The sequence below is a fragment of the Haemaphysalis longicornis genome, unplaced genomic scaffold (assembly GCF_048455015.1).
Source record: "Haemaphysalis longicornis isolate Haplotype H1 unplaced genomic scaffold, Haemaphysalis longicornis Haplotype H1 scaffold_6, whole genome shotgun sequence".
Classification (NCBI taxonomy): Eukaryota; Metazoa; Arthropoda; class Arachnida; order Ixodida; family Ixodidae; genus Haemaphysalis; species Haemaphysalis longicornis.
Genome location: NW_027526407.1, coordinates 166,417,586 through 166,489,674, shown reverse-complemented (window position 1 = coordinate 166,489,674; position 72,089 = coordinate 166,417,586). Strand labels below are relative to the sequence as shown.

At 43.3% G+C, this 72,089-nt stretch overlaps 1 protein-coding gene across 1 annotated transcript; it reads right to left on the bottom strand.

Moving 5' to 3' along the window:
* Positions 1-37,738: 37,738 nt before the first annotated feature.
* Positions 37,739-44,667, bottom strand: LOC144141254 (kunitz-like toxin PcKuz1). Its single transcript, XM_077672820.1, has 3 exons — positions 44,539-44,667; positions 39,504-39,548; positions 37,739-38,246 (listed from the first exon to the last, which is right to left on the bottom strand). The coding sequence occupies exons 1-3, from the start codon at positions 44,591-44,593 to the stop codon at positions 38,074-38,076; spliced, it is 273 nt and encodes a 90-aa protein (XP_077528946.1). The 5' UTR covers positions 44,594-44,667; the 3' UTR covers positions 37,739-38,073.
* Positions 44,668-72,089: the final 27,422 nt, after the last annotated feature.

The following is a 72,089-nucleotide window of genomic DNA, read 5'->3' as shown; positions in this document are numbered from 1 at the left end:
AAACGGAACTGCGAAATGGAAGCCTGGTTCAAGATAATGGCATTACACATCTCCTTCAAGGAATTTCCTGGGGCACACTCAGATGGCATCCTTCTGACCCAGGCTCATAGACGCTGCTGAAGTCACCTCCGTGAAAGCGAAACCAATGCGGGCGCACCAGACGCGATGTCCCGCACTCATCAGGAAAAGGGTGCAGCAGCTAGGCCAGAGCAAAACGGACGGGGATGGTTGAAGAAGCTCCCCCACAACTATAGTGCGGTACAGAATAAATTGTAGGAAAAGAGCTGCACGCCCGCACCTTGGCGAAAAGTGGTGTTTCTCTAGCCCTGCAGCCGCTGTTCAAATCTGCAAAACTATTGGTGCTAGTCTTGCTTATGCTGCTGAAACCATTGCTGCTGAAACAGACTGCAAGACCGTTACTGCAACTCGTGCTATCTCAGTTCATATTCACTGCCTGGAGAGTGTTTCTGGTGATGGCAGCAGCTCTGTTGCAGAATGCCTTTCCAATGCTTGGTAGCGTTATCACGCCTCAAAAACTTTACGACCCCCAAGGTGATTTCGGCTGCAACGATATTTTTGCATTTACAGTGCGAGTGTAATTGTGTATTAATTTTTGAGTAAAAATCGCGTGCTCATTCTTGATATCAGTGCGGAATGGGCCCAGCAGCTTTTCTGTTATTTTTAAAAGTATTTTTTGTTCTCTGAAAATTTTCAATTACTGCATTCGCCTAACCTCAGTATTTCCCCTAAGAGCCGAATTACTTTTAATTGGAAGGGAAGCCTCCAGACACATGTGGAGAGATTGCTATTGGGATGGGAGTTGGGATTTTAGCTGCAGAGAAATCTCAGTATAACAGAATGAGGGAGCCGCAAAGAAACACGAACAATAAATTGACTTGTAGCGATTCTGAAACCTGAGATTTCTATGGTAAACAGCACCGAAATTTTTAAAATCGTAATACAAACAGGCATCCGCAGGAGCAACTGAAGTAGTACAGGAGGTATGTTTTTAATGAATAGGCAAAGGACGCAATTTCGGTGAATGAACACGGGCTTTGCGCGAAAAAGACACCACACACAGGACGGGCGGGACGAGCGTGATTTCTTTGAACGGGAAGTTTAAAAAGCGCGGGTAATATTCCTTCTGGCCTCTTCTGCGCTGAACACGTTTGCATATTTCTTGGCACTCTTATTTTCGTATGCCGGAAGCATGGCCGGAAGGGTAGAGTAGTGTCAATATTAGGGAAACTTAAACCGCAGATTTTGTATTGATTATCAAAATGGGATTTCACATCAATCACTCCGTGGTGGGTGTATTACACTATTTATTCTCGCGTCTGTACACCTTTAGCACAACAAACAAATGGCGGGAACTTATGCACGTATACCACTAGGTAACAAACCAGAAAATACACCTGCAGCCCGGCATTTCTCCACCTTACTTTTACGCCTGTTACTTTATTGGATAATTAGTGCAAGTAGAACAATCAATACGGCGTGTTTGTCTGTTTCTAAACTCCGCAACGGCTTAGCATTGCGCCCCTTTTGATGTCTTCCCATTATTACCGTGGGTCGTGATCTTCGCTACGTCCAATTGTAGGTGTTTTCGTTGATTTCTGAGTTATGGATAGTTTTTGTAATTGAATACATTGATCTGCTTTTATGCGTATCTTCTTATTCTTGTATACAAACGCCCTTTAAGAAGTCCAAACTGTGCGCAATAATCTTCCCTGAATGTAGTTCAGCATATTAATACATTACACCAAATTACAAAAAGAGCCTCTTGGAAAATCAGTAATTGAAGCTCATAATTTTTTGCGCCTTAAAGTATATGCAGGTTTTTGATAAAAGATGAAGCTTGAGCGGGCTTCACAGACAATAAAACTAATTCATTAAATAAAAGCTAACTGCCCCATTTTTATTAGAAATAGTAATTTCGGGGTACATTTTGAAAGCTAACGTAGGCAGGAAGCTTCTAAAAACAACTAAAGGTCTAGAAAAAGCGATAACAATTTGCAGCTGACACTTCTTCTACTTTGTAAAACCAACTTCCGAAATATAATGTTGCTTGCAGAACCCCTCCCGACCTCTGGCGAATACCTCACCAGGTGTTTTTATAGCTGGTCGCCGTTGAACGAAACACCTGCTGCCACCTGTAGCCAAGGGAATCAAGCGCCGACGGAATCCCAAGATCCCGGCTGACAGGTGACAGCACCAGAATTGAAACAATCGACGTAGCGAGAACTCTTGAGGACAAAAGCGCTATGTTTGTTTCTTAAGGGTTTACCCGTATTGAGGGGTAGAAGTTTGGGACACCGATCTTGCTGGAAAGCCCATTACGTGTGGAAAATGTTCGCCCGGCCTCAGTGGGATTGAGAGCTGATTACCTCCTACATATTTAAACCTGGCACCGAAGCTGAGCCCTTCTTCGAATGTTTCGAACCGTTTTCTGAAGGATGTGTGTTTAGTTAACTTTTCCGGTTCAGACGTGTTCGGTGGTCTTAGTGCACTTCGCGGTGTACTTGTTTCTTTCAGGCCCCTTATGTACCCCATAAAAAGGACTTCGTTATGTTTGTTATGTGTTAACGTTTTGTTGCGGATTCGACACTCGGCCCTGTTCCTCTAAAAGGCGCCAATATATAGCCCATATAGCACATCGTTTTTTCTCAAAACTAGACGTCGTTTGCTTTTATATCAGCGTAAACGGCTCAGAGTAAAGCCTGTGTGCGCGCGCCAAATGCGACATGTTTTAGCCGCAAGCCATGAAATGCTTGTCGCCCGTAATAATCACGACATTGTAGTTAGAAAATATTCTGGTACCTCTAACCAGTGAAGCGGAGAGTGAGTAAGACGCAGATGATTAGGAGGGCGGGCTATGCAGACAATTTTGCAAAATAGTGGTAGGCAGCCATTTTATATCCCAAATGTCTGGAAATTTGTCATAGCTAAAATGTCTAGTCAAAATTGACATAGGCGTTCAAGATCTCTAGCTGTATCTTCCCAATATTATTAGGTCATTTGGAAGTACCACAGCAATATTGTTAGGCAAACTGTAATATGCTAGGCGAAATACAAACAAAATCAGCTATAATTATTTGTCCTTGAATAAATAGCGCAGATAAAAGCTGCAGAGCAAATGCTGGACCAAAGCTAACATGTTCGTATTTATTTTACATGTCACTGCGCGATCATCAATAAAAATCTACTATCTTTCCGTGAAGCCTAATCGAATAACCTAATGTTAACTCGGTTATATATTAGTAGTGCTTCGAGTTTAAAAGGCGCTTGATGAGTTTGATGGAAAGACCTGTAATAGAAATAAAATACATTTTTATACAACGCTCTATTAGAAAAACACGCAAATGTGCAGGCTCACCGATAAGCCCCCGCACGCAAAGAATGCGCCCCTACTTTCAGTGTCAAGTTAGAAGGCCGTGCAAAGTTTTTTGACTCCAATAAAATAGCGCAATAGGTTAGAGTACTTGGACAAACACAAGAAACGAGGTGTTTTATTTCTGATTAGCTCAGCCCTTTTCAGGAGACACTCCGGCCTGCTATATTGTGTTAGCAACAAAGAGCAACAAAACACTTTGTCGCGAAGTGTTCAGCCAGCAAGAGAGCCACATTTTCTGGTACATGCTTCGGAGATGGCACAGTTGTAACAGTTCGAGCTGTATCCACCCCACTTGAAATTATTCCACTTCTTGGTGGCGCTGTTGAAGTGAAAGCGTGGAAGGCGCTGGTTGGACGACTCCACCATTTTCGGGCGCCCACCGCCTGATAAAAAACGGGTAATAAAATGGTGATTTTAATTACAAAATTTGCAATGAACCCGTTTGAAAATGCCTTGAAGTTTTTGCCAGTAAAACGTCATGTAGTGATAAAACAAGGAAGCAAGTACCTGTTTTCTCGCTGCACGCAACTGACATTTACTGCTCTAAGGAACACATTACGGGCTTACTACAAGCGCACTGGAACATCGTCCTTAAAGAAGCTTGTGTACAACCACAGATCACCTTTCTTGAGGTTCTTGCCTCTGTGCGTGATACACATTGGGATAGCGGTTTCTGCGCGGCAAATTTCAGTGCTTGCACAGCGTTATTTCTCGGACCACCGAATTTAACGACCCGAGCATCTGCTCTTTATACTCCGTGAAAATTGCCAGAGGTTGTCGCAGTTTTCAATAAAGTTATCTTTTGCAACGCTTTTTCGCGTATGTTAGAACCAAATTTCAAAGCATTTTTATAATGCTGATTATTTTAAGAAAGGAACTCGCGCCGAAGCAAGAAAGGTGAAAATTGTCGTAGGAGTAGCACGCAAAAACGTTTTCTTCGGATTGGTAACGAGCCAATGGACACTCTAAAAATGTACTAGCAAAATCAACTATTTCTGTGCTTTAAATGTAGATGAGCTGTGCCATTTCCAAAAAGTGGTATGGGGAACACAAGCGCACGAGTGCGTAATAATAGTTGAGGCACTGGAAAAGATATATACTCGGAATGAAGTAGGTGCGTAGTTTACACAGAAGCCACAAGGAGTCAGAAGTGTTATCAAGTTGATAGGTTGGCTTCCTGGCTGTGAGAATTAAGGAAAGTTTCCACCAAACAACAATTTTTATTCAGAACTTCTTGTGGTTGTTTGCACTCAACAGTTTCGTAACAGGAACGTAAATAGTAACGCTCAATCTGCGTAATATTCGAAGCTCTTACAACATCTGAGGAAGAGCGTTAAGAGCAAGAAAAAACACTGGAGGTTTTTAACGGTGGCAACACTTTAGAAGACAGAGTAGTATTCTTACTAATGAAGTTTGTGTTAGCAAAAACATTAGGTTTTATAAGTGCAGCTTGTTTCAGACATTCAATATCGGTTTTTGCGTTATCTTCGTCTTCACAATTTAACGACAGAGCAACATCATGGAGTGATATAACTGCGCAAGTTGCATGGTTTCAGAAAAACGTGACGTTTTCGTTAGTGAAAAATATCACATTAGGGTAGCACAAGCAAAATGCTACCTGTTAACGGGTGACAAAGGCACTATCGCGAATAGAAAAGAGATATGAAGGAACCTCAAACGCTTTCTAAAGAAATATGCATGTCGACATCGTTGCACCACTGGAAAACGTATATTAGAGACGTCTAGGACCAGACAAACTCTTTTTCATTGATGACTTCCTTTCGCGCCGGCTTGGGCCTTTTTCGCCAGATTTTTTTTAAGTCCGAAGCAGTGGCGTTCATGAGATTTCAATGATTTTATCTCAGACGACTTCTGTAAGCAAGACAGTCATTTTGACTTCAATGGGTAAGACAGGTTGTACCAGATAATAGTAAGAGCTGGAGTACCTTCATTTGCATACTCACATTTATTAAAAGGAGGTAAGTCTTGTATTGTAGTTATTCTAAAATGTTCCAAGAACTGTTGTGTGTTGCGTGCCTCTCAGTTTAGGACGGTGGTGGTTGGCCACCAAGCATGAAAGGACAGTTGGGGCTTCGAATAGAGTCACAGCCCTAGGTTGCAATTGAGAGCACTTTGTCAAGGCCGCTTGAAGAAAACAAGGTTTCAATCAAGCGGACGTGGTTTTGCATACAACGTGGGCGGGATATATTTTATTACTTGACATGGTGTGCTTGCCTTCAATGGCAACTGGACATTCTAAATTTCAGCAAGCCTAATGTAACTGATTTGCAAAATTTTCTCTTTAGGGGTTTCTCAAAAGACCTCTCGCTTTTCCTTACAAAAGATGTAGGTTTAGATAAGAAAACGTCCAAGAATTTTTGAATAATGTCAGCCCACTGCGCACGCGAAAATACAGTCAGAAATGTTTAATGGTTTCACGTGGCCGCCGCCAGCGGACAAGGAGCAAAAAAGCATTTAAATTTTTAGGTATTCAGAGCTTTCTTCAGGCACGTCGTAAAGAACATCTGATAGCGGACTAGGTGTTTTGCTATCAGCAAATAATTTTAATAACACATGCGGTATTGTAAAACACTTTCGATACTGGAAAGCTTTCAGTGGAAAAACTATTAGTGGTTATATATTTCACTGTGCCGCAAATCTTACACCCCAGGTACGGTATTTTTTGTATATAATAAACACAGCCAGTGATGATCGAGTAGAAAGCGTTTTTTTTGCAGTGATGATTACTAGGCGGGCCATAATACGATTAGACCTGTAGCGCTCCCTACTGCTTGTAGTGCAACCTTGGTGTTTTTGGTAAAATCATGCCAGAGTCAGAAAGAGCAGCTATCATTGGATAAGCATGAAATACACTTAATAAACTGCTTTGTTGGGCGTGTTGGTTTATGGCTTTCAAAAATAAAACGAGTGCAAAGGACGAGGACACAGATACGTAGTAGACGGGACGAGCGCTCACTACGAACGATTTTATTTCGAACCCTCCTCTACTAATAAACGTCAACATCACAGAGGCGCGCCTGCGCACAGACCACCTGAAGCGCAAGCCACATGCGCGCTACCGATTGCGACATAAAAGGCGGAACTCGCCCTCCCGCAAACACACCGACGTCGTAATGACACAATCTGTGCCCCTGTTTTTGATAAAGTAGGCCTCCAAAAGTTCGCGTGCTGTCTGTGCTGCGCCCCAGCACCCTCAACTGATGGAACCACGGCACGCGTGTGCATTTTGCGGAGTGCGGAGGAAGATTCGCACCGCTATCACTTGCGAGTGATAGGTAATCTCCCGGTATTCGGCACCATGTGGAAAACGTCCAGAGAGGCAAGTAGGAGGCCGTCGTCTGGGAAAGCAAATATGTTTACACTAAGTACAGAGGACCGGGTGCTGAGCAGCCATCTCGTAGCCTCGTCTGGTCCTCGTGGTCTTCTTGCTATGCGGCTCTTGTGCTAAGTGCATTCATCATCTCCGTCCCTATCGAAAGTTCCAACAGTACCAAAAGAAATTATACCACAAGAGAGCCTTCGCGCCAGCAACTGCTCCCCTGCCGGACAAAAGAGAGTGCGCGCTAGCCAGTAAAATACCTGCCCGCCTGCCTACCAACCAGCCTTCCGGCCAGGTAGAATATTCCGGCGAGGATGCGTGATCTGCGGACGAAGCGCAGTCCGTCACGATCTGCGCAGTGGTGGGGTGGGTAGGCGGGATACGCAAAATGCCGCACCAATGCGAAACTGGAGCGTGCCAAAAAACGATTGTGGATGGACGGGTCGTCTGCCTAATAAGACTTGGCAATGTGCAGCCTACAGGGAAGCTGCCCATTGCCAGAAGATTCAGCAGAGAATGCAACGATGGGGTCATCGGAGGCACAGGGGAGCTGCCCACTAGCCAGGAGGCACGTGTTTGCCTTCGGGAAGACTAAGGCCAGGGTGCACTATTTAGAGACGGGGTGCGGCCAGTCACTGGTAGGCGAGAGGGGTATATCACAACTCGGCACAGCTGCTACGTAGACTGATGAGTTTGAGCGCAGCACTTAAGCGCCCACTGCGTTGGTTCGGCGTAGTTCCTCAGGGTCAGCCTCATTCTAACCGAGGGATCGAAGACGCCACCAAAGATTGAGCGAGCATGAATGCAGAAGATGAAAGTGCGAAGAAAGTGTTTGGGAGAGGGCCGAACTCTGAGACAGCGCGACACGTGCTCCCCGGCGGTCGCACCATGAGATAACGACAGAGTACTGCGCGGGCCGTCGTGGATTTTTTGATGACGCCATCCCTTCCAGAGGCACCGCAGAAATGCGCCGTCGTCGACAAGACTACAGTTCGCGCTGCACTGAAATTTTGTATTACTGAATATCACAAATGTTAGCCATTTTTTTTGTTTCCTCAAGAAAACAAGTTTGGAGTATGAAACGGCAGTCTCCTGAAACACGAAATAAAAAAAATATGTATCAAAATGAACAAAACTAAATTATCAAAAATGAACTTGCGGCAATAAAAAGAAAGGCTTTCCAATTCATAAAAATTCGCAGCCCTAAGTGACTCAGCAATCTTGTATTTCGCTTCAGTTAGCGTTGCAATCGTTAACTGCCATAAAAAAACACTTATGCAGAGACCGTCTCAAAAGTTTAACATTTTTTTGTAAGAGCACACTCTTATAAAATAGGATTCAGCTTAATTACCAGTATAAAAGTAACAGATATCTACACACGTACTACAATGGGGTTGAACAGATTTTTTTCATCCTTACATGCATACGTCTACTTTAGCAGCACAGCAGCAGGCGACCCTTTAAACGGACTCTACAACAATTTCGCTAAACGTTTTCACTATTTTCTTCACATTTGGATGCAGCAGCACGAAATGGCAGGGCGTGGTGTGCTTGTCGCAGCGGATATGCCTTCCGGTTGTGTTTTGCTTTTGTGTGGCGTAAGTTGCAAAGTAGCCATAAAATGCGTCCTTTGCTGCAACTCAAGGAAGGCCGGAAGTAATTACGTCATTCCAGCTGCTTTAATGACGACTGGAATGACGTGTTGAATGGTCGGAAGAGAAAATATTTTGAAAAAGGTTTTACTTATCTGATTGGACAGAGCATTAAATTTTAGCTCAGGTACTTTGAGATGTCTTAATCTAGGTACCAGATTGGTTGGTTGACTGCGTTCTGCAAGCATTCAAGATTTAGAATAAAGTAGAAAGAAGTGTTGCCCGGGGCCAAGACAAAACGACTGCGCAAAGAAACCTGCATTGCGACCATTTTTATACCGATTTGACAACGAAACGAAAACCGAGCACAAAAAAGTATTAAAAAACATGCCTGCTTTTTTTGCTCCTACCCCATTTAAACCCATTTGAACCGGGTCGAACCAGAACGAAATCGTGCTCCAGAACCGAACACGGAACCAAATCTCAAAGGCTTACCCCGAAACGCGAACGGAACCCGAAAAAGGTCCGGTTCAACACCCTGCATGTATTCCTATGTCGTGCATCATCTGTCGACTTCCGCCCAGTGAACGTATGGAGTAATTTTGAGAAGCCACAGAGGGATGCTTACCAATGAAAAGTGGCTTGAAGGGGGAGCTATTGCTAACGCAGTAAAATTTTATCGTAGGCGGTCACGCAGCAATTTTCTTGTGTTAATGCTTTTACAACTATATTTTCACTTACCTTGGTGCGAAGATATTTGAGCGAAGTATATAATCGCAATGTTTTGCTTATATTATCGCTGACTTACCTTGAGGGTAATGGCAGTCCTCATATGTGCCGTTTGGGCGTAGTCTGCGGAAAACAAGTGTTCTTGTTTAGTTCCGCAGTGACGGGAACTGAGAATAACGATAGGGAAACATAAGTGCGACTTGTGCACCCCGCATTTCTATAACCCTTACACAACCGAATAAAAACAGGTTTATTTTACCAGGTATATATCCGCGTACCGCGTTATGTCCTTCGAGTTACAGTGGCTGTCTGTAATCCTTATTTCACAATGTTGGGAATTGTTCCTGTGGTGTTAGATAAATCTTATTTAGTCACCGGATACTGTGTTGCTATTACGACAGCACAATTATTAGCTGAATGTTCAGACAAAGGGTATCAAAATACGAATTTAAAATGCACTAACTTGGCAGGCTATATCACAGTCAACGTACTTGAAAGCTGGAAACTGCTTGACTAGATTTTTCAGTGATTCTCAAAAAAGCCTATGCCAGCCTATTTTTCTTCATATATGCAACCCAAGCAATTTCGGTTGTCAGGTTGCAAATTAGAGCGAAGCTTTCAATGTCTCACTGATTTCCTATGTCGCGTCGAAAACGCAGTGCGGAAAAGCCAACTTTCTCTGATGATGATGATGATGGTCGTGGGTGAATTGAAAGAAATAGACACTTTCCATTCTCGGAATCACGCTTGGGTAACTGGTGCCATGAGGCTGACGTCAATCCGATTTTGCCAATTCCAAGTGGGCGAAGCAGTTAAGATTCGGAGAGGGGTGCATGGAAGTGCTAAAGTAAGAGGAAAATCATGAAGCCCGCCGTATAACGCCGGCGATGGTTGAACACAAAGCCCTTTTTTGTGCGCAAACTGCGAAGGGTCACAGGCAAAGCTACTGCGATGTAAAGTCCTAAAGTAGTGCGAGTCAAAGTCAAAGACCGACAAGTGAAAGTCAAAACTCAGAGGAGAACGGAGGAATACATTTATTGCCTATTTATTATACAAGGTAATATAAGATTATAATATATGGTGGTTTAATTCTGTAATATTCAAATTTGGGTTTTTATACAGAAAGCACGGCATGGTATAAAAAATGTTTTATACTTATTTTGCTAATTCCGAATGGCTGTTTATGTGGTTTTAATTGTGCAGTGGGGTATATATTTGAAGGCTAATAAGAAAATAAGCTGCAGCAAAAGACAGGGACTATGAATTTTATCAGGATTTATAACGTCTCCCTGATCAGAAAACAATTACGTACCTCGTAATATTAGGCGCAAACCTAGAACTGTTTTACAGTGGAAATGAGAAAAGTTGCAAGTGAAAATTTGCATCATCATATACCGTTACAGCGATGATGGAGAAGTAAGTTTGTTCTGTTTTAGCTGGAGTACAATATAAAATAGAAGTTTTTTGCGAATACCCAGACTTTTTTTCTCATTTCGGAACGTCTCATTGATGGTTTCAAAATAACAGCGTCATTCAATCAACACAGTTCCCCGCATGGTTGTACGAAAGGAAAATTGTTGCCAGAGTAATGGCCTCTGTAAGTTTAATGAGTGGAAAGGCGGAATATTTGAATAATTCCTAATTATTGTTGTAGGTGTTACTCTGCATGATACCTAAACATTTATTTAATTACCGGTGGACCCTTGCTGTTTATTTGCAGAAAGCGACCGTGAGCAACCCTCGAAGGAGTATTGAAGCAATAGAAGACGAAGATTAAGAAAATTATCCTGTAGCAGCAAGATCCAATCATACAGTAGAGGCATGACAGGACTCGAAAGAGGGAGAATACAAGAAGGAAAACTGAGGAGGCGCTGACCACAGTAAGCTCGTTAATCAGCGCCCGGCCTTTTCAGACCACGGGCAAAGTCTGACAACGACTGAGACAACGACACAAGCTCTAGGCTACGATCCTGGAAGGACATCCCTCAGCAACACCTCATCGGTGGCTCAGTTTACTGAAAGAGAACCAGTTCAGATGTCAGGGTGGGACGCTCGGGCACACGCACCGACGCCAGTTCAAGAACGAACCTGGAACAACGCTTGCCCAGGCTTATGGCGGTGACGGCTGGGATCACTACATGCCAACCGTGCGAGACAAGACCGCCGCCTTGATCCCTACAAGCATCGCAAGACATCCATCGTAAGGTGAGGCTACACCTGCGCTAATCAATTTTACGCGAACTCTCGCCACCAGAACGCTTCTTTGAGTAAGTAGAGTTATTAGTCGCGTGATGTGAAATACCGTTCGCGTACAAAGAAAAGTTTTCCTGCGTGTTCTTTCCTCTTGATCGGTTGGAGTGATGATCACACGCACTGATGAACGAAATGTGTGAAACAAATCAAGAAAACTACAACTTTGGGAATAAATAATTTATCTTGCACAGACTAACAAGGTGAAAAGCCATTCCACTTGAGGACCAACTCTTCGCACTTAACACCTTATCTGGTCGAATCAGAAATTTCAATGAAATTCTTGACCACAACCACAGTCCTTCAATGCTTATCACGCCACGACAAGTATGTGTAACGCTATGGGAAAGCTTTATAGGTGGACCCAAGCTCCCGCGCGGCTTCGGGGCGATTCAGGTGAAGGCTGCATGGGTGGCTGGAGCACGTTGGGTAATGGTTTACGGTGATGTTTTTTGTGTGAGATACTTTTGTTTACTCAACGTGAAGGATAAACCATGAAACCTACGATGCCTCAGATGCACTGCGTACCCGGTTGCGGCTCTGGGTATAGAAGTACATACGAAAAAGCTTTGCCGTTCTGTTTCTCTCGCAGTGGTCATCAGCGCGACAGCTGGAAGTGTGATGGACGCTTTTATTTTCAAATCGAAGCACGTGGCCTGTGTGAGAAACATTTCGACTCCACGGACCTTCTCCGGATCGAATGGGTTCATAATATTCTGCCAATCTGTGTATTACCAGTGTGAGAAGCCAAAGGCCAGCGTCGGCGCCATCCCCCGGATATCATAAAACCTTTCGGCGTATCTGACGAAGCCGAAGACACGGTCATGGTCATAAATAGCGAGAAAGAGTAAAGCCACATTATTAACGGTGTTAGTTGCGTCATTTAACAACAAAGAAAGTGATAATACTGCCTCTGTGATGTGTTCTATAAAAAAGTATGCTGTCACTCATTACCCTAGATCCATCCCGCTATTGTAAAAAAATTACCCAAATAAACACTTGTACAGCACTGTCGCGGTAGCGTGTGTAGTCTGTCTTGCACGCGTTAGGCCCCTACCCGCTACGGCCAGTCAAAAGTCAGATGTTTTTGTAATGCCTGTTGCATACCCGACACCTGGGGAGGTCATAATTCGATAACCCAATCAATTATTACCTTTTCTATAAAGCCCGGCGTGGCTAACTGTGCCGGAATATTTTGTTTTAACTCGCCCTTTGGGTGAGACGGTGGGCGGCCGCAGCTCTGCGTGTGAGTTTTTATCTGTTGGACACTCTGCCTATGTGTTCAGCCTAGTGGTCACCCAGGAACGTAATATCTACACCTTCAACCTCTCCGCCAGCCCATGATGCCGCTTTCTTTTCTTTAGCCTTTATTCTGGTGTTCATGATCACTTTTCAACTGTGGATGTGCATTATTATTCTGGAGTTGCCTCTCTATAACATCATACAGAGGCAGCGCTAAACCAATGTATTATAGGCCGGATTTCTAAGCCTATTGCAGTGTTGCACAGAACGGCGGTTCTGGAACTATTTCCTTTTTGGGGGAATGGAGGAACGCCACTATTACATTAAGGGTCGGTGGAACTGTGACGGTAACTGTTTAGGTTTTTTAAGGAGCGGCAGTAACGGCGTTCCTTCTGCAAACGTTACATCACTCGGAATTGGCTGTTTTTGATGCCAAGTATCGAGTACAAAAATCCACAAGTTCCTCCTGTGCTTCTTTTTCTATAAGCTGGCCAATTTGGCCTCCCTTATGAGGAGCGTACTTCCTCGAAGGTCAAAGGCAGAATAATAACCACGCAGCAGGCCGCAGCTTGTGCTTGCTTTCTGGCCGTTTCAGCTTACGCGGTGTTCGACGGGGGAATAGCGCAGCCGCGAGAATTCTTTTCACCTTTCATCGTTTGTCTAGAGAGGCAAGAATGCGCGTCTGACCGATAGAATCGTTCCTTGAATGGGAAAGGTTTCAAAGTCCGAGCGGCGTTCGAGGCACCATGTGAAACCACTGCATATTGTCGGGGGCATTACAGCATTCGTGCGCGCTAGACTCCGGTGCGTTGTTTTCAAGGAAGTTGCTCTCGCTGTGAGGTCATTCGAAGGGTCACCATGATTCTAGGGTTACCGGGTCTAAGGGAATTGTTTAGAATTGTTAGTTTGAGCCCCTTAAAGGAAAGCGTGTGCTCGTTATCACCACTTGCCTAATCCAAAGGTTTAAGCTACCAGGGATCCCCGACATTCTATGGGAGACACGGCAACCAACGACACATAGGCTGAGCTGCATGCGGGGACCAAGCCATCCAGCGCAAACTTTTCCCACCTCGTCCGCGCCCGAGGATTTCTTTTCGTTTCGTCAGCAAAGCCTTCCAGCAGAAACACACGACGAGCTGTCGCGGTACCTGCTAGTACCAAATGTCTACCCGCTGTCGCAAATGAAGAACTTCGAGGGACTGAACAAATTTTTCTTTAAGACCAACATGTCAGTACTCTCAAGCGCTTCTTTGGAACAGCTCTTCAACATTACCAACGAACTGTTGACGAAACGGGTTTGTATGTCTGACTCCAACATCGCGATGCAACTCTTGCTGAGTTCACAAAGGCACTATAGTTTGTTGCGACTATGCGATCGGGCATTTTTTTCTTAATTGTTTCGCAATTTTCGTTAATTCAACTTTTTATCTTTTCTGCCATATCTTGTATTTTTCTTATGTACTTAATATTATTTCCTGTTTGAAGACCCAAAGAATCGGTCATTGCTGTACCACGGCACGTGTTGTCTTGTCTCATTGCTTTTTATTTACTTGTGGTTGCTTCTTTTACTTTATAGTCTCGCACTCAGTGTACGACTATATTTTTATAGTGAAAATGTGTTTTACGTCCGTGATTAGGCTCCTGGCTTTTTCCTGTGCTTTTCCCTTTTGGGTATTTCTGACCACCGCTACTGATTTTTGCGTCGCACCCGCACACTTGGCTCTCTTTCGTTATTTCCTCTATATACTACCCTAATTTTGTTCGCTATACTTTGTAATTCTTGTGTGTATATTTCGTGTGTGACTATGCTGTTGGCTGTTATTTTTTCTTGTTATCGTCTTCCGACCTCAACTGAGATTGCGAACCCCGTAGTCTTCACTTGTTCTTCTGGGATTTCTTACTCACGACTTTGTAGATTATTTATAATCCACAAAAGCTTCACTTTTGTAACCCCCTTACTGAATCCTCTGCAAAGGGCCTGTAAGGTATTTTAAATAAATTGTAATATTAAATCACCATTCAATAAAGGCCTATCTTTGGTTCCACTCGACGGGTTTTCTAGTGCAAGAGATTTAATTACGTTTCTGCGTGTGAGTAACTTTCTACTCACAGATTTGAAGTGCAGTAACCTTATTACGCATTTGAAAGAACGAAGTGGGAAGTGTCATATGTGTTGCACCTATAACATACGAGCACCGAAATTGCAGTTAGACATGTCTGGAGTTTGTACAGTTCTCTCTCAAACAAATTGTGCAGGAGCGCTTCTTTGGATTCTTTTTTATCTCCAGATAAATGGCTGCCGGCGGTGTTCATATTCCTATATTCCCGTAGTTCGAAGCGAGTCCGACATGATATTTTAATTTAAAAATGAAAATGTAACGTAATGTAAAGACGCATTCCAGTGTTCTATGTCGAAGTTGAACGCGTTCCTTTTGCATTAGAGGAACTTGTAACGGGAACTCATTTCAAAATTAGGAAGGAAGGATGAACGAGCTTTCGTTCCTGCTTTAGAGTAACGTGTACAACAGTGGCCTATTGGCTCTGCGCAGCAGGTCGCCCAGGACTGCAGACGGCTTCAATTCCGGCGATAGGTATCTCCTACTACCTAGTCTACAAAGAAAAGGCCGGTCATAAACCGAAAACACCAAATGTCCGCCCACCTAAAGCGAAGACGTAGCCGTACCTATCGCAACTCACGAACACCGCAACATATCTTCGTACCACGCGTGGTCTTGTCTCTGCCTCGCAGCTAAGCTACGCGAAAATACTTGACACCAAAATATGCATAGTTTGCTGTCGTTTTTGCTGTTGGAAACGAAAAGCAGATGGATATAGGCTAGTTTCCCGCGGAAAAAAATCCGGCCAGCAAGCGCCACGGACGGCAGGCTTACTCTTCTCATTGACAGGGGCGATCCTAGCGGCTGCGTTTCACCCTTAATGAAATTTCGGCCGACGTTTTATGACCAGAAAAGCATTGAAGGACTCTGCGGCTATTGACGAACTGAAAAACACACGCTAGTTCTAAGTATTCCAACATAGAGTTAATTCAACGAAGGGTTGGGGCACTCCTATTATGATGAGACGTCCTTGAGCTTTTGAAACTTTTTTAGTATGTTTGGTTTCTGGGATGATATCTGCACAAAAATGACATTTTACCACAAACGCTGAGTGAAATTGCAGAAAAAGGGCTGTTGATTCTCGTTTTCTCATTGTTGCTACATAAATACATATTTGTAGTTTAACACATCGTAGCTATACCTGCGCTATGCACCATGCCGTAAGAGTGACCATCTGAAGATATCTAATCAGCCCCAAAAGCTCGGCACACCCACGTCTTGCTTTTTGGCTCCATCTAGAAAGCTTCTACTATGCTGGTGATTTTTTGCAAGAGGTGGCGGTTTTTTGCTATTTAAATCTGACGGAACAATTTTGAATTATTTTTGAGCCCATAATAATTAGTTATTGCATGGCACAGCGGAAGGCACTTTGAAAATAAATTAGGTGATTAAAAGTATTTTCCCCTACATAGGTGCATCTGTTTTTGAACTCTATGCGACCCATTTCGTTTTGGTACGAGAATGAACTCTTTATAGTTTCGAAAATTATCAGTCTTTCCTCTACACCCACGGTGTTTTTGATCGTGGGGTAGCAAATTTAAAATAAACTCCAATATACTAAAACTGAAGCACCGTGAACGCTCTGTGCAGTTAAGAGTGTATAGTATACTTAATGCATCGAGAAAAGTGGGCATATGTTTATTCACTCACTTGCAAACTACCTTAGAACCGAACACGAGCAGTTACAAAGAACGGAATCATTCTTTGTCATCTATTCTACTTTACTTGCATTTGTGGATGAAAAATGAAACGGGTGACTTAATTACTGAATTTGTCCTAGAATATTCATTTGAAACTTATACACAATGTAAAGCGCCTATCTGCAATTGAGAAATCATTACGAAAAAGGATACTCGACATCTAGTGCTAAAAAAATACTTTTACCGACACAGTATTAAAATGTTTTCCGTACCAAGGATGCAGCAGGCTACCACAATGTTGTCAAGGAGACAACTCCGGTTAAAATGGGCTTGCTTGTTCCAGGCTACCGTTTTGATTTTCAATAATGCCATGCATGAGTTATATACCAGCAGCTTCGCTCCCACGGAAAAACAGGAAGCGGATTCTTTCCACACCGTGGCGGTACAATGTTTTGAAGGAATCTTAAATAGCCCACTTTACATATTACAGGGAATATAAAACCATAGAAGGCCTCCAGATACTCAGAAATATATTAGGCCTGGTTGTTTTTATTTCATTGCACGTCCTCTGAAACTTTTCTTCTTTCCAGACACATGGTGCTCCATAGCACATATTTTGCAGACAATGCTTTCCCCATTTCTTATGATTGGTATGTAAAATACTGGAAGTGAAATAAAATAAGTTATAGTGCAAAAAGAAAACAATTGTTTTATTGTAGTATGATGAAGAATGGTTCAAACCGTACTGCCCGTTACGTTTTCGCGAACTCACCGGTTCAGGCAACCTTGATACCAAAATTTATACGTACCATTTTGTTAAAAAATGCTTCAAACACGTATTTCGAAAAGAAAAGCAATGGTTGCGATTGTAGTGTTTTGAATTCAAGATCGTAATTTCACACTACATTTTCCGGACAGCGTTATGCTGATATCGCCATTTTTACAATTTAGTAAACATGACGTAATGTCACCTTTTGAAGAAGAGACGAGAGTCGTGTGACATTTCTAAAGTAAAACGGAAGCCTTTGTGCCAGTCAACAAAAACTACCCAAAATTTACCTGCTATATTTGCTGATTTTGCTAGGCCTGAACTACCTTGAATGACATACATTTGTCAAAATAATGGCTATGTATTTTAGAAATATAAAAATACAAGCCTGAAACACACTGTTCTCTGCTGTTGGAACTGCGCATTCTGCCCGGAATGCACTTGCTGAAACCAGAAATGCAATTTTATAAAAATTAAAAGCTACGCTAATAAGGGGAAATTAAATCGCTGAAAACACTGTCGCCTCTGTACACGTTAAAATAAATGATACTGCCAACATAAAGCTTTCATAGCCAACGCAGAAGTTGGTTGGCACAGTTGTTTTTTATTTTAAAACGTCTAATAAGAGATCTCAAAAAAGCAGACAGGAGCTTTACACGAAATCTCAGCGCATCTAAATTACTACTTTCACTGTGTTTATGAATGACAGGGTGCCTCAAAAGTTTTCACCAATTACTTTTTCAGATACTTGATTTTAGTTTTTTGTGCTCTCTCTGACTGAAAACTGTTTAAGATTTGAAGCTGGCAAAATGTAGTGATGTTCCAAATCAGAGTAGTTTTGCCTTAAAGGCGACAGATTTTTCGTCGACACAAATTTATTGGGATAACACCTGCTCCAGAAGAAATAGTAATCGCTTGGCTTAGGCTATAATTGTGCTACCAACCTCGAATGCGACAGTCTGCTGATGGTTCGTAGCTTCGAAAATGAAATGGGTTTCCAGTGGCAGCCCAGCAAGAAGTGAGGATCCCGCCCCCCCCCCCTTCCATTACTACTTGTGCATACACTTAAAACCCATGCTAAATAAACCGAATGTTTGAATATGAATAGACTGTCAATGATCTATTCATTTTTCAACCAATGTTAAATTTATACTGCAATACAACTAAAAGCCTCCAGGAGTGTACAAAAAGTGGTTCTGCTTTGTGACTAGAACATCTAGGCAGATATCTTAAATACCTCATAATATAGCACGCCGATGTTGGGAATATCACAATGAGCTAAAAAAGAATTAACCGCCTAAAATGGCTGAATAAAAGGGCACAACCACCCAAAACCACACGTTCTTGACCAATTACTTTACGGTTGCTGATTTCTGAATTTATTCCCTGTTTGGTGAACTGTACAACATGCACTGGTCAACATGCACTTTATATTTAGAAGATTAAGGAAATTCCTTGAGCAACCCAGCAATTCTGTAGAGCAAGAAAATAAATCAGTTCCTATAAGGACCCTGGGACCCTGCTCTGCGCTGACAGCTTTCAGTTGGTGGTTGTCGATGGTTTTCAGCACGTGCTGAGCAAAAAGTTGCAGGTGGCTCGGGTTGTCCAAGCACATATCAAAGGTGTTTTTCAATTCAATTTTAGTTTTCAGTCACCGCTTGTTCCCTTGCTTCTTTCTTTGTCCTTTGGTCAATACCATCTCTCCAGTGGTCATTTTGTTGAAAAGTTAAAGTTTCCACTTTGAGTCAATGAGCCCAATGTACACCCTCGGGTTACATAGCCTTATGCTATGCCTGAAATCCGCCAGAAGAATGAACAACACACAAGTTTTATTGTGGTTCAGGTGATGTCACTATTTCTTCAAATTACGTACGAGAGTGCAGCAGAGAAATACAATTTAAGCACTGATAAATGCTTTCGTCGTGAATTCCATCCTTTGTCTCAAAGAGAACTTACGATTTAGTAAAAATTAATTAGAAAGCATACAAAAAAACCGAAACACGCGTCCTCGAACTATTCAGTTCTGGTCAGAGCTCTCCGGACCACTCCACACTGTGGCTACGAAAATAAAGATGCACGGGTAAGCAGTTATGCAACAAAACAAGTGCAATATACTAGCGCTTTATACCGTGAAGGTCTTTAAATTTACGGCATTATAGATTGAAATTTTGTCGTGAAATACTTGCATTACGAATGCGAGAATGGATTCTGTACTTATCCGTTTATATCACCACACACAAAACTACAAATCTTTTGCACCAGTCTACTAGCACATATCGGTGTTACAGGGCTGCAGGCTGACAGCGGAAATAAATTTCACTGTCTTAGGAGCTAAGACTACAAAAGTGAGGAACCGAAATACCGCAGTCGCTATTTAAGACTTTGCACCAGATGTGTACCGAGGAAACGCAGTTAGCGGTATTTCTTTCTACTTCGGCGTCTTTGTAAAAAACAATGCCACTTTCCAAACATGCAAATTCGGGCATGTTCGCACCTTATATGCGACTACAGGAAGAAGTGCAGCTGGTGGTATTCACTTATTTAACTTGGGTTTTCCCAAGTGTACCCCTTTTTTAACAGAAAGAGGGTTAAAACGCGAAACTTTTTTCTACAAGCTCAGTGGAATAAATGTCCACAATAGCCACTATGGAATTATGAAATCCTAACTGCTAAAGTTCGAGGCCAAATCCACTTTAACTGAGCTGAAGTCCAAGGCCAACGCCCGCACTACGAACCCGAAGAATATGCCGTGTGTCCCAAATGCAATGATAGCGCAACCGGTTAGACGCCGGTGTGCTGGTGCCCGAGGTTCGATCCCGACCTCAGAAGCGTTTTTTCTTGAGCTGCGCCCTCCCCAGCACTTCTTGAATATTTCTCGCTTCCTCGCCGCCTTGCCTCGCTCTTCTTGGCTGAGGCATCTTCGTCCTCTCCAGATTACTGCACCGAGGTTGGCCGCACAAATCCATTTCAAGCTTTAACAGCTCACCTGCTCAAGTAGACGAAAGGCGCTATAGCCATCATGTGTTGCTGAATAACCAATCCGCAATAATGGATGTAACTTTGAGAACGCTAATGGTTTCTGCGATCTATTTTGTTCTCGAATCCCATAAGAACGTAAGGCGCCGAAGACCTGTAGCATCGCTGTGGCTTCGTACAAAACCCTGGGGTGCTATTCCAGAAGGCCCAAGTTCTGCCTACTCCAGACATTCTAGCTGTTGGGTTTATGAAGGTAATGATACTGGAACATCCGGTCCACCTCTAGCTAAACCGGTGTAATCGCACGGAGCATGGATGGCGTAGTGAGTGCGCCATATTGGGGTCGGTTACGTTGATAAAGTACAGCTAGTGATAGCATCCGCATGCAGCGCCATCTGCAATCGACCTGTGATACTCATTACTTCGACTAAACTAGAAGACCCCACTGCTGCTTTCAAATCCTTCGCCTGGCTGTCCGCCATGCCAGGCACGACTGCACGTTTTTTTTCGATGTTCTTTTGTTCAAATGACATTTGTTTGTAACGTCGCTCTGGGTTAGACCTGGTGCAGCTCTGCACAAGCACAGACTAAGTAAGCAAATGGATTCAGTGTACCAAAGCAAACGCAACCTGCTCGCGACCATGAAGTATGTCCTTTGTTTACGGCTTGGTACAGTGTACAGGGGGCGCTTATCAAAGCTCCTCCTGATAGCCGAGGGCGTTTTAGACGTTAAGTTGTGCATTTGTAATCGAATTTGTTTTGACGGTGTATGAAGAAGGCTCCCGAGCGAAAATAGTTTCGCCTTGGTCGCTCCTATCGCCTCGGACAAGAGTGGAACCCAGTTCGGACAAAACATGCCCGAAGCTGTGGCACCACTGGCTTACGGTGGCCTAGGGACTTCATTTTTGTTTGGTGCTAAGATGTTGGCGCTGCGAGCGGCCATGTAATGACGACTTCCTAACTACTACACTACGCCATCGAAAAAGTCGGTATCATGGGTGGGTGTGGCTTCGGTCACCATGTCGCAACCACGAATGGGGAGGGTTTGATAAATTAACAGCAGAACACGGAAAAAACTTGAACTCTTGCGCATTTGTTTGGTGTGTTACGCTGACACTAAGATGCCTACTTCGCGGTAGCGAAACAGAGAGTTCTATGTTTGTCGGCTAGCATAACTCTACAGTCCTTCAAAGTTTTACTGGGCTGAGTCTCGAACTGCTTGATCAGAAATTACAACCACGCGTTCTTTTGTATCATGCATTTCGGGGACGGCGTCCAGCTTCACAGGTCATCCTTCTTGATAGGCTAATTAAGTTTATTTGAAAACCTAACTGGCAAAATACCATATACGTATATACATATACAATGCACGGCTCCTATCGATTATCAAAGGCGACATCTGTGCATTTCAACCGCTTTTCTTCAGCACCACCGTCGTAATGCACGTAGCAGAGCATGGAAAGCGAGCGAAGGGGATAGTTGAAATTTAAAGTAATCGTGTGACGTGAGACGGCGGGTAAGCGTGACTGGGTATGGGGAAGGAGAGAAGGAGAGAACAGGAGTGAGTGAATTAGACTGAATCAAAAACATTCCACTGCAGAGAGCTTCATCGAACAAACGCGGTGAAGAGGACATGTATATTATAAACAAATCTGAAAACTTCTTGTCGTTCTTGCTCTCCTTCCTTCGCAGCAGATGCCCACTTGGTGGACTGGACCGCAAATAGCAGCTCCAAAGAACTAATGTGCTAGGTTCACAAAACTCACCATACTGCGAATTCGAAAAGTAAAGTTGCAGAATAGTGGGTGCTGCGTGACATGAAAGTGATAAAACAGGAGTAGCACAGGTGCCCACCAGCCTTGCAGAACCCCGATTTTAGGGAGGCTGTGGCGTCTGCCAGTCCGTTGCTGACTCAGTACATTTAGAACTGAAATAAAAGAAACGTAAACTCTGTATAGCAGAGAAGAAGCCAATCGGCGTTATTCGTGCCAAAAGGCAAAAAAATGAAAAAGAGAGAAAATACGCTAGTACAATGTATTAGTAAAGAAGTTTTTATTAGGCAAGGCCAAGCTTTTACCATTAAATCACGTATTCACACTTAACTGCCCCAGGGAAAGTGGGTATCAAAAAGCACACGAAGGGTTTTGACAACGTATCAACGAGCAGCAAATATTTTAATTGTGGTGCGCTTACATCACCCGCTTTTTTGCCCGTCGGCAATAGGCACGTGATTGCATTTCCGTTTACCGACGGCCAAAATGGGCAGAAACGGCTTGTTAGAACGAAAAATGTCTAACAAAAAGCTCATATGAATGCCCTAAATCCGGTTAAATGAACTTTGTAGCGTCATCCAACTTAGTAAGATAAAAGCCGGATAAGGTAAAGTAATAGGATTTGCATGCTCCAGTAGCCTCCCTTGCAACAGTGTAGTGAAAGAAAGCACTACACAATGCACCACGCCCTAATCGCGCTTCCTTAGAGCACGCAGGCCCCTCCGGTTACGTCACCTCAAAATTCACCAAATAGCATGTACCACAGTTTTAGAGCGCTTGAATTCCGCGTCAAAATATATTATCACGTTTGCGTTGGAATCGCTATAGCTCGTGGTTTTCGAGTTGCGCTCAATCTCGAGCCTTCTGGAATACCACCCCGGTAGTAATTTCTCAGGTGATGGGGTTTTTCGGAGTTTATTATTTATTCCGACCGTCACTGGCATGACCGAAAGGAATCCCTTGGCGTCAGGGCGAGTTTATCTTTTTTCACATCATAATTACACCTCTAGTAGCAATATAGATATGTTATAAGATAATTATCTTGCACTGTTTTTACCTATACTTACAAAGGAGAAAGAGCGCAGAAAATATCCGACACCAAGCTACAGTTGAGTTATCAACTCCTCAGAGTTTACGATTCTTTTAGGTGCAGAGCACCTTACGACCTCACAATTTCTGTCCGCGTCCATGCGCATAGCATTTACAATCGCCAAAAAATCACATAGGCACCGGCAGGATTCGAGCCTGTGTCTCGCACACCATACAGAAATTTGCCAGTCGTCTTATCCATTGGGGCTACTACCGTGAGTTGACACACGAGAGTCAAACGGCTGACTCCCTCGCCTGTAACGGTGCGGATTACCATAGGAACTCACAATGTCTGTCAGCGTCCATCCGTGCAGACACCACCATCAAGCGAAAATCAAGCGAAATTCGATTTGCACCGTGAGTGGCACTTTCATTTTGGGAGTAATGAAACGGCTCAAATCAGTTCACGGCTGAAATCGACTGATGGTCGGGGCGCAACTTGGATGTCATTTGGAGTCCCCGTACTCTACACCCTCACCATACTTCACATAGTGGAGATGCTGCAAGTTATTGACATATTTCACACCAGCAATTCCTGTTTCCTGAATTGCATCGTATGATTTTGTTAAAGCGGGCGTGGTGTTACGGTGATTTTTGAAGCAATTAGCGGCAGCGGGCCACACTACGTGCCTGCTCATGTGGGGCATCCTTGTTCTCGCCTCAATTATTGTTTCTTTATTCTCGTTGGGCTCTACCACCGCACTCTTGTACTGGAAGCTGCTTAGCACCACCGCATTCATTTCTCTCCCTTCGTTCAGCCGGTAACTGCTGCCTTTCTTTGAAAGCTCCGTAATCTAGTGGGGGAGCCTCTGTAGCGGATGCTGCATAGCGCCGCCGCATTCCTTTCCGTCCCGTCTGCAGCCGGCCTGTCGACGGCGCGCCTCTGCGAAAGACTGATATTCGCGACACTGGTGCCTGCTCCCTAGCCTCTTCAGAGAACAACTTGTCCAGCCGACTGCTGGAATTAGTCCGGGCGGCATTGTCGTCTGCTACCTCGGGGGTTGCTTTTTCCCCTCACTTTGAGAAGGACGCGGAGGTTCCCCATCTTTCCCTAGTCGGGGGGAACTCTCAGCACTCGCATCTTTGGAAAATAAACAGTGTGTCTTGAAACTGCAAAGCAGCTCCCCATCTGCTTTTTCCCTTCCTTCGGCAGCCGACATTCCCGGCTGATACACTGTTAATTTCGTATTTGGGTGACCTTGTTAACCCGCAACAATGGCGACACCAACACAGCTATCATTGTAAAGGTAAATTTAGCGAAATAAAAAACGTCTTCGTAGAGAATTAGCACAACAAATGCTACATTTATATTTCAACATGTAAATATCATATATAGTATCTTTCTTACACTAGTAACGAATACTTTCTGATATAAAAGACCATAAATATGGATAAAATAAACAATCTAAACAATCAACGAAGTGCAGAACTGTTTACCCTTGTTACCGGCGAACGACGAAAATGCTGGACTAACACTGAGTAAAAAACGACGTTTCTTCCTCAGTTTAGTTGTATATTAGAACCGCATTCGTTATGAGTACAGGATACTGCTTTCTGCTAGAAGCCGAGGACCTGCAGAACAGGACAGAATTGCAAATATTCGTCGATGCAGAGTAAACGCTAAAACGCTGCTGTTTTCCTGAGAGCTGCTACAAAGCAGAAATTTATGCACGAGGCACGAAAACAAATCCCCCAACCGCATGGTATAACGCTCGTCTCCACGTGCAGAATATGCCTAGGTACGGCGCAAATGTTCCCCCTATTATTCAAAACAAAAAGAAATTAGGTCGACCACCAGCTTCGCCGTTTCTCCGGGCTTTCACCTCTACTGCAAAGGGCGCCAAATTTTTTTTGTCCTTCCCTGCGGCGGTTTGGCTGTTGTGATAGCTGCTGCGGGGCGGCCTGTCTGGCTGGCAGGCATGGGAGCAGCGGCAGCTGTAGCAGGCAGTGAGGTGCAGGCTACGCAAAGACAGGTTGCCTCCCTCGCAGTTTAACGGCTCCTGTACACATGCCCTCTTTTTAGCGCAAGGCCGCCCATTGCTGATCCCCGCCATCTGTCTTCTTGCTGCTTTCAACATTCTTTTATGTAGCGCGTTTCCCGAGTACAGTTGAGCCCGTCTACGAGTGTAGCTTAGGAACCTTTTGAAAGCTGGTGCTCACTAGAGTGGAGCCCTGCTGAGTGGCTACGCCAGGAGGGTGGCGCGTGCCCTGCGCTGCTTTCGCACGCTCTCTTCCCAAGGAGGCAGCGGGTGCGCTATTTATTGATTTTTTTTTCATGCCAGCGGACCAAGCTCAGGCTATATAGCTCCGCTTTTGAAACAGGTGCAGCACAATGCAGCACAATTAAATTTTGTTTACAACGCAAAATCGAACCAACTGCATTGGTTCGTTCAAACTAGGCGTCATTTTTTATTCAATGTACTTTCACAGCTCACGGGTGGATGATTACATCTATGGCTTTATCTTTGTGGAGATTGCGCAAAAGCGTAGAGCATTGCTATGGAAGTAACCCATTGATAGATATAAAAGTAGCCCTAATGTATGAAAATACAGAGGTTATCAGGATAGATAAATTTTATCTTTTGTTCATCGAAACGATACATTATGTACGCCCACTTTCGCCACAGTTATTTTTTCCGTCGTGCGGAATAAATTGATTGATTGATTGTAGGATTTAACGCGCCGACGCAACGCAGGCGATGAGGCGCGCCGTAGTGGAGGGCTCCGGATTAATTTTGACCACCTGGGGATCTTTATCGTGCGCCGAAATCTCGTACACACGGGCGTTTTTGCTTTTCGCCTCCATCAGAAAAGCGGCCGCCGCGGCCGGGAATCGAACCCGCGACCTCGTGCTCAGCAGCGCAACGCCTTAGCCACTGAGCCACCACGGCGGGTGTCGTGCGGAATAAACCTACTGTGTTTAAAATCCTGAACAAGTTTTAATACCTAAATAAGAAGGGAAACCCTTATATCATCGCAAGCAATTCGCCAAACTACGAGAAATATGCTTATGCCGGGAACAAACTTTTTTAGGTATTTTTACTAGCACCTGGCCTCGCCTGGCTGTCTTAACCTTTGCGAATTTAGCGCGCATCGGCAGTTTTAGTCACGTGCGACGCCGGGATTTTTTGTTGTTGAGGAGCGGAATTCTTCCTTTCGTTACTGTCCTAGACGTTCTATTTTTTATCGACAATTTTTAAAATATAATTCAATTGGCCATGAAGCATTCTTCTGAGAGGTAAGGCTTCCTGGGCTAACGCCGTCGCAATGAATTCGACGATGTGTTACAGCGAATATGCTAGTTGGATGACTGCAGCATGCCCACTTGTATTCTGTAATTGTTTAAAGTAAGCACACGTTTGGTCCAATATTTCCAATTTTAACAACAACGTTACTTCCTTTATGACTGGTTGAAAGTATAAACAAAACGTCAGAGAATCCTCCATTTTTTACAAGCCTCATCGCAGGCCAGTTCCGCTCCATTACACTTATGGTCCTGATATAAAGATCCGGGATCAAACTCTGTGTTGGGAAATTGACTTAAGGTGTGTTTTACTCATCATTCAATGATTTTCGACGACAATTGCTTCAGGCCTTTATTTTCTAAAGGGTCAACGCTACAACTGAACGAACCTATAAGACAAAAAGAACTATTTTTTGCACGACAAAGGAGAATGTGCTCTCGAAACACCATAGCGCACGTGCGGATATGCCGTGCTCAGGTGGTTAATTTTGGGAGACAGCGCGTGACGTCCACGCACTGAGCCTGTTTTCTGTTCTTTTTTATCTCGTCTGTTTTCGGTGCTTTGAATTTTTTGCAAGATTTCGGAAAAACAGTTACATACATTTCTTGTATATATCACATAGCTTGGCAGGCTATGTATGCTTCAAATAGCCTACCAAGGCTTCCTGTTTGTTCAACGAAGCGCGTGTCAGAAGCGCACCAAAAGTGTTGGTAGTTTCTAATGCTTTGAGGTGAAAGACATAGGTGCCCCATTCTGCGAGACAGCGCCATTGTTGCCTTGAGAAACAAATGACGGCCATTGCAAAGCGTAAATGAAAACATGTGGTAGTCGGTTGGATTTAAACCACAGTGTCCACAGTACAACATCGATGCTCTGCCGACTGTGCTATTCCAGCAAGTAAAATGTAAAAAAAAAATACAAATAAAAATGTTAAAAAATGTCCAAGAACAAAGGAACAAATTTCAATAAATTTCAATGATATGGTGTATTACTGGCGATGCTGCCCGCATTGGAGGCGAAATGTTTAAGGAATTGTCTTTCTCATTTATTAAAACCAATATTTCTGGAACCATAAAAATTTGTTTGCATTCTTGTTTTCCCTTTTTTGTAGAACATTCCCACATGAAGACTGCCATGAAAGTGGGTGCTTTCAGAGATAACGTGGCTGCTTCCAAAAAGTTACAAAACTGTTATTTGAAAACGTAAATATTGAGGAATAGTGCTTGTCGCCTGAAATCTAAACTTTAATGTACGTGAGGAAAACAAGCGCTTCCTAGAACCGTGAATAAAAAATGGCTGTGCCATGTGCCAGTCTCCGTGGGGAGGTAATTTTCCCAGCAAAAAGAAGTAACAAAAGCAAAAAAACTGATGTGAACACTGTGTAGCAGAAAAGAAAAAGGGGCAATGTACCTTTAAATATTATTTGAATAAGCATGACCGGACTTTCGTTTTTGTGGTGCCTAAGCAGACTTAAGAGCCCGTGGAAGGTTTTACCACATACTTTGTACTGAGGTTTAATTTTAAAAAGGGCGCGTAGAGGTGGCTTTCAAATTTTGTAGCACGAGCAGGTACGCGTGAAACTCTGGACCGAATCCCCAAAATCCCACTTTCGAGCATAAAATGTTACTTATTAAAAACTAACCCATTAAACAGAGCTCTAAAATACTTCTCAGCTGATAGATGCAAACAGTCGCGGATATGCCGCTAATTATGCATCCCTGGGTTTCTGGCTTGGTGGCCTATCTACGGCAAGATAGCACTTGTAATTGCCAGTTCATACACAATCTTGGTTAGCGGATAATATTACTCAACGTAACTCTTTATTGCACTGTGTTGAATCAAGGCGTAGCGGGTACCGTACAATCAAGATCTTCGCCAGTGACGTTTGTTATCAAAAACCGCATAGAAACAGCACTTAGTTTTCAGGCAAAGGATTACTTAACTAAAGCAAGTTTGAAGTCACAAGCAAAAAATATTTGTAGCTTCAGAAATGATACTTGCTTCATTTCTAGCCCAGAAAAAAAACTATGTTCACAAAAATAGAAAACCTGCCCAATCCGTTACGTACTACCGTACAAATAACTAATGTAACACAGAACTTCCACAAAGATTGAAAAAAAAATTGCAAACCGAGGTATCTGTTTACACACAAACAAACACACAACCACACACACACACACACAGACGAATACACGCGCGCACACGCACACACACGCACACACGCACGCACGCGTAAGCCTTTTTTTGCTAGGTGGCGGCCGAGTTTATAGAGTTCAGATTTGAGCTCTCTGGTCTTTACATTCACTATGGGTCACCTGATTCCGTAATAGCGATAGCCTACGTTTACATTGATCTGCTTGTCAACTCCTCTTTTTTTTATTGCTGATCGCTTACGACCACCATTTTCAATTACTTACTTTATTGCAATTTTGTCTTGTTCAGTCGGCTCTTTTTTATTACTCTTCGGAACGTTGGGCAACTTTTTCTCTTATCTTTTTCACGGCATGCCGCTCCCGCGAGTTTTTCTTGTCATTACAGTGCTCGGCACCCATCAGCTGTAATTCCGGGACTGTGTGGAGCTCAGTCTTCCTTGGGAGCTGGAGGAAATAAGCCCTGGTATTTGTTTATCCGGACTGCTATCGGCTTCTACGCCCAACTGTGTTTCTGTCACTCTGGTTGCTGAAAATGATTCTCGTTCAGGTTTTCCCACTGCTCCAACTATTACTGTTGTAACGTGTAACCATTGTAACTTTTATCGGCGCTCCCATGTCACCTGCTGGTCCCTAAGAGAGGAATATGAAGAGAGCATGTCAACAAAGGGAGGTTTTTCCGTCTTCAGAACGAGACTATAGTCATTGGGGTTTTATTCAGCTCAACATCTGTGAACAAAGTTCAAACGCACAGCAGAAAAATCTGGCCGTTTTGGAGTCTTCGGGCTGGTCATGAGACGATATTCTAAACAATCCAGTATAGGCACCTTGAAGTAAAAAACCAATGTCACTATATTTTGTCGTGCAAATTGGGGTAATACAACACATTTTCTTTTTATTCATAAGGTCGGAACTGTGTGTCAACAGAATTGTTTCGTTGCTCCACCACAGACCAGCCACTTTTGACTTTCGCTTAGCTGCCTCCTCTTCCCACGGGTTAAAAGCAAATGCCTCTTACAAAGCGTCAATGCTTATATGTATGTGCTTATATCTATTTTATGCTTCTATGCTTATATCAATGCCTATATGCCTAATTTTATTGCGGTGTCACAGAGGGCAGTGTTGTACGACTTCCCTAAACTTTGAAACGTCAAGGCTGTGGGGTTGAAATGCACAATAAATGCCCATGGTCGAGCTGGAACCCAAACAAGCTGCGATAAAATGCTACGAAAGTAGTATGCGTCAATAAGGATGCCCGGCGTGTCGGTTCCTGTTTCCGTAAAGAGCCCGACGCTTGCCAACTGACGCCGGGCTCGCTTTACACTGCCATCGAGATACAGATATCGGTAACGTTGTGAAGAACAACACAACATACACCGATTTGCTGGTATCGAGCTGTTACCCAGCAGGACTTGCCCCAATGCTTCAGGGAGCTGCCGTTGGCCTTTATTGCTGGAGGCAGCTAGCTGCAATGGTATTTTATGAACCTAGCATGAGGTGGCAGAGGTAAGTTGGAATGTTGGAGTACAAAGGTTGTGATATGTATCTCACAGTACTTCCCCACATCGTGGTTATTTTGGGCTACCCTGCTAGCATATCAGAGTTATATGTTAGTAGCAGAAAGTGATCGCGTCGGTGTTAGTTTTAAACGAGGCTAGTGTGTTGTCTTTGTGAAGTCCAAGGTGCCGAAAAAGCTGTCTTGGTCTTGGACTTGCCTAAAGGCATCTATTGGTCAATATAGCGGTTTCTTGAGGAAAGCATGACCCTCCGATAATCATTGAAACGGGAAGTTTGTTTATTTTGAGGACGAACCAGTTTGGGCACTCAGTTTCCGGAAGTGGTGATCCGGTCAATACGGGCGCCGCTATGCTTTTTTATTATCGCAGGCATGGCTGTACCCCACTGATTATGAGTGAGCAAAGAAAAGCAGGTTCGCTAGTGTTATGGATCACTGTACCGTCGTTTTGGGGGCAGATTTCGATTGCATTTTCTAAGGAGAAGATACCGTTCGCTTCATGGCGGATTCACCGCCAGGCAGCGAACGTCACGACTAGTGCATGATAACAGAAAGTGATGGCGCATCGCCCGGATCCCAGCTGTGGATGAATTTGCTTTGTGTATTGGTTTTGTTGGTTTGAAGGCTATCATAAATATTGCCGAGGTTGCTTCCAGGAAGAGCGCCTTAGGTGCCCCATTTTTAATATAGCGTCGCTATTACTATATATATTTTGTCACTGAAACCACTGCCGCTCTAATACTAAGTAAAAATATTGGGAAAGTATGACTTTTCATTCCGGTTTAGTGCAGTAGGAGCACCGTGATGTCTCAACTGTGCAGTCACCACACGTTTTCAGCGCAGAAAAATGATTCCGCTGTTGTCTTTCCTCTTATCGTGCCCTTGCGCAATTTAACGATTTGCAGGAACTGGAAACTTGGAAGAGCTATGACATTCCTTAAGTAAACTTCGAACAGTGTGGATTCAGCAGTTAAAAAGTATAAAACACTGCGGTTGATTCTTCTGTCATAGAAGTCAGTAAAACAAGAAAAGGAAAATGAGCAGCGAAATCTGCAACTGAGCATGATTGGTGGGTTGGCGGCTGTAGTGAGGGTGTGCGTGGCGGGCGACATCCTGCTGGCTGATTGCTACGGCAAAGGTGTACTGGCGTCTTTTCAATGACGCATATGACGGCAGTGAAATCTTGAGGTATCGCGGCATAAAACACCCTCGTGTTAAAATACAAAACCCGAATACGAACAACCCTAAGTATTACATACTCGCTGTTACTAAAGGCTGCTTCCCCGCAAGAAGGCCCTGTGAGCATAGGTGCACCCTTTACAGGCCGCTTGCTTCATTACACAGGCGTCAGTTCCGTGCCAGCTACGACCTCAGCAAAATCTTCTTGTAACCAAGAATGAAACACTTTCGTGTTAAAATAAAAGATATTTCACTTAAAATAAAGTCACGTGCCGAGCAGTGATTCACCAGAGGGGCTGTGCCACCCTCTCTTCATTACTTTCAGTATGTGCCTCCCTTTCATATTGAAAATACTCTAGAGAGGTCACCTCTTTCCCGGAAAATCCTTTAGGAAGTCACGGGTTTGAGTTTTTATTATCTCAAGAAATTACTACGCAATTTATAGTAGATTTGAAATTGGTACAATAACTGTATGAGAGTGGCACCGAACCATGATTAAAGAAAAGCTTTGCCTTGTGCAAAATTGATCGATGAAGTACTCCTGGTGTAAGACGAAGAAAAAAACGAAGGCGGGGTGCAAAGGTCATCATATTTAAATATAGTGGGTGCATTAGCTGCGAAAAATTAGTTTTTCAGCTATTCTTATGTTATCAGAGATCAAGCCGAATCGAAGGCGTTTGGCCTATACTTCATCATCTTACAAAGACCAAGTTTACACCCTGAGGTCACTGCAAAATTACAATTTCAAAAAGACGGCTTATATTGCACTGAAAACGACTTCACGGCTCCGAATTTTTAATAAGATGTGAACGACACTTTGAGGGAATCGGTTATGGCTTAGTCTGTGTGAGATGGTTTTCCGACATTGTCTGTTCTACAATGAAGCCCGCTCATGCAAGAAATCCGATGCTAGCACGAATGAATAGCAGCGTCGCTAGTTTATTCCTGCGCGGCTTGCGCCTACTAATGCGGCGTGTGACGCGCGTACCCAGAAGTGGTGCGTTAGCGACGAGCAACGTATGAGAAGCAAATATGCATACATTTTGTAAAGAATAGCGGCACACGTTTTGAATCAGAAGGTACCAACTTGGAATAGTTTACAGGCACGGTCGCCATTTTCCATACACTATTTTAGGCACGACGCCCCTTAGAGACTCGGCCTGTCAGCGCCTTTTGTCGTGTTATCATGCGTTCACTCTTCTAAAACAACGGGAAACTTGTTTCCCAACGCTTCGCTTTATAACGTAATCTGTACTAAAAGTGTATAATGTGGAAAACCAGTTCAAAAAAGAATAAGATGATTTAAAAATTTACGTAACGGTCGCTGCGCGCTTCAGCAATCGTGAAGCCCAAGCGGAAGCTGTTTGTACGCGGGCTATAATTTGTGGTGCACTTAAATACCCATTGGTCCTTGACAATAGGCCTGATCGGGGGTTTTCGGTCGAAGCAAGAAGACAGTCTTTCCTGGTGACGGTGCCTCGTTGATCACAGAGGACGTTTATAATAAATTCTCCTTTCACAAAGCTTTCGGGGCAGCCATTTATTTATTTATTTATTTTACCCTTAGGGCATACAAGCATTGTAGAGGGGAGGGGCTTACTTAGAAGCAAAAAAAGGACGTCAAAAGCACGCGACAAAATTTAAAAATTGTACGCACAAATTATAGAACAATGTTTAGGAAACTGGTAAAGCAAATGCAATAACCGCAGCCATAAACAAAATCACCCTCGGAGCAAAAATAAAAGCAAATGGTAAGCGCACATCATCGGCCGTAAAAGAACGCAGTAACGGTGAATCAACACGAGCACACAATGCACTAAGAAGAAAAAAAAAAACAATAAACAACGAAAAACAAAAAGCACTCCTTACTAGAAAGTATTGGGGAAAAAATTCACAGCAAATTTGAACTTGACAATGCTTCCCGGGAATGGATCGGGTTAGTAATGCAAACTAATGAATCCGGCAGGTGGTTCCCCTCACGGCACGTTTTCGGCAAAAACGAATGAGAGTAGGTGACAGTATTTTGGTGTTGGATATTAACTTTGTGACGATGGTCAAGACGTTCAGATATGAAACGTGCGGGTTGTATCCAGCGTGATTTCAGTACATGGTTATTATGATACACTTTCTGCAATAGGCACAGACGGGCCAGTTTTCTACGTGTAGAGAGAGGAGTTAAGTTCAGACTGGATTTCATAATAGTTACACTGGCCGTACAATGATAGGTAGAATGTATGAATCTCACAGAACGGTTTTGTAAAGCTTCAAGTTGGTTAGTTAGATTAGTATATCCAGGATCCCAAGTTGACGAAGCATACTCTAGTATGGGGCGCACATAAGTAACAAATAATTGCTTTTTGAGAGAAGAAGGGGCTAAGGAAAAATTTTGCTTTAAGTATCCAAGCATGTGGTTAGCATTAGATCTTATAAAATCAATATGTCGGCACCAGGAGAGGTTGTTAATTATGTGCATACCAAGGTATTTACATTCGACTACGGACTCTAATGGGGTACTGTTAAGAATATATCAAGGACAAGTTAGTTGATTACGGGATATCCTCATCACTTTATACTTAGTTATGTTAAGCTCCATATGTGAAAGTGTGCACCAACTATAAATAATATTAAGGTAAGATTGTAGACATTCAACTTCAGGGAAGTGTGCACCAACTATAAATAATATTAGGGTCAGATTGTAGACATTCAACTTCAGAGGAACTAGTAATGTTACGATAAAGCACACAGTCATCAGCGAAGAGGCAAATAGAAGAAGAAATATTACTAGGCAGGTCGTTAATGTATATAAAAATAAGTAGGGGCCTAGCACAGAGCCCTGAGGTACACCTGAGCGCACAGGCACCTCAGGGGAGTTAGTTTGATTAGCAGACACAAACAGAGTTCGGTTAGAAAGAAATACTTCTATTCATTGTAAGGCTTGGTGATCAGTTTTCAAATTACGTAATTTAAATAGGAGCAGTTGATGATTAACTTTATCAAACGCTTTGGAAAAATCCAGAAAGATACAGTCAGTTACAAAAGAGGAGTCAAGAAATGCATGCAAGTCATTGGTAAACGTAATAAGTTGAGTTTCACAAGAAAAGTTTTTCTGAAACCATGTTGGGAATTAAGAAAAAAACTAATTGGACTCAAGAAAGTTAACCAAATGAGTGAATATTATGTGTTCGAGGATGTTACAAGGAATGGAAGTAATGGATATGGGAAGGTAGTTTGAGGGGTTATGCCCGTCACCTGACTTGTGGAGTGGAACCACCCTGCCTGCATTGTAATGGGCCCGCGTTGATCCCGGCAAGTAACCTATTCTGTGCAGATTTTACATGCGAATTTTATAAATCCGGTTAAACGCAATAGAGCGCCATCGCCTCAGCAATAGCGCAATTACTCCTTTCAGCGGAGCTTCCGCGGCCCGCAATCAGCGAGTATTGTGTGGCAAAACGGAAACATACTATTTTTAATGACGATATTGTTTCTTGGGCTACTTAAATGAAGAAAGTTTGGCCTGCCTGCCTGCCTGCCTACCTGCCTGCCTGCCTGCCTGCCCGCCCGCCAGCCCGCCCGCCTGTTTGCCTGCCCGCCTGTCTGTCCGCGTGCCTGCCTGCCCGCCCGCCTGCCTGCCCGCCCTCCCGCCCGCCTGTCTGTCTGCCTGCGTTCCCGCCCGCCCGCCTGGCTGCCGGCCTGCCTTTGAATTGATTCAATGACCCGTTTAAAATGAAGCATAAACTGCGCAATAAATTTTCCCCCAACAGCCAAATCTAAATGTTTAAGTTATACTTGTCAACGTTGTTCAACATGAAGAACATAATACGAAATTATACGCAGAAAATCATATATAGAATGATAATTGCAGATTTCCTTAATGAAAATTTTGCGGATGCTTGGTTTTTGCGGTAGCAAATGAAGTACTACGCCAACTGCAGAAGATCATCGCCTGCTGTTGCCCGTGTTACCAGGCAGCATTGAAAAAAAAAACAAACGTCAAAGCGATAAAATTTTCAACTAGATAGGTTTCACATTCCGCTTGGAACGCTCGTGGGGTAGAGAAACGTGGTTCTATAAACGTTGTAGTAGGGTGACTTGATTGACGCGCGTCTCTGCTGTACGGCAGTGCTGGCATCGCGATACCCGACTTGGAGCAGTAGAACGCGGTAAATTTAAATTGACGGGAGCAAACCTCGTTGCTCATTATCTTGGGAGGAATGAGACCGGAGAGGAACAGCATGAAAGGTGAGTAGGAAAAGGAAGGGAAGCCTTTACTTGCCAGAGGCACCGGTCGACTATCGTCTTTCGTCGATAGTTGCAACAAAAGGAGCAAATACGCGGCAATTTTTAATACAGTGATACACTGCATGCTCCGCTCCTCATCCGGTTCCACGTTAGGTCATAAGCCCGCATGGTTTTTAAAGCAAAGCGTTGCTACTTTAGTTCAGCGGTTTCGCCGTGGATGCGCACGTTTACCTTTTGGACCGCAGGCACACGCCTTGGAGACACACACCTTGGGGCGCGAGGTGGTTTGGGAATAGGACGCTCGAGAACACTCTGCCCATTGTTTATGGCGGGTATCTTTCGTGCGCTGTTCTCCTGGAGACTTCACTTGCGTGCGCACCTAAAGTCGGCAGCACAGATGTGGAGTTTGCGGTACAGGCACCGAGGTTGAGTCTGGTTGCCGCGGGCTTCTAGGTATGGACGAGAGACAACTTTGGTATTTTGAGTGATTCACTAATTCCTTACTCATTCGGTTTGACTCATTAGGAATCCGCACGAAATATTAAAGATTATCTTGTGACGGCGCTTCCACCTGCCTCATAAAACAACGCACTCAAAGCAACTGCTGCGCCTGTCAAACACCCGAACAGGTCGTGCATCGCTTTGATAATGGCAGGAAAGGAGGGAGAAGCAACATCAAGTTTCGCGGGGCATGTGTGGCAGAAAAGGCACAATCTGAGTCGCGGTTACTCCTTTTTCTTTCTTCAGTTTATTCTGACTAACTCTGCGGCAGGCTGCTTTAGAGCATTTTTTACGAGGCGGGTTTGAGCGTGGTCACGTGGTATTTTTTAGATTGCGCGGGGTCTCATTATCACTGATAATACCTGAGCGCACAAATATTTGGTCGCTGAAAATACCTCCGTGAGGTGGCTTTCAAGGGTACCTAAAATGGCCTGATTGACACTTTAAATGAGAGTACTTCACGAGTTACAAATAATAATTTACAAATTATTTGTTCTCAGTGACAGATAAATACTGTCGGCTACTCCACGGTACTGGAAATATTTTAAACGTTGTTTTTTTTCGAGTAACACTGCTGTTTTTCGAAATGTTGTTGAATGATAGTTGCGACACAATGTATAAAGATCGCGTTGAGTACCTTTTCTTATAGGTGTGAGGTAGACTGTACAAAAACAAAACCAACGTCAGATTTTAAAACAATGTTCCAGGAGCTAATTCCTCCACCTAAAGTTTAGTAGACCTTATTCTTGAAGCACAACGGTAATACAACAAACCGAAAAGACGCACAATGAATCCCGAAACTCGACAACAACATCGTGGAGGATACAGTAAGGAGCCCGATAACCAGCAGTAATTTGCGTGGCCGAGTGGAGGATGTCGTTGCGAAGATGTTAAGGTACGCAAGCCGAGGCAGGAGGAAACTTTTTGCCACCGTCTTCTGTCTCGTAAAGAAATCCACACAATAAATGAACACAAAGCTCACAAAAATAGGTACACATATTTACTGTGTCGTGTATGCGTCGGAAACTGCAACAATGAATTATCACACTTTTTTGTGAAGGAAACGTCATGGATATGCTGTATCAGTTATGAGTTTTAACATGCCGACGCTACACAGGCGGTTATGCGCGCCGTAGTCACGGGCTATGGATTATTTTTACCACATTGGTATCTTTAGCTTGCGCCGAAATATCAAAAACACGTGCGTTTGCTCTGTTGGCCTTCACCAGCAAATCGGAGGCTGCAGTCAGGGATTGAAGCCGCATCCGTGCTCGACCGGAGGCTATTTTAATATCGTACAGCGCGCTACGATGGCGGGCAAGCAGATACATATAGAGAGAAAAGTAGAGACAGGTAGCTTCGCCCACGGGTTATTCCTTGTTTTTGTCGACCTACTTAACCATGCCGCTTCGATTTTCAAAGTGTAATGTTTAACGCGTCCTAGCTATACTTAGTTATTAGTTCTTGTACACGCGGATGATGTTCACAAGGGCTATACTTAGTTATTTTATTTGACACACAAAGGCTGGACAACTATCGCTACAATCTGTTTACTGCATTGTAGTACGGCTACAAGTATCCCCAACTGCACTGCGAAATCTTCAAAAAAAAAAACACGATAAGCACGCGACGTAACAACAGTGTAGGTGCATTCTAGGGTTTCTTAGTACAAATGGTACCGGAACGTTCATCTTCTATTGACGCAAACTTTCTGCCAATATTGGTAGACGCATTGCAATTATACATTGGGATTTTTAATTAATCTTTAGGACAACTTGTATTGTCGTTGTATAAACACCTTGTATTGACATTTGTATAAACGCAGCTCACAAATTTTGCTTGCGCTTTGCCGAAGTATTATACTCAAGCTATGTATTACATATATTATATACTTATGCTGTGTGTCCCCCTAAGACCAGGGTACGCAAGCAGACTAAACGGATAAAAGATGAGTGGTGCAATCCGCCGCGGGCTTCTCTCGATCAGCCGGGGAGAGTGGCTCCCCATAGAAATCTGACCGAATGGATTAAGAGCCTCATTATATGCCCTGCATTAGAGGCTCAAAGTAGCCTGTACAGCTCAACAAAGTTTGAATAGAAATCATTCTTTTGAAACTTATATAGATGCGAATTTAGGCATAGGAGGTCACGTTAGTTGTAGGTGACTCACAGTTTCACCATAAACATTTGTTAAAATTGTTCTGATTCGAACAAAAATAGCACATGATATGAAAATATCTTGAAATAAAGCTTGAAGTAGGAGAGTAATTTTTTATTGCACTGTTACCGAACTTGTGAGAATTAGGCCACATAGTGCGCTGGCTAAGTCATTCAGCCAGCAAGAGAGCCACAGTATTTCTTGCAATCATCGTAGGAAGCAAAGTTGTTGCAGTTTGGACGGCATCCACCCCATTGGAACTTTTCACACGTCCTCGTTGTGGTGTTGAAGTAAAAGCGCGGAACGCTCTCTTTGCATGGCTCCACCATTTTCGGACATTTGCAGCCTGTTGCAACAAGAAAATAAATGTTATTTCTGTTACAAGGTTTTTATATATACCCAAATTTTATTAGCAACCGGTTTCCCACAAACTTGAAAAAATATTTTGCTGCGAGGGGACTCAACTGTATTTTACGTTTTACCTAGTGAATGAAGACGAACCAACCAAGTGTCTGCGCGTTGCTTACAAATGAATATTAGGTTTGAAAGGCATTCAGTGGAACCACACAGCAAAGACGGAGGAATAGCGAGTTTAGCGATACCGTTTTTATTCCCAGCAAACACACTCGATGGGCTGCTCGCCTCCATGCGTACTGCACAAGCGGGGCGCGGAGCCGACCAGGATAAGTACTGCTGTCTCTGACACAACAAACGAGGAGAGCATTTCTATTACAGTATTTTTTTCTGAATCATAAAAATATGACCGCTGTTTTAATAAAACCGTTTTGTTTAAAATAGGGGGCTTAGATTGAAAGGAATACCATAATACCTTCATCAATTATGAACTCAGAACAGTTTGGAAGACGTAGGTAAGCTGGATAATTTCTTTGATTGGGGAGAATATGAAGAGAAAATATCCGTTAAAATGGTTAGCGATGACAGCTGAGTCCCTTCCACTGGTAGCAGAGCGTAATATATATATATATATATATATGGCGCAGGGTATCATATATAGGGCAGTGCGCTTGCGAGCTGCCCGGGAGCTTGCCAACACCAACGTAGATTAGAAGCTCATGCATGAAAGGTAAGAACGCTTTCATATACAAAAAATGTAGTAGGAGGCTTCTTTTAGGGTTTATCTCGTTACAGTGGGACTCTATCGCTCATAACTCTAAGTTTGCGCGGTGATGAGCAATATCCGACAGTGACCATAGTTCTCCGCAGGTTACCACCTCCTCAGTACAACTCGACCAACGCGACGCTTGTTTTTGTTCGAGGCTGACTGCCCCAGAGAAATTAAAAATTGGGATACAAATTTACTTGTTCAAAAAAGGTATATATCCATTCAGGGATCACATCAACGGTTACGCAGAATAGGACGCAGGGAGTAGCCCCCACAAGAAGCATCCATGAAGACTTCTAGGGCGAATGTTTTCGTCTCTTCGGAATTTCAAAGCAGAGGACTCACTATTCTTTCCGACATTCGCAGGATCGCAAGTACATTATAACTTGAACTCTGCTTGTGAAATAATTGCATCCAAGGAAACATAAGCAATGGCTCAGCGTTTATATGCGAAAGTAGTAGAGGAAAATTTGCACTTACCATCCGGATATTTGCATGGCTCGCCAGTAGCCGGTGGCTGGCAGTCTGCGACACAAAGTATTCTAGTCAAGATACTAGAAACAGAAACTAAAGCAACAATACTGGCGGTGCGCTTTGAAATGCGCGTAGCACGTTGTACAGCAATAACATCAGATCTATTCAATTTCTTCGCAATCCAAATTGTAAAAACTTGAGTTATTTGATTTCATCAACAGCACGAGTTGTCCAAATGTGCCGAATGCTAAGTGGCTCTTGTTACTGCCTTTTTTTGGTTTCGAAGTTTTATCAATTTCTCTTTCAGACGACTAACAATTTGCGTCCAAGTGCCACACAACTCGAGAGAGGCCACAAATCCAATTTGACACTAATATCTGATAATCTAATATATTTCGCTACGGCATTGCACGATTGTGCAAACGCAAATTGTTGGCTTAGTTCCGCACTAAGTGATTAGCTATGAAACGTCGTCCGACTAAATCCTGCATTACTTAAAATATACTTGCGTGGCGCAATTGAATAATTACGCCATGTAACAGTAATCGTAATTACTATTCCAAAGTAGATGGTGTTTATTACGCATTAATAAATTGCGCATTTTACGCCAGCATTACTCTCGTGTATTATCGTTCCTGCATCCACTGTATATATTTTACTCCAATCTATTGTGTGGATCTACTGTTTAATAGCAAAAATGAAGCGATAATAATACCTTTCAACCTTCATTGATCAAGGTAACTAGAAAGACCCTTTCAATTTTATTGATTTCCTCAAAATTATTGAACGGCAAAGGAGAAGAAGCTCGATGTTCATAGTTTAACCTTTTATAAACAGCAATGCTGCGCCACGGTGAAAATTGCTGGTCGCCCAAGCCATGTTAAGTTAGTTTTTATTTCAGAGAAAGCACTAAGAAAAATTCAGTCCTTGCAACCTATTTAAAAAAAACAGGGCAAAAACACGTTTTACATACAACACGGTGAAGAGAAGTCATAACACCCCATGAGCAAAAGCGGTAGTTCTTACGAGGTTGAAAGCTTTACAATCAGTAACAAAATCGTTTGTAACAGCTCGTTGAACACATTGTGCGGAAAGAAAGAGATCCCTTTTACCATTGTATTATAGTTGTACCATATATCTAAGGGACAGGTTTAGGTACAGAGGTTCAGCATTGCATTTCTGTGATTTCTTTCAAGGTGGATGTACCTTAGGGAGGACCTCGCAAGATGACTGAACACCTACCGTCCTAAATGGGTCGTTGTATTTCTACTAAACTTTTTGTGAGAAGTAACGGCTGTATTTCCCATAATTTTTTTCGGCAGCGTTGTTCTTTGTGGAGAAGGTTGCAGTTCCAACGCATACAAAATTGCACTGAGGAGCCAGAGGGTTGAGTATTGTCAATAGCTTCAAACAGGATGTAAAGCCGGGCGAGTTGGTGTTGATTCATTGTGAAAACGCACGGGAGAAGACGTAGACTAAGGACCAAATACACAGGACGACGCCTGTTGCTGGCTCCACGTCGTCCTGTACATTTCTTCCTTAGTCGACGACTTTCTCGCGTATAAATTTCCCATATTTTTCTAGTTTAATAAGAGACTCGTCATGCACATTGCTAGGTTAACTCTGTGTATATATAATTTTGCCTGAAAAGAAAGCAATTCTTTCGGTTTCCGGTTTTCTGTGGTACCAAAGAATATTTATCTTGCGTTTTGTTTTCTGTTCCTACCTTCTTTCGGAATCAGGTAAGCATAACACTAATCGGCAAAAAAGGATATCTAAATATTTTTAGGCGTTCCTTCGCTAGTTTGAAATTATATTTTAAGGTAATATATTTAAAGTGAAGTGCACGAGCCCTTTCCTATAAAATGTTATACAGTTTACGGAAGCCGAACTTTTATCTACGACGTCAAAGATCATGATACTTATGGACATGTAATTTTGTTTTCGCCTGTGAATCAATTGAATGGCGATTTGTCTACAAAATAAAATCATCTTGTTGTTTTTTGTTTATTGCAGGTAACACGTTTAAAGATTATTTAAACAGCTGTGGTCTAAGCACGCAATAGTGTTCCATTTATCGTGCTACAAAACGCAAACTGTGAAATATGAAGCAGCTTTTTTCTTGCACAGTTGTTTTTTCCAGGTTCTGGTGCGTAGCTGAGTGATCGAGCAGGTTTTACCGCTATACCATATTCAAAAACCGTGGTGTTGAAAAGGCTTCACGCATTTCCTCTCATTATCACATAACCACGGCCTTAGTAAGAAAAAGTAAATAGCTTAAGACAAATCTCCCAAACACTACATTTTGTTAGATTAGGAGAAAACCATTTTGGGGTGAACCTTAACATGATAAAAAGAGGGTAAAAACCTACATCATCGGCGTCATCGTACCTATATCGCGCATTACAAGGCTTAAGGTGCATATTTGTATATTTAGTCGACACACAATGAAATAAAACTTTTGTTGTTTGTAGAGCAAAACCGTTTCCTCGCACTCCTAATGAGGTGTGTTCCTGGGTATTAACTCGAAAGAGCTCTGAAGGTCACGGACAGAAGTATCTGTCTTAAAAATATAACTTTCGTACGAAGGCTGAAATAGGAAGGTTTCGTTTTTCAAAAATATACCTGCGGCGAATGACAATATCTAAAAATTACAGGAAATGTGAGGGTACACGGAAGCACTTATACAATCAGAGACCAGTTAGGTGTAGTATTTTTATATACTTGTTGATACTGCAGGTCACCCGTTAGTCCCAGGAATGAGAGACAACAAAACAAAAAGCAACCAAGACTAGAGTACCGTCGTCACCGACGGAGCAGAAGGCAAACAAATACATGAGAATTTATCAAAGAGCATATCAGAGTAAAGGAAAAGATATCAAAGTACTAATAGTATTACTGCACTGCTAAAAAAACAAGTAGAGGTGCTCCGGTTATTGCAACATCTTCCATACTCAAACACGCCTGCCGGCGGAGAGTTGTTTTGTGAAACTCCGCGTGGGAGAAAATGTTTTTTTTTTGGGCTGTACGAGCGAGAATCGGTGCTACAGAGAACTATGACTGCGTAACAAATTGCCACATAGACAATTTCTCATCTGAGTCTACAGCCTGTGCTAAAGAGAGGTTAAATCAACTAGATAAAGCATGATTACAACGGAAAGAATTGAGAAACCGGCGTACATTGTAAAAGATGTCCTAGCAGCCAAAAAACTCCATTATATTGTTTTTACTTCAGCTATCGACAGTGAAGGAGTATAGTCCACAAAATAAAAACCAACAATTTTAAACGCAGAGTTTTTTCACTGCTCGCAGAACGAGCCCACAAAATAACCCACTTTGTATCGCAGTTTTCTTTCACCTGCAGCAAGCCGTCAAGAATATTTACTGGAAGGTTATTAGTCGCAACCTGCAGTGTTTAAAGGGTGCTCACGATTGTCCAGACGAGTCAGAAAAAAAATACTCTACAGTAAATGATGTCTAAACATAAACTTTAGTTAAGAGTTTGCTGGCCTGGTCTGGTTTTTGGAGTGAAGATCGGCCTTTTACCAAAATTGCATAATGCATGCACCGGGAAAGCTGTTTAAATAACATGGTATATTTTAGTTTTATAACCCTCCATAACTTTAAGCGAGGATTTTCAAGTCTAAAATTGCATAAAACGTTCCAATATACCACAAAATATGTAGAACATTGAAAAAGTGATAAAATTTTGTTGTGTTAAACATTGAAACCTCGTGCCAGGTAATTCGAAGCTGTAGAAAAATAGACACTAATTCGAAGTTTATTTTGCAATACAGATGTACACCCAGGGTGCTGGTATATTTGCTGCAGCACTTACATTAAAACAAAAACGTAAGCAAGACGGAGCAGTCCGTGCGCTCTGTGCAATTATGTGTGCAAAAGACTTGTTCCATTGACAAATTTTTATTTGTGATCAGTAACTCGCATTCGGGTACCGTTGTACTTCGCTGCATGGAATTGTCAGAGATAATTTCTAGCATAGTTGCAAATTTTTTTCTTACAGGGAAACTTACCAGGGCTTTGTTCCGATAAAAAGTTCTGTCTAGAAGAGCCGACCAAAAATTCATCGCGCTCACTGCATACCCTTGACCGAACTAGTGAGCTGAGATCGAATACTTTTTATCTCTCAGTATAGTGCAGGTGTCTTGGAAGATGATTACTAAAGTTGTTCACTGCGCCTAATGTATCACTATAAGACTTTTATTTATCTGTAATGGTTAGTTAACCGTAAAGTTTGAAACAGCGCACAATTCTTCCTTAGCCAATACCCGCCTGTCTACTTAGAGATTAAGGCTACAGAATGTGACTGTAACTTTTGTTCATACTGAAAAGCTACCAGAGCAACGGAGACAAGGACGACAAAGGGTCCGAACACACCGTTGCACGAAAGGAAAGTTTTGTTGTATTACAGAGCGTGTGCCTTGGCTAGGTTTAGACCTACGTATTGGTTAATTATGTAGTTAAACTCTTTTCACACGCGCAAGTTTCTGTATATATGTTCGAATTTTATATAAAAACCTCAATTGTGAGTGCAGCGCTGTGTGTGTACACTTTCTGATCAATGTCTCTCTTGCGCTGGTTTCTTTTAATGTGAACTTGTAGCAAACGGTCAAATTGCATTCTCGTCGTAAGTGTTGTCTTTTCGAAAATATCCTCCATAAATTTTTATAACGAATTATTTCAAAATACGTGCAGAAAAATTAGAAGCTTGGGACTTCATTAATTATATATTTGGTCACTATACATAACTCAACATGGTGTTGTGCTTTCACCTCAACGCTGTACATCAATCTTTATTGTAAGGGAATGGCTCGAAGGTTACCTTTCCCTTTCCAAAGCAGCAATACAAAAATTTCTAAAATTGCGAAAATTTAAACTCGTGAATGTTTTGAAATTGACCCATCGTTGATAAAAAAAATACTTTTGGCAGCTGGAAAAAAATAAAAAAAATAGAAACGACAACCATCAATGCCCAAATATTCCATTTCGTTACACAACAATACTGGAAACGTTTACTTACTCTGGCTGCAAAAGGCTATTGCAACGATCCCCAGGACAACTGCTCCTCTAAACATGGCTGCGGTAGTGCAGAAGTCAGGTATTTGCGTTTAAAGGATGCGGCTCATGATTTATATAGCAGCTTCTGACTGCGGCCAAGCATAAACAGGAAGCGGTGTCGGCCAACCCCGCACGTGTAGGGTCGTTCAGAACCATTTTATTATTACACCGTGTATACACGTGGCAGCTGTATAGCCATAGCGGGTCATCGGGATTATCAAAAATAGAACCGGAACTGGTTGTTTTCAGCTCGCTCCACGTGCTCCTTAAAATACCCTTCCATATATACACGTGCAGCCGTACGGCACACATTCTTCGCACAGCATCCTGTTATATTTTACGAGATCGTGAAGTAAAAAAATCATGAGAAAAAAAATGAGATGCTTAGAAAAAAACCCCATTCTTATTGCAAGAGTGTTCGACGATTTACTTAGCAGTTGGTTTGCTTGTAATTCTTGTTTTATATTCTAAATATTTGCTATGGTGTACATGTCACCGCAGATGTCTTGACATCTGCGTTCCAACTTTAAAAAAATAAAATATTCTGATACTTTAGTACATTTATGTAGGAGTGACTATATGCAGACCATAAGTTTCAGTATCTTATTCGAGCTTGTAGTATTATTAAGAACAAAACGAAAATATGTGATAATACTGAAATTTTAAAGTTTCTGAATCCCGCCAACGGCTTTGTACCAATGTGCACAAGAATTGGAAAACCAATAAATGTAGAAGCTTAACATTAAGACATTGTCTGTTACCGAAACACCACTACATTCTGGGCGAGTGTTTTGAAAATTGAAAAGAAAATTGTATGTTGGTTTTCTGACATAAACAAATAGGTGAATTTAAATTTCTAAACAGACGCGCTTCCTTGCAACGCCCATGAAACATGATATTGCAAAAAGCAGGTGATTCAATGGCCGTAAAATGGTATGATTCGCTTTTGTGTTTTAACGCCGAAAAGTGTTTTTAACATGCGGAGAGGCAACTGTTACAGCAATCCCATGTTGGAACAAACAATATTTTAGGGAGCTCTTAACAAAGGGGACCATCAAACTCATCACTACCATCATCATAAAATAAAGCCACTACTTCTTAGGGGTTCTTCGCTGCTACCTAAGAAGACATTTTTATTAAAAAAGAAGACAGGTTAGTCTACGGGTGATTTTTCTGAAGCAGCACTGTTGTTGTCAAGAACGCCGGTTTGTTTTACCTAGCAAGTTACCGTCCAGTTTTTAAATAATTGTATAATCGTTCTGCATACTGGGACGTGGTTACGTAGATTATTTAACCGAAACGTCTGCAGGGGAAGTGGTGTGAAGGAATGGCCGAGCAAAGGTTCAAGGTGAGGCAGACTGCCGCTTGTGCGTTTGTTTTGTTAAAAGAAGTAGTTTTTCAAGTAACGATAGAATTGTCAGTCAAGCAAGCCAATAGATTGTTCAAACAATAAAATATTCAGCATCTTTTTAAATTACCTTGAAACTTGAGGGCATGTTTGTGCTAAGTTAGGATACTGAAGGAAGGATCTGTTCAGTAATGACAACCGCCTGTGTTAGCGACAGACTATTCGTAGAAATATAAAAATATACGATTGACTCATTTTATTTCAACAGCTCGAATAAACATTTCTTATAAATTTTGAGCAGTTCAGAGCAAATAAATATCTTTCTCGACTTTCCAAACTCTGAACCACTTGTAGATTTCTGCAAAAAAACCACCTGGTGGACGCCGGTTACGTGTTCAGTTCACGCGCACGGCCCCGAATCGTATAGTACCTGCCGTACGTGGTCTCACACAGGTGTCCGCATTTTCATGCCACGCGTTGTTAGGGAAGGCAAAAAGCAGAAAGGGCAAAGGCATAATTATCTTATATATGTAAAAACAGCTGAAGAAAAAGAAATTGGTCAAAGTATTGCTGTGGTTCTTACCTAAAATATTGCGTGAAAGAGGGGTGTACTCCTGCTCGAAAAGCATAGTCAATTGCACAGCTAAAAGGCGGACTACTGGGAGCGTACATATTCCTTGATCAGGCTTGAGAGCACACACATCCAATTCAGAATATTGAAAGAGGTTTCCTGTGGTTGAGCCGTCTGTGCTTGCGGGCAAAGAAAATAAGGGATTCATACTTAATCACAGCGCGCAGGACAGGACAGACACAAGACTAACCCCTGGACAGTCCACTGGACCACCCGTCTTTCGCGCTGTGATTAGGTATTAACACGTTAGAACTGGCCCAACTTGAAACTGTCCTACAAATGAGTGATTGATTAAAGGTATAATCGATTTATTGCACCTTTTGAGTCAAATCTCACTGTTGGAGGGAACATGTGTACCAAAAAGGGTTTAGATAGAACCCGCACCTTTTCTCTATCAGCTGAAAAACATCACTTTTCTGTAGAACAAGACGGGGGCGCTTACGAGCTGTTTTTTACCCCCGGGGGGTCCAGTGCAGCCACGAGCGGTTGGAATCTCCCCATTCAGGACTTTTGCTGCCTGAAGTTTGAATCCGACGAATGGAGGCTGAGCGGTTGCGTAAGCCGAGCCGCCACGACGTGGAAATGGTAGGCGATACAACGGCAGCGTCTGCAGGCCTGTAGCTGCGTGTCTGACGCGGGCCGTTTGTCCGAGGCCTGATTTGGCCCACCCGTTGAGAAGGGTAAACAAGAGACGTCTCTGCGGCACCTTCAATTTAGGGCACGTCTGCCGAGCGCGGTTTGGGCAAGGCAGAAAGCGGCCCCACTGCCGGTGCGTTGCCCGCTGCATCGAATTAGGGCTGGGTGCTCCTTAGCATCATTGACGCTAAATCAGTACCTAATGAACCATTGAATTGTTCCATAAAGTCCTTTGCTACTTCCCTATCCCTTTACTGCCATTTCGTCAAACACGGCCTCCACGCCTCGCCTTTCCTCCTCTGAAAGTTTGAGTTAATGAGTCAATGCGATTTTATTTATGACAAGTGGTTGTCACTAGCCTGATTGACAGAAGTGTCTTGGCGCCATGAAGAGTTAACTATTTTTGCAGAACAAGTCTTTTTGAATGCAGGTTATACATATAAATATTTCTCGTGTTAATTTAGCGCTGTACGTAACACTAGCTTATAATCTGAAGCGGTGGGTCAGTGTAATGCCTAAACATAAAAACTCAAAGCATCAGAAACAAATGAGATCTGGCGACTTGTGGCTGCAATTCAGAGACCCCTAACCAAGGCTGCTTTATCAATTCCTCGATGCTAATCTATAAAAAACATCGAAGAGTGCCAGTATTCATGTTGTCTGAATTAAAATATAATTTTTTTGTGTATCTGCGGCGCTGGTGCGATGTTTAAATGGGAAAGCCTCGGTCACCGCCGGCCTTGTGGCGCTGCTGTGCGGCACAAAAAAACTGCCCCACTCGCCCTCTGGCTACGTACGATGGATCATTTCTTCTCCAACGTTTGTTTTCTCTAGTTCGGCGCTCACAATACTCCCTTGATGCCGCATTTTAATGACAATGTTAAGGCAAAACAATCGCGACGCGGATGTCACCTTACTCGTGGTAGCAAATGTATGGCAAATCAAGAAGTTTGTTGGGGAATAAGTTAAGGAAACCTTGTCGTGCACTAAATTAAACTTTATTGTTTGTTCTGTTGTAACAAAATATCAGTTGTACAGAGAAAAAACTTAAAAAGGTGACAAAACAAACATGCCCAATTCGCATCAAGAAACAAATAGCTCACTGCTTTTTCACGCTGCAGTGGAAACTATGTTTTAAACAGGTTGACAAAAACACGCCTTTGTTGTCTCAGGCGATATATTCATTAATGATCGTCCTCTCTGTTTTCTGCGAGAAAAAAAGTTGGCTTGATGCCAGAGCTGATTATTCAGACTGTATCGGACTTCTGTTTCACTTAAGAGCAACCAAAAACGCTGCTGGTAACCCCATGATCGAGTGCAGGCGCGATGCACCGGAAACTATCGCTACGCCGCACGACTTTCTCGTGCCAAACGTGTCTCTACACGGTGGAAATGTGTCCCCATTCTTGATTTCTTTTTGTCCAGAAGACAAAGGTACAACAAAATAAACGTCCTTTAAAAAGGGGAAATGTGTTGAAAAGGCAAGAGCTAGGGCCATTACGAAACACTTTAGTTAGGATATTTTTACACATCAGATAAATATCATCACATCAAAACCGTTATGCTTCTGCGGAGTCACGAGAATAGCATAGCGGCTCTGGAAGTTATCAATATTTGCATCTATAGGTGTTCATAAAGGGATCAATATATTAAGGTTCTCAAGCAGAAATATTTTCAACAGGTATTTATCAAAGTAATACAACAAACATCCTCACTCGTGCTGCAATATTGTTTTACCTTCCTGGCTTTTTATTTTCACCTTGGCTTTCACATTTTTTCTTGTACCTTTACCTTCGTTTCAAATCCTCAACATGTTGTTCTTTTATTAGGTAAGCCAAAAAATGTGTAGATTATCACAACCAATCTGCAACACTGTTGGAGATATTCATATTGGCGCTAACCTATCTTCTTTACGTTTGGTTACATGCACTTGGAGCCACCAGGCTATATAATTGATCTCTTGCTTGGCCCGTGTTTGAGCTTTTTGCACTGCACTTCATTGGGCAAATGAACTTCCAGTAAAAGCTCTCACGCTTTGCTTCGCCTCTGGAAGCACTGGGGAGAATATAGTTGTCGTCAGCACGGAGCAGCACTGTGTGATTGCCTCTTCGCTGCCGATACACCTTCTGTTTATGCTAAGATTTTAGGACTTTCTGAAAGCGGCTGTGAATGCGTTCATTGCTGCAACGAAAAAAAAACCTGGCCAATGGCTGATACACCCCTCTAATGACGTCATTGGAATGGTCAAAGAACGCAATTACCGAAAAGAGAGAGAAAACCTTTCTAGCAAGTTTCGAAGTTGTTTGATGTTATAGACTCGCAATTTGTTGCTCAGGTACTTCGCGATCTCACAATCTAAGTACTGAATGTGTAGGGTGAGCACTTTTAAAAGGGTTTCTTAAAAAAGATAAAAAAAGCTTCGCAGGTTGTGTGCAATAAGGGGGCATTCCGCCCTTTCTGCAGTAACCTAGAGTGGCCTTCTTTGATGGATGATGTCGATGTTCTTCTTAGGGGACGCAACGAATAGTGCTAATGAATAAACCCTCTCATGGGAATTGTTCCGCATAGACAATTTTGACGTTTGACTGTTCATGTGTCTTTGTTAACTGCTGCTTCCTGGCTTGGATATACTTACTGCGGAACACAAGTTTGCTCCAATAAATCTACTTTTAACAACTTTGGATTGTTTTAGGCATTCGTATCGGCAAACCGCCATCCGAGATGAACTTAGTGCTGTACGCCTACAAAAAGTGCGGCCGAAACCACCTGTTGGGGAAATTTCCTTATTCGGCGGAGCTTTGACCGTTAAACAACCTTTGTGCACCTTTTATTTCCGGTAGTTCTGCGATAAATCCGTCGCGCCCTTTCTCTGATTGGACCAAATGATGTGCACTAGGTTCGGCGCACTACAAGCGGTGCTGTGCACTTTTGCAAACAATAGAATGACACGTGCTCACGAGAGCAACTAAGATGGATCGTTGATGGTAGCGCTGGCGGCACGGCGTTTAGGTTTCTTTTCCTATTTTTTTAGTTTGTCCCCTACGGCGCCTTTCTTTTCGGCGCGTGCACACGTACAGTCTTCAAATAATATTTTTGACGGGCGGTTGTGGTGTCGCCTCTTTAAGCTTTCTTTTGCAATTCTAATTTGGTTGGAGCACTTCGAGCGCCCTTGTTTTTGGCATGGTTTCAGGAGAAATATTCCAGTGCTTTTTTTATTGATCACATTAAGGCAAGCGTGTAGGCCTCTATGTTGAACAGGGACGAAGCTAAAGGGGGAGTGTGGGGTTTTGAACCACCTCTTTAATGTTTTCAAGGCAGCGCGTAAGCGAGGCTTTGTGTACCTTTCGGCAAAGCTTCCGATAAGATAATTCATAACTCTCTTCAAAAAAATTCGGCCTTCGGCGTTGGTGTTGCATTACATCCCCTCAACGGTACCTGTGTGTTCAACAACGTGTATTTGTGAGCCGGGCCAAACTGCTCTGTTTAGTTCGTAAACGTCCTTCGCAAGTATTTTTTATTCAGATACGGCCGCCAAATGGGCGCAGGCAAGCGGTTTTGGCCCTTCGCTATGCGAACAGAGCGGGGTGAAAGATCAGTCCAAAACCCCCAACCCAATTAGGGACGGCAAGTTGAGCTAGTTGGTTAGACGATAATGGGTACATTTTACTACAGCAAGAGACTGACCACAGGAATAAAAAAAAACACAAGATGAACGCTAGCGTTCATCCTGTTTACTAGAGCAAAAGACTGACCACAGGAGTAAAAAAACACCTGTTTACTAGAGCAAAAGACTGACCACAGGAGTAAAAAAACACAAGATGAACGCTAGCGTTCGTCCTGGGTTTTTTTTACTCGTGTGGTCTGTCTTTTGCGCTAGTAAAATGTACCCCATCCCAAGTAGGCTGCCTCATACACACAGAACCAGCTGAATACGTTACAGTCTGCCATTGTATATGAAGCAAGCAAATGAAACTATGCTTGTAATGATGGGTGCTCTCAGTTTCTAGGTGTAAATAACCATGCCACTTGCAAGGACAAGTGTTAGGACTATCACTTTTTTTCGGAGGTATTACATCGCCTATATAACGGGCAGTATTACTATAAATAAGTTGATGTTACACGTTTCTACACAGTTTTCTTCGCAGATTTAGCAATTTTGCGTGCAGTTCACATGTCAAACGTTTAGTAATTAGTAATTTATTTCTAGGGAATTCGCCGAAAATTACGGATGCGTAAATATTTCTTTTCCTATAGCGACCTGGGGTCCAGTTATTGTACTTTACCTTATGCTGGAGTTCTCAACTGGATAATTATGTTCTCAGAATGTTGTAAGCGATTTTAGAGCTTAACAGACCTTTCTACGTGCCTGCAGCAACGCTGGAACAAATCTGACATCTCTAGCTCCTGGAGAGTGTGACTTTTGCTTCAGGCTTATTTTTTAAAAGGGAACGTAAATACAATACTGCGAAGGAAATTTCCGATTACCAGTCAGTAGAAAACTCCTCTGGTGCAACCCATGTGTATGTGTGAAGAAAAGCCAGGTTGGAGAGGAGTTCGAATTAGGAGGATAAAAATTGACTTGGTTTGTAAATTATGTAGCAACACTCTAGCATCTACTGATATGGTAATTTGGAACAAATCGTCAAGAGGCTTTCTTATTAAAAAGCGAGCTACTGCATGAAACACAGCTCAAGCGGCCGCGGCGGTGCGGGCGAAGGAGCGTCAAGGTGGCAATGGCAAACACAAGGTCAACTTCAATTAAATATGCGTAGGTCACGTGTCCCACGTTTCCAGGGACGAGCAGACAGCTTGCGATAAGAGACGACTCGAACACGAACGAGAACAAAAAAAAATCGCCCTCACAAGCAACGATAACATAATGAACTGTAATGTACCCCAACGAGTAACAAAAGGTCAGTCACGAGCCGCACGTCACCGCTTCCCTGCTAGTACCATTTTTACTGTGTACATGGTCCATATCATACATGCGTTCGTATTATTGTGTGCGCAATATAAAATTTGTAAGGTAAACAGCTATTATCCTTAGCAGTTGCACAGTACTAGAAAAAGCTAATTTTTGTTTTTTTGGTTAGAAAAAACTACTTAACGGAGTCAACGAGTAGTTGCTCCTTCGTGAGTATTCGGAAAAAAAAGAGCAGTGGCTTACCTCGCCTATGCCAGGATATACATAGCGTGACCTAAGGTTCAGCTGGATATTCTTTTGTTTCCTGGTTGTCTAGGATTAGCTGATTATCATCCTTACTGTTGCTAAAACAATGTCCAATCCGATCCAATCCAATCCAGTCCAGTCCAGTCACTGCTCATTGGGCAGGCGCCGCACGGCTCTGCAGGAGCCACGTGAAACGGCTATGAAGCGGCTTCGGCGCAGCGTCAGACTTGGCTACTGCGCAACTGAGGCGCACAGATCGGCACGCGCCTCGCCAGTGTGTCTGCCACGGCTATGACGTCACTGCACTGGAATGCGCCGACCCGCGAATGGGCAGACCCAATTCTCTACACACCCATACTGCAATCGCCAATAATACAATCTACATAGAATAATCTAATCCAATTCAATTTAATCCAATTCAATCCAGTGCTCCTCGCGTTTGTGTAGCACGGCCCTTCAAGGTCAACGTGAAACTGCTCAACCTCGTCCAGTGTAGCTTATGGTAAAAAATTAACAACATTTTCAGGACATTCAATGTGAAGCAGATTTTCTGCTTGTCCCTCCTGTTGATCTCCCATTGATCATTTGGTTTGAAGTCCATGTTTTGTATTCATCCCGTCAGGTCAATGCTACAGCCTTATCCATAGCTGCTTGCACGTAGCGGCTGTTGCGACAATAGAAATATTGATCTGTCCTAACATCTTGAGATGTGCGGTGAATTTTTAATGTTAATCGACTACCAGTGCGCCCGGGGGGGGGGGGCGTCATCCATAGCAATGTGCAATGAAGCTCTGAGCACACCACACCAAAATGTTATACAAAGCGCTTTCAGAGCGATTCCTGTGTGCTTCCGATTGCATTTTCCTAATCGCACCTAGAGCTGCTATGGTCCTTTCCGTCTCATACTGGGATTCACCATCATGGAACTCCTGTCAATGCCCCCATTGCCGTCAAATAGCTTTCTCGGAACCGTGCTTTGGCGCTGTAGTTGAGTGTTCCGGCTTGGCGCTGCGATTTCCCTTGATACACAAAGTGGCTTATAGTTGCATTTATATATCTAGGGCTTACCTAATCCGTTTTTGCCTAATTTGCATGCTATCGATACCTTATTGGAAATAAGAAACCACAACACTAAAACTGTTAATACAGCAATGTTCACGTGCCCAGGATTCTGCACACGGAGAGTTTGGGAAAAACATTTACTTCAGTAATTCAGCCATGGTGTGAAGTTCACAATGCAAAGTTCCCACTGTAAAACAGCTGTCACCTATGTAGCAGTTCGATATTATACTAATAGTTAAATGTAACTACTACATTAAAAGTGTTTTGTTAGATGTACAAAATCACTGGCAGTAAATAAAGAAAAAAAAACAAATGCCGTTGATTTAACCCGTGTGTTCGAAAAAATTTTAAGATGAGAAAGCTGAACAACATGCAAAGGTTCCGGTCTATACGCCTCGAGCGTGGCCTGTAGGGGCGCCACTAAAATCCCCCTAGCGGCCGTTTCGAAAGCAGCCGCGGGAGTATCTGGCACGCTCTTCTTTGTCGCCGTTGCTTTTGGGGCTCGTTCAAGACTGCGGTTTACCGTCTGTACGCGTTCGAAATACGGAATAATGTGGAGCAGGCTCTCTGTTTGCATGCATGCTGTGTTTACGACAGTGTAGACGTTTATGACACGATCTTAGTGTGGTACATTCGGTGTGTATGAGCGCTAGGTGTGTGTCACAGTCCGGCGTTCTGCCACAACCAGCATCAGAGGCAATGCGGACGGGTCTGGTTGAGCTGCAAGGCGCGTGGCGCTTCCCGCCACAGCTTTCCCACGGGAAATTCAGCATCCCCCTCTAAAGTTTTCAGTTCGTCGTTTCCGTTGATGTTCAGCTTCGCGTGCCTTCGTTGTATCAGTAGCTTCTTGACGTAGTTTGAATGAGTCAAGGACATAAGGTGCGTTCGTAGCACTTGCTCCTGTCCATGCTTTAAAGAAACAAAAAATTGTAGCGTATTGGGAAGAGCACCGCGTACCTCCCATTGCGGCCAGAGAGTCGTGGGATCGAAACGGGGCGCCGCTAACTATTTCTTTTTTTATAGTGTAGTATCGCGGAGCTGTGGGTGTAAGGAGGAGAGTTGCGGATGCGCAGTGTGAGTGTGGACGGCGCTGCCATCAACGACGGAGGACCAGGCAAGCCTAAGAAATGCTCCGCATTTAAAAAAAGCGAAAGAGAAATAAAACAGTGCGTGAACACCTATCAGCCACGCAGCGCTAATCCCGCCAACCTTGCGGAGAAGCGGCGGCAGGTGGAGAAGAGGTCGCGAAGCTCGAGGTGTATAATCCAATAAACTAATCGTTCACCGTTCGTGTATCGCCCCCACAAGGCTCCTCCGGTTGCACAAAAACTATTCATGAGCAACACAGAGCAGCGTCACCAAAACTGCGCGGTAACCAACAGGTATCGATCGGGTGAAAAGATGTTTGCTGCCCACAGTCATTGTTGAGTTTAGAAAGCTGCATGATGCACGCTAGTACTAGGTGAAAAACCGTTAAAGCATGCAATTACCACACCGCCTTATTAAAACGTGGTAAACGCATGTTTAATACATCCTAAAAGCGGCTCAATAGGGTAAACGAGAAAATTTGTATGTGCCCTCTCATCGCCTTTGCCAGTTTTAGTGCTCACCGCTGTTCGGGCAAGGCGGGACTGTGTGATTCGTTAGGTAAAGAGGCGCACTTTTGCGGTGCTAATCTCAGCCAAGTGTATTGTCGGGGCTGCATACCGTGCCCTGAGGACCAGTGGTCACGCAGGTAGTTTGAAGCAGTTGTGGTTTTACTCAAGATAAGGTTTACAGAAAAATTAGGGAAGGCAGCAGCTGTTAGGGTGTGCCGGTGGAAGCAAGATTAACTGCGGCAGCGAAGAGCCCGTTTTCGTACCTCGGGTGTTTATACTGGAGGCAAAGACTCAAAACCACAAGAACGTAGTAGCCAAACGGGCACTAAATAACGGCGTGTGGACAGTGCAAGCGGGGGAAGAGTTTGGTACAAAAAATGTTGCCATTACGCTTTTCCACTCGTTGCTTTCGTTACGCTTTCCCACTACGCTCTCGGAGCAGCATAAATATTGGTATTAAGAGGCGAGAAGTGACGCCACCGCTATTCTCCAGTGCTGATCCGGCTGGCGGTTCCTCCTGCTCCTGTGCGCCAAGTAGAATATTACAGTGGGCAGTCTGTTAGAATCTTTGGCTAACTTTATGTTTCTTTATCACAACTCCTAGAATACTGCCCAACACAGTTGGTAGCGGCCACAGGTTTTCGGTGCCGTTCAGGACCATGAAAGAGCAAAATATTCAAGCAAACAATTCCACATAAACGCACTAACGTGTAATTTTGGGCGTTTGGTGTACATTGTAAATGGGGCTCAGATTCATGGTTGTGGCGCAAATGTGTAAATTCAAAATATTTTTTTCTGTGGCAATGTCAAAAAATCACGCCCCAAAGAATGTGCCACCCTTTATACAAAAATAACTAATTTACCCAAATCTATAAGAACTCGCTGTCACTAGAGTCGTCGTGGAGAGCCTGAGTTAAATTTCGCCTCTCTATCTTCTTGCCGAATGAGGAAAAAACAGTAGTGATGCTCTTTGCTGCGCGAGCCGAGAGGACAATCTCGACTCGCTCCGATGACCGGCGACCGATGCTTGAAATGGTTGAGGGATGAGGAATGCCTTCCTTGCTGGATATTAGGTTTATTTACACTATTTACATTACTCCAAGTATACATCAGGTCAGAATGATGGTTACATTGTCACTCTGCCAGCAGCAGCCTGTTCGGCCGAGATCTAAACTGCTCGATCCCTCTCGACCGACCTCCGATAAAACCCAACACTCCGGTTTTGATGCCAATAACCACGCCTCTAAAGGGGGCGTTCAAGAAAGAGCTACACACCCTTTCAAAACAATTATATAAACCATTGTGTGGGATTGGCTGGCCACACGGACCAGCCATTCCCACACATGTCCCCACCTGCAGAGACGTGACGCAAGGCTCTCTCTCATGCACTCATAATGCGTTTCCCACGCAGGCTATTGCACCCGACAAGCAAATGCAGGACATCTGTGACCTAAAATCACTGACCGCTCGGAGTGGACACACCATTACGTTGAGCGGGCGGCATCTGCTTAACAGCCAAGCCGAAGGCTTAGAGCGGTCTTCGCAAGGCTAACCTCTTACCGCGGCCGCGCCTGGGCGCCTCGTCTGCGCCCGCACCGGGACAATGAGGGAGTCGTTGCTAATCCCCTCTCAGAATAAGGGGCGCCGCTGCCCGCCGTCTGTCCCACTGGGAGAGCCGATTCAAGCGCTGGCGACCATCTTCGAGGCGAACAAACCATCGACGAACAGTGCCAACGCCGGCTTCGCAAATCCTCAAAAACCGAGCGACCGCATACCAACCGAGATACTCGGGCTAAGCCCCCCGTCTTTTGCTACACAAAAGAAAGGGCTCAAAACATTCACTCGGCCGGCCCCGAACTTCGCCTCCCCCGGGGTTGCATGAAAGGAACGCCGCGTGACAGCCACCAGTGGAGGCGACGCCGATAAATGAGCCACCGGCGGCTTTCATTATGAAGTGAGGGGCCCGAACTTAACACCTCCGCATTAAGGATGTAGTCGGTACACTAGCTGTACGTACAAAATTAACTGTCACTGCACGTTCTGTCTTACCGCAGAGTAAGAACTAAACAAAACACACTCAAGCAGTTACGCAAGTCGCACGCGAAACCTCCCGGGTAATACGCACGCTAATAACATTCTCCGCCGCATAGGACATTACCACAATACGACGGCACACACCAACACTACCAACTCTAACCGCTGGCCAGCTGCACCAACAACACATACCACACGGCACACTTACTGTCTTGGGCTAGCCGTGGCTTCCGCAGCATCCAACAATAAACGAAAACGCTCAACTACAAGGCCCGTGAAAACAAACTCGTGGCACCCTCTACCATTAAAGGCAACCAACCCCACGAAGGGAGTAAATGTTCAAACCTGACAACTAAATGAATAACATCATACACTCTTAAAGTTTAAGCGCTTGAAGGATCATTCTTTCACTCTAAGTAAGGAAACATACACCCAAACAAACCCAAACTCACAAAATGAGGTTAGTTCTGTACAGATAACAAAACGGTAAAGAAACTTCAGCGTCTCTTCACGCACGCACGGTCGGCGATTCTTTCAGAATGCGCAACTGATTGTTCGTCCCGGTTGCGGTTCACTTGCTGTCCACAAGCGATGTACTGAAAGTTGATTTTTGAGTACTTCAGACACTGGTTCGCACACAAGCGCCTTAAGCGGGCCCCACTTGCACATTCCATGGCCCACCGTGACCACATGCCAACGAATTCAAATACTTGGAGACACTGGCCTTTGTGCCCAGAGGTAAACTCCTACCGTGCTGTAACAGCAGCTCTTATTCCCAAAAAGGCAGCGTTAACTACTAAGCTGCGCTACTCGCAAATCACACGCCTTACGACAGATGAATGCAACCAACACATGCACAGAAAAACAAATGAGAAAAACAGGGAGAATGACAGTACAGGAAAAACTAACAATAATTCTCCTCTGAGCGATCCCTACACACACATAGCATAACACGCTAACAACTAAGTGTTCGCCAAACAACACTGACCCCTTCCTGTCTCGCACTGCACACTATTCAGCGCAACACCCCTTTCCACGCCGGCACACACCGACCGTCGCACAGAAGCTGATTCTGTTTCATGCACCACCAGCTGATCCTAAACAAACCCTGGTGGGGCTCGCGGTGTCCCGTACTCCCGGTGGAAAAGGAACACCCTAAGCGGCGGTAACGCGTACGACGTTGGTGTACCAGCCCAGTCACACCGGCAGCCGCCTTCCGCGTTCTCGGGCCCACTTCATAACAACTTCATAAAAAATCTGCAGTCTCTTGCAAGCAAACACTGGAAGATATAAAAGAACTTGAAACTCTAATATAAATGGGAACTAAAACGGCTCTCACGGAGGAAACACAGATTAGTGATAGTCATAATAGCTCAAATGAAGTGCCAGCAAATATAAAAAATACCACTTCCTGATGGTGTTACCAGGGTTAAGCTGGCTAAGTTTGTGGAGTAGCTGTTTGTGGCGCACTTTATAGATGGCTTTATGAATGTCTAAAGTAAAACAGACAGCTTTCAATGATTGGCCAATGTACGATGTAACTTGTCGGGGTTAGATACCAGCTGTGTATATATGACAATGATTTCCACAAACAATGATGCGTTGATGTGAAAAACTGGTTTGATTGAAGGGCTTTGACAAAATTCGAGAGTATTACTTTATAGGAATGTGCCGCAAGCGCTCGATAAGAAAGTTATTTTGAACCTTGAGGGTGAACCTTTTTTGCTGGATTTAAGTAGATGAACAACCTTCCTATTTATTTCTGCGTAGTTTTTGTACATTGTTAAAAGAAATCTAGGAGAATTCTTTACAATGGCAAAACAATTCGAACCGGAATTTGTAAAAAAGGGGTATATAGGTTTCGGTGTTAAAGAAATGTGCCTCTTGAGTCGTTGTTGGTTCGCGGGGTGGCCAATAAAAGTCGCGATGGCAATAAAGGTCACTCTGGCAGGGCTTGCTGCCGGCAGAGGGTAACCACGCAACAACACCAGCTTTCAGAGCTTCGACAAGATAGATTTTTCACTGAAGCATCTGCATAATTCCTGCGTGTCTTTCCTCGGCCGATGTAATTCTTTGCCCTCGTTCTTGTTCTCTTATTCCGGATTGGCTACTTGGTCCATGAGAAAAGAGATTCGCCCTTCTTCAGTGCGAAGTAGCTTAGGCAGGCAAACAAGCTCCTCTTCAATGTCCACCGCCTCCAGCGCCGCCGCGTCGGCAGAGAGAACCACAGAGGGGACAGGGCATCCGACGAACGCTCGGCGTAGTCGTTGGCAGGTCTACTTCTGGCAATAAAACAGTCCCAATCACGCTTGTTGCACACAAAAAGACGTCTCCCAGACTTCAACTGAAGCAGCTCCTCATACCGCCCGGTGAAACACTTAGTGTGAGAACTGTTATTGCATTGAGAACAGAGAAAGAACGTTTTATTTCTAAATAAAATTAGAGCGCAGAGCACTTACGTTCTCCCTCGGCGCATCTTGTTCATAACGCCTTCATAACGTAAAGGACCCGGGTTTGATTCCTTCCACTGGAGTACTTCTTTCCTTTCACTTCACCCACAGTCATCATCATGGTCAAGAAAGTGTGCTTTCCAGCAGTGCTTTGTGATTGAATATACATCATCAGTGAAACGTTCAAAGATCCACTGTAACTTAAGAATAAAACACGCTGACAGGAAGAATGTATAAGGTATGCCAGTGCCCACACATTGACTTTGTGTAATAGTTGTTTACCTTGGTTTATATGTCTTTTTTATAAACGTAAACCACAATCTTGCCCAGTTTTCTTTATTATTTTTCTGAACGGAACCATGAAAGCGTGTTTTGCGTAATTTGGTCGCGTCCTTTGCGCGTGTCGAGTCACATTTTTGAGATAGTAGGGGGAATAATTGAAGGTTATTGTAGTTTGTTATCTTTAGGTTCGGTGCACAAGAAGTGAGAAGAACATGCTTTCTCTACCATCCAGAACAGTAGCAATTTACCATAAAGCTGGTCTACAGCAAAAATACAAAGTTCAGTGCTTGCTACAAAACAAAGTAGCCAAAACGAGGTTAAACTTTGGGTTAACAAGGCGAGATAAAATACCTAAAAGACGGGCAGTGACGGTTATTATCAGGAGCACAGAGGTCGTGGGCGGTCAAAATTATAAACATAAAAAGAGGGTTCACAACCGGCGGAACACTCCAGAGACGTTAAGATAATTCCTCAGCAGTGCTAGTGTTGCCCTCGCTACGAAGAAAAAGAAAAGAGCGAGTCTCTCATGCGGAGGCATTGAGGGGTGCACCATGCTTCAAAGTGAACAACAAAGAAATGTGCACAGCTGACACATTCCGGTGCCTTTCAGTTTTCAGCACCGCTAGTGTTATTCTACGTCTGCATAAAAACGTAGACGAGTGCGCGTCTCATGCGGAGCCATGTAGGGTTGTCGTGAGCTAAAACGTGGTTTGGTCCGCGTCTCATGCGGAGCCATGTAGGGTTGTCGTGAGCTAAAACGTGGTTTGGTCCATGGTACTGCGGTGACAAACCAGTTCGAAAGTACCGGTAGTGGTAGAGCGCTGCGCACAAACCGCACACACGCACTGGTGCATGAATTCCTAATAGTGCCTATTCCATCAAAATATTCCTTTCATTATAACAGAATTCGGGGAGGGGATTTTTTGCTATTTTGCTTAGCTTGGGTGGACCTGTAAAGACGAAACTATTGTGGTGTTTGGTGCCGACAAAAATCGTTAGATCGTAATGCACTGTGTCCACGGAGGGCGGATTGGTGCAAAATAATCACGTTTTTGTGGGTGCTGCTCAGTATCTCCATCCAGCGGCCGTGACAGAGTCGTGCGGCAATTAGAAAAGTGTGTTTTGAGAGTCGACAATTTGCAGCAACTGGTAACGCATGTTTAGAATTCTAGATTACATTAGCGATGCGCTTCATTGTTTGTTAAACCTTCAAATATTTTAGTACGTTTTCTGACGTAAGGGAAAAAGATTTCAGAATTTTAAATGCTCGTAATACCTAATGTCAAGGACTGTTTTCAGTAGAGTGTACTAGTCTAGAACGACTAGAACGACATTTGCCTATCTTCTAGTTCTTCAAATGTGCCTTAATACTGACCTTCGAACAATTCGTACACCAAAAATTACGTGTCTAGGTTCTTCCAATTATGCTTTCTTCACAACGTTATGTATTCAGTATAGTTTTTTTAGAGAACAAACCAAGGTTGATCTTTACCAAAACTGGAATCACGATGGCATCCTGATTGAGCCTAAAACTTCTGCTCTGAGCCTCACCAGAAGAATAGCCCACCGTGGTACGTCCGTGTGCTTCCATAGATAAGGAAACGACTTGGACACACGTTTATTAGGAGGCAAAAGTATTTCCTGTGCTCGCTCCCCTGCCGTGAAAAATCTTGGCAGTTTAAACTTTTCTGTTTTAAACCCAGAGCGCACATGGGCATCACGCTTAGCCTGAAGTCCACAAAAAGAAGGAGATATGATGACCAAGTCCTATTGAAGATGTGCGAAAGTTCTTCAAACAATCCTTAAAGGCGTCATGATAATCTGCAGTGTACTTATATTTCCAGCTTATCATGAATGCGTGGAAGCCTAACTAAACCCCAGAATAAATTTTGGCGCTAAAACACAAACGTAAAACAGGCTGTAGCGCTCCTCGGACCCTTATTTTATCGGTAGATTAAGCGGTCTCTGCAACTAGAGCTGCTACTCTGCCTCACGTTGGCTGCCCCAGTACGCCTGCAATAATTATAAACCTTTGGAGACACGCCAATTTTTAAGTATAAATAATGTAACAAATAGCAATATTTGCTTTGAATGTGCACTCAAACTCATTCGAGTTCACGGACAAGTTTGTGTCAAGAATACACACACGTACGTTGATATGAACGAGAGAGACCTAGGTATACACAAACAACCCTTCAATGTCTAAATTTAGACAACAGGGACATTTTAAAACAACCAAGAAAATTGTAAACGATTGTACAGAGTAACATTGACCTGCAACTCCTTTACGACAAATGTTAACCTATAAATATTAAACAAGTGTACGTGCCATATCATAGCATGATATACAACACTCTGAATGTAATTGGAATCTGTCATTATATATAGCTGTCAGAGGCAGCATTCACCTCTTGACGAATGCTAGAACTTTACAGAATTACAGAAAATAATTTTTAGCCACAGTAGTTCTTCTTCAGAATCATTAACATTCGTCTTCTGTACTTGCGTACAATACAGCCGTGAACACGCAAACTGTGCGTGATATTTAAAATTGAAATTTGCAGCAGTAGTTGGTTAGCTGGTGTTGAGAATACTTACGGTTTATGCTCGATATATCGTACGTAAGTAAAGTTCAACAAGAACAGAACACCGCTTTTTGACAAAAAGAACGCGTTTTGTATTTCATTGGCCGCTGTTTATGCATAGAGATAGCCACTCTAACCACTGAGTTACACCTACTGTTCGCAGCAAAGAACTGAAAATGTTGTCGATGCTCAGGAAATGTTGTCCGTGCTCACGATGCGGGAGAATATTATTCTGGAGCTCAGGCATCCAGGTTTAGCAAAAAACACCGGCACGCACAAATCTCCCTGCTTCGAATTTGCAGCCACACTAGTACCTCTGCCATCACATAGAGCGCAGCATTACAACTTGAGAAAAAAAGCTTGTCAAATCTTTGGAGCTTCCCACCACACAATTCAATAGACATCATCGTTCTGATTGCAAGTAACACGCATAAACTTTTGGTTTGCTTTTAGAGTTTTTGATTCTATATTTTCTCGCGTAGACAAAGCTGTGTACGCATTATATGCGAAAAAGTCCTCGACTCTCTTGTCTCGCACTCGCGGCAGAGTTGAATGTGTATAAAATGAGTTTTCTCGTCATTTATGCCTCAGCAAGTGGATCCCAAGCATGGTTATATAAAAAAACAGGTGATAAAGTTGTGTTCTACGTTTGGTTTAGCGGACTGCTGTCAAACCAAAACTCCTTATTATCGGTTATGAATGTGGGTAAGCTCTGGCACAGTCTTGTCGGGCAGTAGGGACCATGACCGTAGGAAGGTTAGGTACTTTTGAAACACTGCAATTGTAAAAATCTATTACTTATCGTGAAGCGAAAGAAGACTGCGACTAAAGGCGCACACGATTGAACAGAGTCTTCAGGATACTCAGGTAATGCTTAGTATCCCGCTTCGGTAATACCCTAAATACAAGCACTACAAGTACAAAAATTGAAGCCATCTCGGACTTCTACAGTTCCCAATAGAATCAGAGAGCGCCAACCAATAATTGAGATTTCGCGGTAATAAAACCACACAGGAAAAATGCACACCCCCTTTGCTATCACAGATACAAGTACTCTTTACCGTAAAAACACCGGAACGTGGTCTGGCACCAGCGGTGCATAATTTGACCGGACACTGCAATAAAGCAAGGTGCGCTTACATTTTGCACCTCAAGTAAATCGGCTTACTGTAACAAAAGCTGGTGTCTTGAGAAAAAAGGAATCAGACTGCCCATAATTACTGTGCATCAATTTCGCCAAAGGAACGCGGAGAAAATAGATATACAAAAGAAAAGCAAAAGCAAAAAGGCAAGCTGCACTATATTTGAATCCTGCCATGTGTTTAATTACAGTCACCATGACACTAAGCAGCTTTGTTTAGCGGAGCTTTAGGGTTGTTTTCCGCTCCGGCCTTATCCCTTGGAGCTCTTGTTTATTTGCCTGCCAGTAGTAACTCGCTTCTGTGACCTGAAAGGGCGCCGCAGCAATCCTAATTCATTTGACACTATTCACGTTGAAAGAAACTACGGTGCCGAAGGTTATTCCAGCAATGTACAAGAGGTATTCCGTTTGGTGCCAATACTACTGAAGTTCGTCGCCATGACGTTCGAAAGTGAATTAAGAAAAAAACGCCGTGTGTTTCTTGACGTAGTCTCCGGATGTGGTGCGTTGACTAAATTAGTGCTTCTTCCGAGTTGCTCTGAGGACGTAGAGAGGATTTTTGCCATCGATATGAGCGAAAATACGATCTGCCATGGCCCAAAGCAAAACCCCGACCCGAAATTTATTTACCATAAAGTTGATATTACGAAGTACGTGTTAGAGTTTCTCAAAATGTTCGGGTTATTTGAGCATGTTTATGCTATTTGGAGCTTCAACTGCGTCAAAGATAAGCGAGTGCTCGGAAAAAATACGACGAAGTTCTGCAGCCTGGAGGTCGCTCCTACCTGTTTTACCCAGCTTGGTCTGTCTCTTCTTAAAGGAGCCCTGAAGGCAAAATACAAGTTGTTTTTATTAGAAAGAATGCTTAGTCCGGATAACAAGGATACAAATATCATCGCAATCTTTGAAAAAATAACAGAGATATGAAAGAAAACGTGTGAAGTAGTCGCGACCCCCTAGCAAATTTCCCGCAGCCTATCTATGACTTCACGGAACCTTGTTTGTGCGATTGGCGGCTGCCTAACTGATCTGTCGCGACGACACAGGACTGGACATTTGTAATGGGGCCTCTACTTTCATTTGATCGTATCACTTGAATGCTAACTTGCAGTTAACGCACTGAAAATTATGTTTTATTGTTGGCCCGTTTGACGTCATTCTTGCTGAAAACACGTCACTTTGGCGCAAAATTTGAAAGTTTTTAAATACTTCTTGCATTTCTATTTTAAAAAAAACATCTTTTGAGTCTGTAATGGCGCCTAGTGAGATACTGAATTTCAGTTTTTTCAAATTAAACGAAGTTGTATTTTTTCTCTTCATGGCTCATTTAAGTCTGGTGTATCCTGATAGGGAAACCACATTGGGGAAAATTTTTGGAGGTAAGAATTTTTTTTGGTTGGGGATGTTTTTTATGTTTTTCCCAGAAAGAAATTTCAAAAGGCATCCTAATAGCAGAAACCTCAAAACCACGGTGACTGCCCTGGAAAGGTTCACTATAATTAGAAGCGGTCGGAAGACCGCGTTGTGTAATAAACACATATAGTTAAAAAGGGATGCTTTATTGTCGCAGTAAAAATATTCTTGCTATAAAACTCTCTCAAGGTGGGCCTTCTTAGTGCCAAATGTGCTGCCAACCATGTGGAGGAATCCGTACGCGGGCACCTTCTCAATTGTGCTCATTGTAGAGGGAAATTTTTTTAGCCATTCGGTAGTGCTTTGTTTTGTTTACTAAGCTGCTACGGTCAATCAGCAATTCGAAAGTCATTTACGTCCAGGAGCAAATTACGTCATTTACGTCATTTACGTCCAAGAGGAATCATCTTGACAGCCACTGGTTATTTACGGTCATGCCACTTTAATGAGGTCTGTTTTAAACGACAATACGTAATTTTTCGGTAGTTGACAATTGTCCCCGACATGCGGCTATGTATTGCAGAAGTACATGGTGATACTGACGTTTTAAGGAACTGGTCGCGGCTCGTGGAGAAGGCTGCACCTATCCAGAACTGTTTGAAAATGTTAGGTGTGTCGTAATTGCAAATGTGGTTTCTTGAAAGACAGCCAGGTTGTCTGGGAGTTAGCTATTTTTTGATAAAGTACAAACTCTCGACAGCAAGGTATATGCTTTGTTTGCGAATATTTGTGCCCTAGACAGGGACTGGCGGTATGGAGGAAAAGTAGGCTTTGGGGCTTCAGCAACGCATTGCCGGTTGGTGCTCTTCACATAATTGTATTTGCGCTGTCAGTGCTGTTTACTCAGCGGTTATGTATGGCGTTGTTCCTTGGTTGATGCGGGAAGCATGGCAGGTTTGTGTGCACAACCCGGAAAATATTGTGGGCTAACTGGCTTTCTTCTGGTCCCAATAGGAGTAGGGGAGTCAAGACGACACGCGTTGTGAACCCATAATCAGTAAGTTTTCAAACTTTGCAAAGATTTTTACTGTCTAATGAATTGGTCCAGATGGTTATCACTAGTTCCGCCGAGCAACATTGAAGTACGCTGGCACATAGCTTGGGCGGTGTTCACGACGAGGACACAGTTTCTTCCATTTCAGTAATTTTATTCGAGAGCATGACAGCGCTTATATGGAAAGGCTTCTGCACGCTGTCCACCCCAAGCGGCGGTTGTAATAAACAATGTTTCTGAAGCCTAAAAAAAGACACGGTCTCACCACCATCAGGAAACTAGTACGGCCGCAGCAACTATTATTTGCGCCCTTGAGGTTGAACCATGTACAGTGAACGAGGCGTGGAAATGAAAAGCGCACCTTCAAGCTTTTATTCTATATTTTATAGCGCAGACGAAAGAAGGCCACCTTTATTAGGAATTTTTCCGGTGTCTGAAAAACTATAACGGCAGAATGCTTCGCCGATCCGGTTTTCAGCTTTGTTAGTAACGTATGCCATAAGAGTGAAGTGAGTCTCTCGCATGAACGTCGGCGAGTTCAGTGCTTACGTCACCTAACTTAAAAAGTGGTCAAAACGTGTGGTAGGTTTAAAGACGAATAAAATGGCTATGTAATATACAGAAACCCAGCATATTCTGTCCAAGTTAGAGACTTAGAAATATTGTCAGGTATGTCGATTTCAAAAAAAATTTGAACACTAATTTCCACTCCTCCTTGTGGCGGAAATTGATGTTCAAATTTTCTGATCCGACTTAGTTTTGAGCCGCTACTGCAGCTGCTGAAAACACTGTCAGCTCAATAGTTATTTGTGCTATGAGCCAAAGTCCTCGCCATGTACAAGGCGCACAGAATCAACCTTTCGAGATAAATATTTGCTGCTTTAGAGCTCATTCATGCACTACCTTAACATAAAAGGTCGCACGGCCACGTTTTAGCCAAAAACCGGTGACTTTAGATACATGTTTTTATATATAACAACATAACCGTCCCGGATTCACAGCGGCAAGTTGTCGCCGCTGGTGCATTTCCCAAGAACCGAAAACTTTCTACTGATAAGCACAATGCGGTAAAGAAAAACAGCCTATTAACATTGTATGAATCAATACCCTTGGTGTAGGGTTTTCTCTTTCCTAAAATGATCTTTGGGAAAATCCAAGAATGCAAGGTAGCATCATAATATGCATGGAGAGTTTATTGAGCGAAACGTGCGCACACAAGAGACAAAGAAAGCCTAGCAAAGTGGCACTCCAGAAAACTAACACATTACAATTATGGGAGGAGGCAAAAAAATTTTAGTTGTGGACACCAAACTAAACAGGCGGCACCAACCACTAGAAAAAGATAAACTTCTCACGAAGATCCTATTGAAATGTCCTAACCTGACAGCAACAGCTACTTGCAAGACAAAGTTTCTGAGAATAAAGGAGAGAGTTCACACTTGCGTTTTTCTGGTGGATCCCTCAGAGTCCGAAATTGCAGACCTAGAGGCAGTTTCAGCGATGACTTCTTTTTGCCACGGTGCCGTTGACCGATGGCTGCAGGGTGCATTCTCAGTCTCCCCAAGCGGTGAAAGAACGCCGTATTTCCCGTGCCTGGGCGTATAGGAGTTTATAGAAGTCGAGGCTTCCCGATGAGCAACCCGGGTTCCTCGAATAGCAGAAGCATGGCGAGATCGACCTGAGAGATGGTGGCCTCGTAGGATAAAGACCACCAGGCTTCCCGACGGAAATTTTGGGCGCCTGAATGCAACGCAGGAACATATGTCCGACGCTGTGGTGCAAGGCCCGCTCTCGTGGCCGCACTAGTACGTCAACGCGCTGCTACAGGGTCGCCGTCCTCCGGAGAATTCTCGCCAAATCTTTTCCATTTACAATTGTTCTTGTAGTGCCGTTTTTGAAACATATGGTACACAAGCTATTTTGGCACATTTCAGTATGTTTCTCAACTGTTTAGTTGGAAATGGACTGGTAACTGGCTGAATGTCTGAATTTACCCTAGGTTTTAACGAGAAACAGAGCAACTAGATAGGTGTAGGAAGCCAAAATGCGATCAGAGCCAGGGCACACGAGTGAACTTTAAGATTTTTAGCAAATTAGCGCTTTGTCCCTTAAAAGGGACACTGTGGGCATAAAATTGGGAACCGAACGTCAATCAGCAAATTGGCAGCAGCAGTACGGAAGACGCATGTTAGAACCCAACTGGTAAGGAAACTGAGAACACAAAAGAGAGGTATTAAAAACGTGAGAATAAGAAACGTTTGAGTAGCGTTGATCAGACTGAATTAGCGGTGGTGTCCCAATTGAACAACAGAAGTAACATGACCGACAGTAGTGGATCAAACATCGCAGTATTCGATAACTTGCCGGAGAGAGGAGGAAGCAGAAAGCCACAACTGGCAAGCTCTATACCCAGACACAAAAGTAAGCATCAAGGAAAGAACATGGCAGCAATACCTACAGCTTATAGAGAAAAACGTACCAAAAAGATATATACGCAACTACTCAACACCCAAGCTTCGGTGGCTATGTTTAAATGCGAAGTAAAAAAGAAGTTGATTGTGCACTCAAGTTCTTAGAGAGGGGAGACGCTGTAGGTGATAACGGCTATACTGTAGGTTTCTTGGAAAAGATGGGAAACTAAAATTAAAAAGCTGAAGAACTACTTAGGCTTGCCTAATGGTTTTAAGGGTGCCCGTAGCATAAATTATTAATACCCCAAAGGGAGATAGGAAAGGTGCTGAGACCTTCACACTTTCCCATCTACTCTCGATTGCAAAGAAACTGTTTCCTAATTTATAGTGAAGAGCATAATGAACTGCCTTGATTTGCAAAATTCCAGGGAGAAAGAACAAAACAGATTACGTATAATTTACAATATATCACATTTATGTGGTCTATCACAAAATACAAAAAAGTGTCGCAGCTTGCACTAGTAGCGCAAGGTAGCAGCAACATCGGCGCTGCTGGTGGATGTAAATCCTACTAAGTTTGCTACGTTTTGTTATGATTGCCTAAGCCTTCTCAGGGTTTGCGATATTCTTCCTAGTCTAGATTCGGTGTTGACGGGGTCAAGGCGAAGTTTAGCGAGATTTGAAATGCCGTTGCGGTCAGTTTCTCCCACTTAAAGGGTATCCCACGGGGAAGAAGCTGGGGTGACCCGCGGCCCTACTGTTCCTCTATGCTACCACGACGAGTGCTAGGTACCCTAATCTTTTACCATGTTTATCTACGGGGCATGTTTATCTACAGGGAGAGCTGCTGCAGAGAGAGCGCTGTTGCTGGTAGGCCCGGCAGCAGAAGTAGCAGCAGCAACCAGCGAGTGCTAGTAAACGAAGACAGGAGCTGCCTGTCGTGCCTGTTCTCTTTTCATTACCACAGTGCGTCGTATTTAGCTCACGGCCACCGCGGCGCGAGCCTGTAATCTCTCTTCTTGCACCAGTTGACCTTCTTTTGTGCCGCGGGATTTCGGAGTACAGTTGAGACGTCCGGCGAGGCTGGCTATGGGCGCTTCTGAAAATTGGTGCGACTGGAGTTGAGTCCTGCTGGAAGGCTAGGATAAGAAGCTAGCGCGTGACCTCCACTCCTCGCAAGCGTGCGCCACTTTGACAGACTCCCTCCTGACGGGGTGTCACGGCGCACGTATTTTCAATAGGGTATTTTTGCTGCCACCAATAAAACTAGCTCCAGCTTAAACGGCTCCGCTTTTAAAATCGGCAGTGTGTTGCGAACCTCGTTTGCATTTCTGTATGCATAATAAATGATGTTTGATTCAGTAGACTCGGTCGTTTTGCTGGGTGTATTGAAAGACCAGGCGCTAGAGGATGTAAAATATTGCATAATACTCTGCTGTGTCTTTGGTATTCTTGACTATTGTTACAAGAGTTGCTCCTTAATATTGTCGGAATTTATTGTACTTAAGGTGAGCTTGCTGCTTGGTATGTTTGTTATGGTCTAAGAACATACTGTTTATTACAAAAAAAACAACGCACGAGTAAGAGCACGCGGACAGGTGCTGCGCTTCAAATTGTTCATTGAAAATTCCAGAATCGTAAATTCATACAAACATCCGAAGAAGCGCAATAGAAGTACCGATGTGCATCTACGAAGACTATTTATTGAAAAACCGCACATCGGTATTGAACAATATTATTACTTGGAAACAGCGCGTTAAAACAGAACCACAAAGAAAAGAACCAGACAGAACGAGCGCTGACTGTAAACATAGATTGGTTCAAAATGATGAAACACTGATACATAAAAACCATATCCTCGCACGCGCTATGGTGAGAATAACCGAAACACTGAAAGAGATAACAGGAATGATTTATCCTTGCTGAGGCGTTGGACAACAATTATTAAACGACACTTCTTTCCCTTGTAGACATACGGAGGCCTGACAAACGCAGTTTTCACCATCCTAGGTATGTTAAAGGCCTCTATAATCTCTTGCTTCAGCTGATTGGGAATATTTAACACTACAATGATTTTATCAAAATTGGGCTGACAGGCGCGCGAGAAGCATGAACGACAATGATCTGACAAATGCAATTCTCACCGATGCGGATGCGCAGATTCGAATAATTGTGTTTAAATATTTCTTCATTTTGAATAAATCTCAGTTGATATTCAGCGCTCGTCCTGTCTGGTTCTTTTCCTCGTGGTCCTTTTTTATGGCACTGTTTTGAAGTAACCATGTCGCATTACCAACTCGCCCAACTCTCCATCCTGCTATTGCACAACATCACTGAAGTTTTACTAACACAACCGCTTCCATTCTGCGTAAGCGATGTGCCACCGATACTTCCTTGGATGATGGGCAACGTGTAAAGTATATAATAGAGCATAGATGACCCCGCATTTTAAATAAAGAAGAAAGTGTGAGCCCCAAATTTGGGGGACAGAGATACTGCAAAAAATGAGCAATTACGAGACCAGGGAACGTTGGAGGCACATCGCATTAGATTGAAGGGAATCGGTTACTCAGTGATACATAGTGATATTCTTGTACGCCGAAGGGCCGTTTTTTGGTACACTATTTTGCAGAAGTCATATTGGCTGTTCTTTGAGCACGTTTGGATGTTTGCAGAAATTTATGGTGCTAGCTCTTGCTATTAAACACTTTGGAGGGTAGCGCCTGTCCACATCCCCTTTCTCATGCGTTGGTTTTCTGATGTACTCAGTATCTTCTTCGTGGCACTTGTTTTCATATCTCTATTCTTGTATGTTTCGCCAAAGTTCTGCTTGTTCTACCTTTTTACATGTTTGGTAGTCTTTTAATTGTATTACTGCTTATCGATTTCTCAGTATGTACCTTATCTTTATCTTCTGTGTGCCCCACGAAGTATTGCTTCCTTTGACTCAGTGAAGCTGTGGTTAACCGTTGTTCTTCCGAAATCCGTATACCGTAATCCAGAAAGTAAACTGATTTGAAGTAAATTGCAACTTGAAATTAAATAATTACCATGTTGTACAACTCTCCCCCAATATGAACCAGCAACGTTGCTGTGCCATCGTATTTTCACACTGCTGTATTGGGTGATGTAGCATGCGGTATTTCTGAATAAGCAAACATTTGTAGCATGGTTGGCGTACCTCATGTTTCAAAAATACATCGCGCAATCAGAGTTATTGTTCGTTTCTTGTTATTGTTTTTTTGGTTTATTTCAAGTGCTACGTGTTGAAAGATGAAAACTGTAGTTCTGCTTACTCAATATTGCTTTTTATTTGTTTGCGGTTGTCGTTGAGCTGTAGCGGCCCATTCATAGCGTACCATTGTTGTCAGGAAAAAGGTCTGATGACGAATAAACAAATGCTTGCGTCTTAAGTATCAGTCAGCATTGCAAAGAAATACGTCAGTGACCATTGCTGCTAAGTTCGAGTACTCTATTGTTGTTTAGTTGAAAAAAAGGCAGAGCAGGTTTATTTGTTTAAGCGACCATTTAAAACTTCATTCTGGAAAACTTGATTACCTGAACGCGCCGCCCCTTACACTATTTTGAAGGAAGTGATTCATACAGCCCAATATGCCATCTTTGAACCACGATTGCAGCGCGTCTTAGGGTGAGGCTTTTTCTATCGCTTCACTTTCTAGTGATTCGGCCACTTAGGACTACGCAACGCAGAGAAGAGTTTACCTTTTGGGATTGTTCAAAGCTATGCCCTTATCAAA

Coding starts and splice junctions, on each gene's coding strand:
- LOC144141254 (XM_077672820.1), bottom strand. CDS start 44,593: ATGTTTAGAGGAGCAGTTGTCCTGGGGATCGTTGCAATAGCCTTTTGC. Junction 39,549..44,538: donor AATAGCCTTTTGCAGCCAGA/GTAAGTAAACGT, acceptor TTTGTGTCGCAG/ACTGCCAGCCACCGGCTACT. Junction 38,247..39,503: donor GCCATGCAAATATCCGGATG/GTAAGTGCAAAT, acceptor TTGTTGCAACAG/GCTGCAAATGTCCGAAAATG.